Here is a 72089-nt window from a genome sequence, read left to right as displayed (position 1 = left end):
TGTTTCTGCTGAGTTGCAGGTTTACAACTGTTGTTTCTTAAGCTTATGGGACCATTCTAACACCCTATAAATAGGTGGTGTTCGACCCCAGTGAGCTCTTTTCACCTGTTCTTCACAGAGAAGTCTCAAATTGCATTTCTAACCCTCAGATTTCCTCAAATTGCATCCAATCTTTCAATTGGAAGATGGTGGAGTGCTGATTCTGTAGTTTCTCAGCGACGACCTTCAGTGTTTTGGCTTGTGCGCGATGTAGGGAGGTCGAATTGCGACGAAACTTGGTTTTCTAGATTCTAGACTTCCAGAGGAATCCACGAAGCCCTGAATTGTGGGTTTTGGTTAAGGTTAGCTTGGTCGTTTATATGTGTTTCTGGACTGCTGGCAATATTGAGCAGAAAATGAGATTTTTGAGCTTTTCTTGATGCTATCTTTGTAGGCAGTTGGATTTTGGACCTGAGACACATTCTCTATTATTATTCACTAGATTTGAGACCTTCCTCACCTGATTTGGAGGTAATTATGTGAGTTTTGACATTACAATTGAGATTAAATTAAGCTTTAGTGCTGAAATAGTAATAATTGATGGAATTCAATGTGTAGAGCTTGGAGATAGCTTGATTTCTGGTCTTGGAGAATTTTGGTTGATCCAGCAAGGATTAGCTTTGGTTCGGGACCCTTCTTTGCTACCTGAAAATTGCACTGGAGGTGGCTTTATCATCAGTTTTGGCTCCTAAATATATGTATAGTAAACATGTATAGTTTCGACTTCGGAATATTGTGTTGTAACTCGAATTCATCGATGAGTATGATATATAAATCTGAATTTTGAGCATGCTTAGTAATTAGTTGAATATAGATGTTGGACTTGGAACTTGACTTAGGAGAAAACCAGCGATTCGACCTGTCATATGATTCTACTACCTGATTTAGCTTTAGGAGCCGTGGTTTGATTGTATCACCGCTGTTTCAGCGCGGTGGATACCTGAGATAGTTTAGAATGCATTTACGCTCGTGCTGGGATGCCGAGCTTATTTTTACAGCAGAGTTTAGGCTGTTTCGGATTGTCGGGTACCGTCGGGATGGACGGTGGACCCAGATTCCTATTTTTGGTCTCAGATTGTGCCGAGGGCACGTGAGTTCGGTTTCTAGACCTGTTTTGACCCTAGCTACTTGTCTTTGGCTTGTTAGAGCCTGATTGAGCTCGACAAAGATACGCTTGCATACTCGGTTGGGTAGCGCCCACGAGTGCCACTCCGGAGTTGGGCTTAGTGCGTTTGTATTGGTGTCGTTCGTGCAGGTTGGACTTGCTCTCCACGGACTGATTAGTGCGGAGGTAGCTGCATAGTCGCAATCGGGCGGGACGGGTGTGTTCACAGTCCCAGGGACGGGTATGATTACAGTCCTTATTTGAGATTGGGTCTGAGTTGACACTGTTCTACAGATGGTTAGAGTTAAAGCATGATAGTATAGCGGTATTTAGCTGTAGATTTGTTCCGGCTTTCTTCACTATTCCTACTTATTCCTGTAGACTTAGTGGGTGGACCGATGAGTTTGAGAGCGGTACCCATTGAGGACTACTTGTTTTTACAGTAATTCTCACGCCCTATTGTTACAACTGTTTTTGCAGAGCCGTCGCCTTCGGCTGCTGCTGTTGCTGATCTTGATCGTGGCAAGGGCGGCGCGAGTTAGAGCCCTTCCAATTGAGTTGTAGAGCTAGAGGAGCACCAACTACAGATAGTTGTAGTTTTTTTGTCTTTACATACAGTTGTTGTATCTCGCCAGAGCGAGTGTTTGTATACCTGGATGACATGTATGTATTGAACCATAATTTATATATCTGGTTTATTTTCCTAGCTGCTCTATGCTACTGTTTGTGGTATTGTATGATTACAGGTATTTCTACTTTTTCGCTTCGTATACAGAAAAAATACCTATGTATACGGCGGGTCTGTTAGCAAGCCCAGGGAAACGAGTAATCCGGGTTGTGACACTTTGTAGGCTTTCGTCTTATCGCGGGATACTCCAGGGTGTTGTTGGAGGTCTCAAAGCTTTTGGTATTAGTTGTGTGTGGTTCGAAAATCGGTTAAAGAAACTGTTTTCTGAGGCTTTAGTTTGTGCGGTTTGCGGCTTAGGGTCACAAGCAGCTATTGAATGTTGAGAGCTAAAGGACTCCTAGTGAGTTGGCTCAAGGTTGATCTTAATATTTTGTTTGTCACGTCTCCAACTGGTTGTTGGCGATGGATTTTCGGGTATTTCGCTTTTCCTTTGATAAATACGTTTGCTGCAAACAACATAGTGTCGAAAGTGGGACGAAATATCCTACCCCTTTGAGGACTATTTGGATTGGGTCGATGTGGTCTCTTGCAAGACAATCTCTTTGAACTGTCTTGTGGAAAGGCTTGAAGAGTGGTCTTCTCTTACCACATAGTGAGCCTTTAGTTATTTTCTTATAGGTGTTGCGCTGTTGAATTTTTTTCATCACCGCGGTTGGTATCTCTTTCGATTGAGCCTGGTTCCTTATTACCTTTGTAGTGGTGCCTTGCACAACAAAAAGGGTTTGTTTTGTATTGGACTTGAATAATCTAAATCCAAATATTCGCTCTGAAAAAACACAAACTTCTAACTTAAGAATTAAACTTAAATCTAAATGCAAACTGAAGAGTAAATTTCCGATTCGATAATTTTTTAATTCAAAATCGGATCCGAGTGATAATGGCCATGTCAGGCTACGTGGTGCGGCCCACGAGCGTACCGCACTCTGCAGCTTTTTGAGAAAGTTTCGCTAAACATTATTTTTTTGCGGGTGCGCGCCCGAATACGGGCGCGACCGCATTGTCAGATATCCAAAACATTTGAATCGTCTTCATTTATGCATCATGGAGACATTTTTAAACATCACGTGTCCTTGTCGGCGGCATCATGAATGTGTGCTCGACGTGGATTCATTACGCATCCTATTAAAAAATTATATATTATATTATTTTATTTTATTATGCATATATAATATACGAATAAAATTTTTTTGATTTTTTGATGAAATTATATATAATTTTTGGACAACATAAATTATGTACGGTAGATATTTTATTTTCAAAAATATATGAATTATGAATGAAAATTTTATTTACTTTAATTCATATTAAAATATAATAATATTTCAATATAATTAATATTTTATATATATATATATATATTAAATATATATATTATTATATTTTATTAGTATTATTCATCTCTTATTTGTATTCTATATTTTTTTTGGGGGTCAATTTCATACATGTCCCAGCAAACATAATGAATGACAAATATATCTCCATAAAGTTCAACTTTCATATGTTGTTTCTACAAAAGTTTTAATTTTTCAAATATATCCCTCTGGTTTGTTACCGTTAAAGAACTGTTTATATTTTCAATTTTGGCATCACAAATATATACTTCCAAAAGCCATAGCATAATATGGAGGGTAAAAATATCAAAAACTAACTAGGATTAAATATTTAACCTATGGTTAACTAATTTTTTCTAACGGATTCTAATGGTAAGGATATATTTGAAAACTTCAGGACTTTTACAAGAACAACATATGAAAGTTGAACTTTATAGAAATATATTTGCTATTCATTATATTTGCAGGAACATGTATGAAATTAACCCTTTTTTTTTTTAAGTCGTCCAATTGTGTAGTATCACGTATAACGTGTTCCTGAAATGCCAAACATGAAACTGGAAGGGCATTTTCGTAATTTCAGGTAATATATAAATTAAACACGCCCGCGAATCGGGGAATTCAATAGGCCACAGAATAGACTAGTTATTATTGTCTAGACCGGGACCACCATAGACCAGTTCCGAAATGCTATAAAATATAAAAGTTGATAATAAATATTATTTACATACTACTAATAATATTTAAGCTGGACTATATATATGATATTAAAGTTTAGGAAAGTGTTTTTCGACAACAAATGATGCGTTAATTAATTCACAATTTAGTCCTTTTACTCGGTACTGATATTTTCTATCAAAAAGATGCGTACAAGATATTTATTTAGGTTATTCTTAGCCAATAAATTAGAAATATGTAAATTTGGTATAGTTTTAAAAGTTCGAAAGTATTAAATTTACATTTATTAAATAGGGGTCAAAATAAAATATTTGTAAAGAATTAATTGTCACCAGTACAATTACCCAGAAATAATTTATTAGTAGTTCACCGAATTGTTCACGGGTTTCACACCTCTTGAGTAGTAATAATACATAATTAAATATGTCAAAAAAAGATAAATTGTAGAAGATTTTGTTACAAATATTCGTCTTTTTATTTTCTCTTCCTAATTTTTAAAAATTTACATTTTGCTCTATCAGCATTTTAAGTTATTGTATTTAGCCTTCCTCTGTCAGGATTCTATCATTATTCCGTTCATTTCTTATAATTTACACTAAAAATATCCTTCAAAACGACAGAATATATTAAAAGTTTTTTATATAAAAAATAAGAATAATTTCGTCATTTTGTACTCTTTTATAAATATTTCTGAAATTTTTAAGGAGCAAACGATAGATTTTTAATAGTGAGGAAGGAAAAGTTTAAAAAATATATTTTTTTGTATTTTAGCTAAAAACAATCTAAATTTTCTCTTATTTAAGTTTTAAAAATAACTGCATATTTAAATTTTTTAAAAAAATTTTGTCCATACATAGAACTACTCACGAGGTTCCCACCTCTTGAGCATATATGCAAAGTGGCGTGACACCTTTATTATAATAACGCTTGCTTAGAATAAAGTATGTATTTTATTTATAATTAGAATTAAATGTATTAGAATTATCTTAATTTTTATCTGTTTATGCGTAATCATCCAAATTTTAGAAATTTTATATTTGTCACCGATTCATTGAACTGCTTATGAGTTTTGCACCTCTTAAGTGGATATGCTAAATGCCATCGCACTTTTATTACAGTAACACTTACTTTTATTTAGGGTGGAACGTATGATTTATATCGAATTTGCAGTATATATATATGTAGTATTGTTCATAAACTTAATAAATTTTATATCTATTGACAATTCAATGAACAATTCAAGAATTTCACACCATTAAGGTGCTAATTGGTTGAGATTAAATATATCAAAATCACCTAAACTTTCACTTATTTATAAATATTTATTTAATTTTAAAAATTTTATATTTATTGTTGTGGCTCATCAAAGTTGCTTGGTTCCTTAGAAAAGCAAAATAAATTATTAGTCATAAAAAATATTCTTTTCCACACTTTATTTATTAAAAAATTTAAAATAAAAATATCATTTTTAATAATTTTTTAAAAAATTTTCCCAATAAACTATTTTTTTCTAGGTATTAAATAGAAAAAAAAATTTATTTTTTGCTGAGGAAATTATTTTCCAAAAACTTTTCAGAAAAATCTAACGTAAAAAAGGTTTTATCAGAAAAAAAAATTTCATAGAAATTTTCTTTTCTAGTTTATCAATCCTTTGGTTCCAATAAAAACTAGTTTTTATTTTTAGAAAAAATATATATTTTTTCAGATCTTATAAAAATTAATATTTCATTTTTGGAAAAAAAATTTTAAAAATAAAAATACTAGTTTTCACAAAATCAGAAAACAAAATTTTTGAATAAGCTAAATTTTTAAAAGTCAAATAGATGAAAAACTTTAAAAAAACATAATTTTTTAATTAATTTTTTAATTAATTTTTTTTGAAAAAGACATATGCAACTTAAGTTACTCACGTGTCCACGCATCATTAGTTGTAAAAGAAAAAGTATACGTGTACTTTTTTTTATGTAAACGAGGTGGAAGGGACACGTGGCGAGCAATTAGTGGGTGTTAAGCGGGGATGGGGCTCAAAGAGTGAGGTCACACGCTACCTTGGACGCAACCTTTTTCACGTTTCTTTAGTGTAACGGTTACATATCACAGTCCCATGTTTGAGTCAAATTGTTACGTGGACCATGTGCACCACGTCATGCGTAGAGCAACTATAGGCCTTTTTTTTTTTTTTGGAAAACTTCTATTACAAAAACGCTTTCTTAGAATAAAGCGTGTATTTTAATTATAATTAAAATTAAATGTATTAGAATTATTTTAATTTTTATCTGGTTATGAATAATCATCTATATTTTAAAACTTTTTATATTTGTGACCGATTCGCTGAACTGCTCACGAGTTTCGCACCTTTCGAGTAGATACACAAAGTGTCATGACACCTTTATTACAGTAGCACTTACTTAACAGTAATGTAAGTTTTCTTATTAGAATTTTTGTCAATTTATAAAACGGCATATACACTTAAAGAAATATTAAGCGTACATTCTCTTTAGGGTGTGATGTATAATTTATATCCAGTTTGTAGTGTATATGTAGCATTGTTCATACACTTAACAAATTTTATATACAATTCAATGAACAATTTAAAAATTTCACGCCACGCAGGTTCTAATTGATTAAGATTAAATATATCAAAATCACGTAAACTTTTATTTATTTATAAATATTTATTTAATTTTAAAAATTTTATATTTATTGTTGTGATTCATCAAAGGGGTGCTTGGTTGCTTAGAAAATTATACAAAATTATTTTTTAAAAAAATATTAAAAATATTCTTTTCCACAATTTTAGTTTTTTTACAAAAAGAAAATACATGATTTTGAACTTTACAAAAATTTACAAAAAATCATAAAAAAAATCATAAAAAGTTATTTTCAACTTTACAGAAAATTACCTCTTTATACAAAGGGAGAGAAGTTTCAATCTTTACTTCAATATTTTATAAGTTTGATCTTTTTTCTTTTATTTTACCCCAAAATTATATAAGAATAGAACATTTTTTTTTGTATTTTGGAATTCTATAAAGACTATCCAAACAACTCTTTTAAAAAAACAACTCTTTTAAAATTTTATTTACTTTGATTCGTATTAAAATATAATAATATTTTAATAAAATTAATATTTTATACATATTAAATATATATTATTATTCATCTTGTATCCGTTCTCTTTTTTTGAAACTGTTTGAGTCGAGTCGTGTCGTATCTCGTATCACGTGTTTGTCGTGGGATATTAAAGTTTAGAATAGTTTTTTTTTTTTCCGACAACAAACGAGGCGTTAATTAATTCAAAATTACTCCTTTTACTTGGCACTGATATTTGCTATTAAAATGAGCTTTGTTATGAAATAGTAAGCTTTAATTCGCATCTTTTGGTCCATATAATGGGTTCAAAAACATACCTACGTTGTATTTATTCAGGTCATTTTTCGTCAGTAAATTTAATGTCGAAATATGCTAATTAATTTGATATATTTCTGGAGTATTAAATTCACTTTTATTAAATAGCTAGGGGTCAAAATAAAATATTTGTAAAGAATTAGTTGTCATTGGTACAATTACCCAAGAATAATTTATTAGTAGTTCATCGAATTGTTCACGGATTTCGTACCTCTCGATTAAATATGTCAAAATAGAAAAAAAAAATTATAAATATCTAATTTTTTATTTTCCTTCTCTAACATTCAAAAATTCATATTTAGCTCTCAACATTTCAAGGTGTTGCATTTAGCCCCCCCTCTGTCATGGTTCTATCATTATTTCGTCCATTTCATATAATTTATACCGGAAATATTCTTCAAAATAACAGAAATATACAAAAAAAAAAATTTACAGGAAAAATGAGAATAATTTTATCATTTTGTTATCTCCACTGATATCGTGGGGAGTAAAAGGTAGGTTTTTAAAGTTATTTAAAGTTAGGAGAAAAAAAATGAAAAAAAAATATTTATAAAATAATTTTCTATATTTTTAGCTAAAAAATTCTAAATTTACTATTATTTAAATATAAATAGCTATTTAAAATTTATTTTTTTTTTTTATTTTTGTCGGTTCATTGAACCACTCACGAGGTTCCCACATCTTTAGCATATATATATATGCAAAGTGGCGTGACACTTTTATTAGAAAAACGCTTGCTTAGAATAAAACATGTATTTTATTTATAATTAGAATTAAATGTACTAAAATTATCTTATTTTTTATCTGTTTATGAGTAATCATCCAAATTTTAAAAATTTTATATTTGTTTCCGATTCGCCGAACTACTCATGCGTTTCGCACCTCTTGAGTGGATACATTAAGTGCCATGACACTTTTATTACAGTAACACTTACTTATATTTAGGGTGAGATATATAATTTATATCAAGTTTGCAGTATATATATATATATATGTAGTATTGTTCATAATATTAAGATGCTAATTGGTTGAGATTAAATATATCAAACTTTTACTTATTTATAAATATTTATTTAAGTTTAAAATTTTATATTTATTGTCGTGGTTCATCAAAGGGTGCTTGGTTCCTTAGAAAAGCATACTAAATTATTTTAAAAAATCATAAAAAATATTCTTTTCGACACTTTTATTTTATTAAAAAATTTTAAATAAAATGATCATTTTTAATAAAATTTTTTAAAATTTCCCAATAAAATATTTTTTCTATGCATTTAAATAGATAAAAATTTATTTTTCGCTCAGAAGATTATTTTTCCAAATATTTTCAGAGAAATCAAATGTTAAAAAAGTTTCATAGAAAATTTCTTTTCTAATTTACCATCCTCCTTTGGTTCCAATAAAAACTAGTTTTTCTAGAAAAAAAATATTTTTTTCAGATCTTATAAAAATTAATATTTCATTTTTGAAAAAAATTAAAAAAATAAAAATACTAGTTTTAATAAAATCAGGAAAAGAAAATTAAATAAGCTAAATTTTTAAAAGTCAAATAGATGAAAAACTTTAAAAAAAACAATTTTTTAAATTAATTTTTTTGGAAAAAGCTAATAAGGAACTTAATTAAGTGACTCACGGGGTCCACGCATTCATTAGTTGTAAAAGAAAAAGTATACGTGTACTCTCTTTTATGTAAACGAGGTGGGAGGGACACGTGGCGAGCAATTAGTGGGTGTTTAGCGGCTTTTCACGTTACGCTTCTTCGGTGTAACGGTTACATACACGAGTCCCATGTTTGACTCCGCATTCCAAATCGTTGCGTGGACCATGTGCACCACGTCATGAGTAGACCTATTATAGGTTTTTTCTTTTTTTTTTCCCTTCGTTTTTAGCTCTCACAAAGGTTTTATATATATATATATATATATATATATAACTTGGTCCTGACAAATTTATATTTACAAAAATAACTCTTTATTTTTTACGCAAGTGCCTAAATGATGTTTTTAAGTTGAACACAGTGATTCAATCATTGTGTTAAAATATGACGATTGAACTGTCGTATTTATTTTTATATTTTTTATAGTCCTGAATTAAAAATGAGAGACTAAGATGTAAATATGATCAGCACGGCGATTGAATCATCTTGTTCAACTTAACAAATACCAAAATGGCACTCGCGCGGCAAAAAAGGACTAAATATGTAAATATAAATTGACTATGGTCATCTGTACAAAAAAAAGTTTTGAGGGGGGGTTAAAAAAAAAAAAGAAAAGTAGGGGTTTAGCTCTAGGAAACTACTTTTGAATTTTTATACAAAAGTAGTATTGTTATTTTTTTGATTTTTTAAATAAAAACTGAAAATGGCAAACAAAAAATTTGGGGAAAAGCTTTTTTTTTTAAGAAAAAAATTCCTTTTCAAGTTACCAAAAACACCCTCAAAAGTTGTTTGGTTTTTTGTAGTTTAAATCTTAATGTAAATGTAAATTTAATTATATATAAATTTAGTTTGTTCACTCACTAAAGTAAATTTGAATTACCATATCTTTTGTAAACTACTATATTTATTCTCAACAAAAGATGGTAAAATATATCCTAACTTTTGAATAAAAGATTTATAAAAAAGGGGCAATTTCATGGGTACCCCTCCCAAAGTCTTAAATATCATAGATATCCTTATAAAGTTTAAAATATCACCTATACCCCTATAAATATAGAAAATTATCATCAATACCCTTACTGTTAGTTATGTTAGCTTTACCATAGTTATTAAATGGTTAAAGCTGGGTTAAATTTTAAAATGACTTAAAGTTTCTCTTAAGTAAAAATGTATGGAGACCCCCTCAACTATATATATGCCATTTTGAAACAGCTCCCTCAACTTTTATTTTTTTAGGTGATATCCCATTAACTTTTAGTTTTTTAAAAAATTAACTAATTTCAGTGTATAAAAAAATGAGAATTTTTTAATTTTTTGATAATTTTATCAAATCTAGTGGCTCTATTTATATTTTATTGAATAAATAATTATATATAAAAATTTAAATGAAAAAAAATGTTCAGGAATTATCCATATTTAAATTCAGTTATACGTTTGGTCTATATTTAAACTGAAGCTGAACCGAAATCCGAAACCAAAAAACAAAACCAAAATAAGATAAAAACATACTATATATAAAATATAATTTTTATATTTTTTAATAATTAATATATATTAATAATTTAATTTAATATGTATATATTAAATACTCAAATTTAAATTTACAAAAAATATCTTGAAATACCTCTTAGTATTTCTACTATTAATAAGAGATAAAGGGTAAAAATGGTATTTTGAAAATTTAACTCCGTTTCATACAGGCCTTAACGGATTTTAACTAATGAAGGGTATTTATGATAATTTTTAACATATTGGAGGGTATTTGTGATATTATCAATTTTAGAAGGGTATTGATGAAATTAATAGTTTCTAAAAGGGCATCTATGATATTATTCCTATAAAAAAATCAGGTTCACTTGAATTTTTTTTCTTTGTCTGCATTAGTATTTGACTAGATTCTGCATATAAAATTGGTTAAATTACATAAAACTTCCTTGTAAATGCCCGTATTTTCACTTTTCCTCCCAGACTTTCAAAAACCTATATTTTGCTCCTTTAAAATTTTAAGTTGTTGCATTAAGCTCCCCTTCACCAGAGTTCCGTTCATATCATATAATTTATACCAAAAATATTCTTCAAAATAACAGCAATATACTAAGTTTTTTTTATAGAAGAAATAATGACAATTTGATTATTTTGTCATCTCCACTGATACCATAGGGAGTAAAAAGTAGAAAAAAAGTTATAAGAAAATTTTTTATATTTTTAGCTAAAAAAATCTAAATTTACTTTCATTTAAATATAAATAGCTGTTTAAAACTTAATCCTTTTTATTTTTGTCGGTTCATTGAACTACTCACGAGGTTCCTACCTCTTGAGCCTATAAATGCAAAGTGGCGCGACACCTTTATTGTAAAAACGCTTGCTTAGAATAAAACATGTATTTTATTTATAATTAGAATTAAATGTATTAGAATTATCTTCTTTTTTTTTGTTTATGAGTAATCATCCAAATTTTAGAAATTTTATATTTGTCATCGATTTACTGAACTGTTCATGAATTTCGCACATCTTAAGTGGATATGCAAAATATCATCACACTTTTATTACAGTAACGCTTACTTATATTTAGGGTGGGATGTATGATTTATATCGAGTTTGCAGTATATATATATGTGTAGTATTGTTCATAAACTTAATAAATTTTATATCTATCGACAATTCAATGAACAATTCAAGAATTCCATGAGGCACTCCGGTGCTAAATGGTTGAGATTAAATATATCAAAATCACCTAAACTTTTACTTATTTATAAATATTTATTTAATTTTAAAATTTTATATTTATTGTCGTGGTCTATCAAAGATGTGTTTGGTTCCTTAAAAAAGCATGCTAAAATATTTTAAAAAATCATAAAAAATATTCTTTCCCACGCTTTTATTTTATTAAAAAAATTTAAAATAAAAAAAATTATTTTTAATAAATATTTTAAAAATTTTCCCAATAAACTATTTTTTTCTAGGTATTAGAAAAAAAATATTTTTTCAGATCTTATAAAAAATTAATATTTCATTTTTGAAAAAAAATAAAAATAATAAAAATACTAGATTTCACAAAATCAGAAAAAAAAATTAATAAGCTAAATTTTTAACAGTCAAATAGATGAAAAACTTTTTTAAAATATAATATCTTAATTATTTTTTTAAAATTAATTTTTTTGAAAAAAGCTAATAAGGAACTTAATTAAGTTACTCACGGGCTCCACGCATCGTGATTAGTTGTAAATAAAGGAAAACGTACACGTATACTTTTTTTATGCGAACGAGGTGGGAGGGACACGTGGCGAGCAATTAGTGGGTGTTTAGCGGGGACGGGGCTCGAGGAGTGAGGTCACACACTACCTTGGACGCGACCTTTTCACATTATAACGTTTCTTTCGGTGTAACGGTTACATATCACGAGTCCCATGTTTGACTCGTTCATTTTTAATTGTTACGTAGACCATGTGCACCACATCATGCGTAGACCAACTATAGGTTTTTTTTTTTAATTTTGCATTTAGCCCTCACAAAGTTTTTTTTTTAATATATAAATTGATTCTGACAAATTTATATTTACAAAAATAACCCTCTGCCTTCTACGCAAGTGTCTAAATGATGTTTTTAAGTTGAACATAGTGATTTAAACACCGTGTTAAAACATAGTGATTGAACTACCGTATTTTTTTATTTTTTATTTTTTATAGCTCTAAGTTAAAAATCAGAGACGAAAATGTGAATATGAGCACGACGATTGAATCACCGTGTTCAACTTAAAAATACTAAAATAGCACTCGCGTGGCAAAAAAAGACTAAATAATTAAATATAAATTTACTATGGTCATTTGTACGAAAAAAAAGCCAATTTGTATAAAAAAATCTATTAATTTTGAGCTGTTGCAAAAGTAGGCTGTCTTTTTGAATTTTGCAGAATCGGGCCAAATTTTCAGAAAGATGACCAAACTACCCTTCTTTCCAAATGCATAAAAATTACGTGTTTTAAATGCCTAAAAAAATACAACTATTAAACCATTAAGTGTCAAATTTTTTAGAAATAACAACTGCAAAACCATAATTACATTATCTTTCTCGTGAAACGAGAATTCTCATTCAAAACAAAATAAAAAGAATAAAATATAATTAATAAGATGAAAAAGTATAACATCCTCTCAAATAGTGCAATATCTGTATAAGTAGTGCAACATATGTATTATTAATACATATTTTATATTATTTTTACACTAAATTACGAATAGTATAGTATATTACGCAAAAATAATATAATATATTACAATATACTATAAAAATTATATAAAATATATATAAACGGTGTATATTTTATACTATTTGTACAGATATTTAATTTTTTTTCATAATTTTTTTTATTAAGATGTAGCAGAAATTAAAGTTGGTAAAGTAATGCAAATAATTGAATAAATTGCCTTAAATAATGAGTGCACTACTTATGTGGTGGACCCGGTCCATCGGTTTATGCCACACACAACAGTGATACGTAACGGTTACACCGAAGTGCACCGTATTAATTTAATTTTTACATTTTTTTAATCTTTCCCATACTAGGATTTTGAGACGCTTTTTAATTTTTCTTTTTTTTTTTAACTTTACTGGGCGAAGGGGATGTACTATTTTATTATTATATTTATTAAATTACTAAAATACCCTTAGACTTTTGAATGCAGGATTAGTTTTGTTGCCCCTATGCATAGAACCACGCGTAGCCTACCTAATGTACAAATTTTTTATTATTATTTTTTTAATGCACATGTTTATATATTAGTTCGAAAAAAAGTGTTTAATATTAGTGGGGTAAATTGCATTGCTAGTCCATAAATTTGAGTTAATTTCATTTTGCTCCTCAAATTTTAATAAGATGTAAAGATTCTTGTCACCACATATTCAATATTTTATAAAGACGCAAGTTGAATCGGCCGATTGGACCTGCTCGATCATAATCGAGTTAATAAAACAGTTCAGTTCTATCATTTGAATCAAATAAGTGAAAAAACTCATTTTGAACCGTTCGGTTCGGCAGTTCAATAAGCGAACTGGTTAACCCGTCCAATTCTCAACAAATCGGCTGGATTTTTTCTTTTTATTTTTCATTTTTTTGTTCATCAGTTTAATTTTTAATTTTATTTATTATTAGTTTTTTCTAATTTTATTTTTAATTAAAAAATAAAATTTAAAAACTTATATCTACTTAATTTGGTCCAAAAATTAATATTTTATAATATAGTATGGAATAATAATATATATTTATAAGAAAATTTAAAAATGGTTATATATTTATGATAGTTTAAAGAAGGGTTAATTTCATACAGCTCCCTGTAAACATATCGAATAGTAAATATATTACTGCAAAGTTCAACTTTTAATATTTACCCCCACAAAAGTTTAGTGATATTCATATTTGCCACTCCGATTTATTACCGTTAGAATACTATTTTTTTAATGGAAGATAAATGAAATGATATTTTTTTCCATCACAAATATGTCTCTCTAAAATCCTCAACTGTTAGAATCATGTAGAAATATCTTTCCAAAAATTTTCAATGGTTATTTTCTTCCTTTCTAATTAGGGGTAAAAAGATAATATAAGAGGAGTAAAAAAAATTAATTTATCTTATTCACTAATTAGGGTAAAAATTAGCCTTAAACCACTCCTTTATTCTAACTCTGCAATGTCTTAATTTAGTTGTAATAGTAAGGATAGCCGTGTCCTTTGCAGTAATTTCGTTCCACTAGAGTGGTACTGTTAGATGGAAGTCATCTTTTGATAGCCAAACCCTCTCAAACCAGAACCTTCTGGACGCGGGTTGGAGCCTTGTGAAAAGGAGGATTAGTGTGTGGTCGGAGATGATTCTCGGAAGAGCTTTAATCTTGCAGTGTGGAAAATTTTGGTCCCATTCCGTGGAGACGAAAAACCTGTCAAGCTTTGCCAGGGTGGGTCTATGTTGCATGTTCGACCAAATGAAGATTTGATTCATCAGAGGTAAATAAATTACTCCTAAAGTGTTGATGAGGTCCGAGAATAAGGTCATTGCTTTTCTGCTCCAAGGATTCTCTTTTCGTTCCGATTGATTTTTGGTAAAATTGAAGTCCCCGCAGACAACCCAGTTTTTGGAGCAAGAGTGTTTGAGAGAGAGTAATTCCGAGCAAAAGTCTTCCTTTCCGTCCCGTAAGGTGGTATACTTTCCCGCTTGCAAGGTAGGTGAGGAGCAAAGTAAGAGAGTGATTTCTCGTGATGACCTTGCTGCAAGAGAAGCTTTTTGAGAGCCAGCAAGTAATTAAACCCCCAAAAGCTCCCGAAGCCGAAATGAAGTGGCATTTGTCATAATTTGAGCCGCAGCATGAACGGAGAAAGGAACAAGGCACAGAATCCACTTTATATTCTTGGAGACAAACAACGGCTTGGTGGAGCTTAGACACAACCGACTTAACCAAACATCTTTTATGGGGGTTGCTGAGATCTCTTACATTCTAATTGAAAATGCTAAACATATAAAAAAGGATAACACACTAAGAGACCCAAGGATTGTTGTGGAGAGCCTACACAGGTGGGGGCGCGACCATGCCGTCAACGGGTTCCATAGAGTAGCTTACTTGGTCCACGGCAACTGGAGGGTTTGCTCTGTGAAATCCAAAGGCTCGGCTTTTCTCTGTAGTCTCGACAGTCCTGTCTCTTTCTTCTATACGTCCAACTTTGGGGCTCGAATCCAAGCATTTGGGTGTGTGGGTCCAACTTGGGGAAACGATCAACGCGGGGATAGAGGTGAGGATATTCGAGCGGATCCTAACAAGATTAAGGCACCGTGAGAGACTCGTACATATCCCACCCTTTGAGGCAGGTCTCACGAAAGAGGAACGTCCAGGTGGCTAGAAATTTGAAACTGTTGATTGGTCAGCCCTAACGTCGCAGCCCGGAGAAGCGTCGGCAGCTAGTGCCGGGTCCAACACAGAGAGGTCAACGGGAGGGAGGTCTCGAGTTCTGTCTTTCCCGACGGGAGGGGGGCTAGGCGTGAAAGGCGGGTCCCATTGCGAGGGTCGGCCAACGGGAGGGAGATCTCGCTTTCTGTCTCGAATTTCGGAGGAGTTCCAAGAGTTTGTTGAATTGTAGGAGGAACCGTCTGTGGAACGCCTCCCCCCAGCCTCACCAGTAGTGCGACGATCGACATTGAGGATCCTTTTATCTTGGTCGTGGCGGTTTGATCTCTCGTTGTGAGGCGGAGAAGGATTGTCGTGGCCATCAATATCCACTTGATCCCACCTTTCAAGTTGGATTAGGATCGAGATCGAAATATCGCCGAAGGAGATCTCCAGATACTCAGAAATGTTCGAGAGATGGTTTATAGCGACGAGACACCGGTAGCCAGAGAGGTCGACCATTCGTGAAGTGAAGTTGTTCACTTTGAGAAACCTGCCGAAACCGCCAACTAAGGCCATTACTGTGCGAGATGACTAGCTAGCAGTCATAGGGGAGACTGACCAGCCGTATCAAAACTCTATAGGGGATCGAAGAGCATCGTGCCCTATTGTAGGGGCCCAAGCGAAGCATCTTAATCTGATTTCCCCCAGGGAGATGATTCCTCTACGGATAAGGTGGTCGCTTTAAACCCATTCTGGTAGGAAAACGACGAAATCTCTTTCACTATAGCGAGCTACAAGAAAGCCGCTTGGATAACCGCCAAAACGACTCGCTAGCCTATTAGCAATTGTTTCCTGAGGGAAGTGACCGAGGTTCGCTGGAGGGACCACGTCAACAAGGATCGCATTGCGTTGGCGATTTTGTCTTGCAAAGAAGTCTTTGGAAAGGGGAATGGAGGCGCTTAAGTAGGCCGGTTAAGCGCGCATGGCTCTGCAAACACTCATCGGCAAATAATTCATGCAGGATTGAGGTTTGTGCCCCATTGCGAAGCACCTTGCACACCGTAAAGGGTCACAACAGTGAGAAGCTCGATAATCTCTTACGAGGCACCTGAAGCACCGGCCGATGAAGGCGTGTTTGACGAATTTGGTAGAGGTGGAGGAAGTGGGTCTCTAGGGAATGCGGGGTAGAGTATGTGGAGTAGGTGTTAGAAGAGCATCCCTGTATGTCTTTTTAAGGGAAGAGATAACAGAACTCTTCCTCTTGTAATGCACTTCGGTCCAAGGCTTGTGTTCAGTATGATGCTTCGTTTCGTTTTGTGGCTTGGGAGTAGCACATGAACCAGCGGCTAAAGGGGGCCTCATTGCAAATGAAGGCAACATGAGTTAATGCTAAACCTGCCGAATCCGCCCAAAGAACTTTCTTAGCAGAGCTACCATTGTTACTTGGGTGGCGTAGGTAGGTGGTCTCATTAACTTTGAGTCCAAGTTTGCTTTTGAGGCTTTGGAACCTGAGCTCCAGGTCAAGATTCAACACTATGGGTAGAATGCTAGAGGTGTCACTCCGAGTCCAATCCTCGTGCCGAGGATCCGCCTGCGCTGGTCGACTGGGGTCCGAAGTCTCTACCTCCTTCCCTTTTCTCGTCAATTTCGTCACCCTCCTTCTTGATGTCTCTGTCGTGTTCCTATATCTCGACGCCTGCTCGCAGCTTGATGTGGCCTTGAGGGTGAGGGTATTGGGACGTTGTGGCTTGGCAAAGATGGACGGACCTCCCCCCTCCCCCACGGCCTATAGTTGCGTCCTCTGATTGGGTTTCCCTCTCGCCCCCCATCCGCTTACATACCATTCCAGTGTAGTATATCCATAACGCTTATTGTTTCGTCCATATCGAACGCGTTAACTTTCTCATTCAATTTCTCTATAATTTTTTTTTTATTTTTCTCAAAAAGAAAAGATTTAGAAGAAAATGAGTGAGAGAAGAGATTGCAACAATAGTGGATTGGGTTGATTTTAAATAAGAAGAAAATGAGGTAGAAGATGACCATCGAAATTTTTTTAGAGGGGACATCTATGCATGATTATAGTAATTGGGGCTTTTGGAGGGACATATTTGTGATGACAAAGTTGACATTTCACTTTTCTGCTGTTAAAAAATAAACAGTTCTCTAAAGGTAACAAACCAGAGGGGACAACTATGAATATCACTGGACTTTTGAAAGAATAATATAAAAAAGTTTAACTTTGTGGGGATATAATTGTAATTTGTTATATTTATAAGGAGCTGTATGCAATTAACCCTGAAAAAAATATACTATACTTTTGATAATATGTTGCACTATTTAACAATATATTGCCATATTTTTACAGTTTACTATACTAATCAACTAGCGCGATATATAATCACATAATTCAATATTTTATTCTCTTATATGGATAATGAATAAAGAAATTAAAAGAAGAAGAAGTGGGGGAGTATATTGACGTCCTTTTCCTCTCTTTTCTTCTCTTTCCTACTCCTCTAGTTCTGGCATCTCACCACGCACTATTTGAATTGCACCGCTATTTATGCCCTCGCCTCTGTGATCCCTGCCACGCTTGAGCCTGCGCCGGAGATGTGGGCAAAGTAGGGGAAGGAGCACGGCGGCAATGTGTATGCGGTGGAGAAGAAGGGAAAAGAAGCGGGAGGAGAAAGAAACGAGGGATAGAAAGAAAAGAAAAATAGGGGTGTTTTGATTAATTTTCAAACAATTCTGTTCAAATTTGTAAAATTGATGAAAGGGGCATGATTTTTGCTAATAAAAATGCCAATGTATTTATGAGGAAAAACACTAAAGTGACATGATTATATGTTGATGTAACAACTATGACAAATCTCATTAAATTAACAAAAAATTTGACAATATGGAATGTAAAGAGTGGAATTGTTTGGATCTTTCAAAAAGTATTTAGCAATAATTTTATCAACATAGTTTGATTTTTGTTTCTTAACAAGTCCACCATGAATTGTTTGGATAATGTATTTAATTAATGAGATGATTTAGGAAGAAAATTTATAGTCCATATCAATATAATTCCTGTTTTAGGCATCTAATTATATTATTCGTGTATTAATTTGTATATTCTTCTTAAGTTTATAAAATAGGATATGCTGAATAAGATGCTGATGCCTTCAAATAAAATTTATGCAAACAGTAATATGAGCGACCCAACACCACACAAAATAATCTCTGTACAAAAAAATAAAATCACGACAAAAAAAACCAAAATCACTCTATCTGCTTTTTGTGAATATTAAAACCATTATACATACTCATGGAATCGAATATTGTAAATTTTAGGTCAAGTTCTTTAAATTATTATAATCAAGTTTTATGGACCAAACATCGCGCGATGACATTATTGTAATAGATGACGTGGTAATAATTAAACTTATTCATCACTATCATATAAGCAAAATATAGACATTCAGTTAATTAAATTGTACTGCCATATTTGTCTGTAACCATCTAAAAAAATCAAAGATAATAATTAAAATAATCAAAATTTAAATAAAAAAATATAATTTAGGCCTCGTTTGGTATAATATTTATTTTTTTATTTTTTTAATAAAAAATTTATATTAAAAGATATAAAAGTGCACAATTGATTGATTCTAATCAATTCATTCAAAGTATTTATTTGGAAACAAAAAATAAAGACTTGAAAAAAAAGAAATATTTATTTCTAATTTTTTTATTAAAAATATTTGTTATCTATTATTTGGTTTGATACATTAAAATTTAATCATATACGACAAGAAAAAAAGCCTTTCCGTAAATTTGTCAAATTGTATAAAATTATTGTTAAGAAGAAATAAAAAATGGCAATCATGCCAAGTAAGGTAAGTTTAAAAGCAATAAAAAATGGATAAATTATATTTTTGATCCTCAAACTATGAGTGTCAGGACACTTTCGTCCTCAAATATTAATTTGTTATTGTAATTTTTGGTTCAAACTTTTCTGAATTATTACAATTAACCCTCACAATCTAATCTAATTGTCTAAATATGAACAAATTGCTAATATAGAACTAACGTGAAAGTATTATGATAGATAATGCGACAATAATTAAGATACTGTACCACTTTTACGAGTTGAGCTCGTGCTCGTGACTTTTTAGCCGTTGGATCGTCTCAAGATCCGTACAGTACTAGTACGATAGAGTAACGACGTGTCCTGTTAAGTTTTCTTTATTAGTACTGCACGGATGTTCAGACAATCTCATAGCTAAAAAAGTCGCAAGTACAAATGCTCTAATACTTTTGAAAGCAAGAAAGCTCAACTTTCATTTCTACATTAATTATTTATCAATATTTAGTCAGCTAAATTTGATACCGTGATCTGATCAGTATAATTCGAAAAATTCGAACGAAAAATTATAATAAATTAAAATTTAAAATCTAAATGAGAAATAATTGGGGGAGCAACAGTGCAATGAATGCAACCCAGTCGCCGAAATCCCAGTATATCCCATCCAGGGGATATCCTCAAGATTTTCCTTCCTTTCCCCCAGGGGCAAATCCGTCATTTAATAAATAAATAAATGGTAAACAAAGAAGAAATATTTTTATCCCCAACCAATCCCCCCAATCCATTACCATTTATTATTATTTTTTATTATTAAGAGAAAATTTTAAAAACAACCCTGTTGTTTCGCCTTTTCTCACTTTACAATTTTATAGGTTAAAATGTATCAATTTAGTACCTAGAGTTTTATTTCTCCGTTAAATCAGTAACAAAATTAAAACTAAAAGGTTTAGTTGCTAAAGTAAATATTCAATAAATTTAGATGGAGCATCTGAAGTTTTTGATATGTAATTTAAAAAAATATTAACGGAGAGTAGCCGACGAAAAAAAAGAAAAAAAAATACAGACATAGAGTACAAAATTAATACAGTTAAAATTAAATAGCACGAAACTACAGTGTGTTATTTAAAATTTACCCTTTATTTATTATTTATTATTTATTATCATTAATTATTATTCTTAGTCCCCTTACTCAGACGCATCCTCTCCGTCGCTCTTACCATAAAAATACCATCGAAAGCGATTCTCCCGGTGTCCCCCTCTCTTCGTCTCTCTCTCTTTCTTTTCTCTCTCCTCCCAAAATAGGAGAGAGAGAGAGGAGAGAGAGAGAGAGAGTGTGTGTAGTAGGTGTAGTGTGTAAGTGTGTGTGCGTGTGTGTGTTGGTGAGGGCCCTGATAAAAAATTTAAACCCCCTGCCCATTTTTTCCCAAACCGCCTTTCTCCTTCCCCTCCTTCTCTCTCTGCTATCTCTTCTCGTCTTCTCTCTCTCTAAAACCCTTCTTCTTCTTCTTCTTCTTCTTCTTTGGTAAAACCCTAAGAGCTCGTTCTCGTTTTCGTGCTCGAATGGCGACGGATCTCCCATGCGACGGGGACGGCGTGTGCATGGTGTGCAGGGCGAGGCCCCCGGAGGGGGAGGCCCTGACCTGCCGCACCTGCGCCACGCCCTGGCACGTGCCGTGCCTCTCCGCTCCGCCCCAGACGCTCGCCGCCGCCGCCGATTGGCTCTGCCCCGACTGCTCCGCCCCCGCCGCCGCCTCCCCCGCCGCCGCAGCCGCCCCCGCCGGCGGCGCGGCCGCCGCCGGGCTGATCGCGTCGATCCGCGCGATCGAGGCCGACGCGTCGCTCACCGAGCAGGAGAAGGCGCGGCGGCGCCAAATCCTCATCGGCGGCGCCGCCGCCGACGACGACGACGAAGAGGACGACGACGACGACGAGGACGACGACGACGGAGACGCGAACAGGAAGATGAAGAAGAAGAAGAAGAAGGGGAAGGGGGGAGCCGACGACGTGCTCGATCTCCTCGACGAGAAGTTCAACTGCTCCTTTTGCATGCAGTTGCCGGAGCGCCCTGTTACTGTGAGTATCGTCGTCATCGTCGTCTTCATCTTCATCTCCTGCTTCATCTCCGTTCTTATGCTTACTCTATTACCGCCTCTCTTTGTGGTTTCCGCCACCTTTTCGATGTCCCCATGCTTAATTGTTGTTACCACCACACGTTCTTAGTAGATCGGGTTTTACTAATTAGAGGTTTAATTAGATGTTTGGGGTTGCTCGTCCACTTCTCATCGTCCCTTTTGGATTTATTATCTTTTTATTGGTTTGATAAGTTTCTTTTTCTTTTTTTATATATATCAATTATTTCCTCTTTATTTTTGCCATTTATTACTGGTATAGGTTTCCAGGATTTGTTTCTTGTGATCTATTCTCAGTTTGGTTACTGGAAACTTTATTGGTTTCTCGCCCTGCTTTTCCACACTATCGCGACTTGTGTTCTCTATAAAATCCCTTTATAGTTAGAACAATCTTAAAAGGTTAGATGCGTTGAAGATTAGAGAAAAAGAGCCTTTAAAATTTCGTAATGCACATTCCATATCTGTTCTGAAACTTTTTTTTTTCTTTTTTACTATTATTGTTCTTTTGAATTATGTGGTGGGTTTTTATTAGTTCAATGAATGCCTTGTTGTTTTACTCTTTATGCTAATTTGGTTTTCATACTTAAACTGCATTGAATGGCCAACTGGGCATCTTTTGTCACTAACCTCATGTGGTTGGGCATTGTTTGTCTTAATCATTTTGTTTACTTCCTTCAGTAAACATCCCCAAAGTTACTTTCACCTTTCTGTCTTCATCTTCACAGTCACAATTTGAAGCATTTATTATCTGCCTCATACTCTTTCCTCTTTTCTCTTCCCCCCCCCCCTCCTGTGGTTGAATCTCATTAGTCTATGTGTTGGGGTTTGGGAATCCTCCTTTTTATTTCACAAATTTTCTTCTTTTTTCTTTCTTTCCTTTTAAATAGGAGATTATTGTAGGTTTTTTAACTCATTTCATTTCCCGTCTCTTTAAGATGAGCAATTACCGACAAAAACTTGCGTAACGAAAAATTTTATATAATTTATTTTTGTGACTCGCATCCGCCAATGAGAAAGAAATATAGTAGGAAGTAAAAACTTTTGTAATGAAAAATTTTATGTAAGAAGCTCACATCCACCAAATAAAATCACATTACAATTAGAACAAGGCGCGTCACAGCAATGTAACAATAGCTTTTTCTGTCGGCAGTGGGGTTAACCAGAGCTCAGGTAGGCACTTAATCTTGTATAGATTGATTGTTTTAACTTGTTCACTTTGACTTCCATTGTTGTGAACTTTATGGCATATACAAACTAGGTATGCTTGAAGTTATAATTATTTGTGGTTAGTTAAATTTTCATAATTTTGTTGCTGAAGTCAACTTATATATATGTGCATTAAATCAATTTAGTAATAGGCATGTGGCAAACTTTATATAATTAGAATTTCTTGTTTCCTTTATTAATGGCGTATTGTAAAGTGGACTGATCATATGCTTTGTATGGAAATTCAATATATTTTTTTTAGCTTACTGTTTCATCTTGGAGCAGCTATTTGACAACGACAATTTTGGAAGTAAGTTCATACAGAAACTAACCGTAAAAAAGTAGGATAATTTCCCTCTTTGATCTTGGAAAGGGAAGATGGATGGCTAGTAATCCTCTATCATATATGGTGCCTAAGTGGATTGGCAATCAAGCAGATAATTGTTTCTTTGCTCAAGGTAAGGTTTGAGTACTGTAAGGATTAAGAAAGTGAAGTCATGTAAGATTGGATAAATGGATCAAGGTGTTGGAAGAGAAGATAAAGCAATTGTGTCAAAGGATTGCGCTAGGTAGGTAGTCTTATTGGTCAAATGTGAAGAAAAACAACCTTGTTTTATTCGCTTTTGTTTTTCTAACAATGCAAATTGCCAATTGATGTTAATTTTTTATTTTGTTTGACAAATGAATAGTAATGAATTGAGAAGGATTCTTAAGATTCAAAATTGCCATTATCTCCTCAATTCACATCTCAATCCAAAATTGGAAAGCGTCATTTGGGATACTTTAATGGTGATAAAAGCATTGGTACCATTTGGTATCAATTTTTCCTCAGTTCCTTCGTCAAGCCTCAAGAAAGATAATCTCTTTGTCCTTCCCTTGGACTGCCGTCGTTTTGGGTTAATTTCTAGAAGAGAGGGATTGTCCTAAAAAATCAATTGACTGGTGGGAGGGGAATCGTCCTCCAATCTCCTTGTTTATCGTATTTAATAAGCTTCCTATGTTTTCGGCTTATTTAATCCATTCTTTTTCTGCAACCATTTAATACGTAGCTCATCTTCTGACTTTCCTCCTCTTTCTAAATCGGTCCATATTCCTCTCATCTCGTTCCTGGGGAATACCTCCGCAAAGCCTCTTGCATATCTTTTGAAGTAGAGCTAATCAGAACTAGATGCGTTATTGGGCAGATTGTCGAGGTTAGAAGTCGAATCTAGAGCTTTGAGTTAGGTAATTGCTTTGTTTTAGCTTTCTCTATTTTTCTATTTTTTCTCATTTTTTTGGGCTTCAATATTCTTGAGCTTGATTCCTTTATTGTTTTAAATTAGGGTATGGAGGCCAGTATAAAATATCTTCTTGTTTTCTTTTTTAGTTAGGTTTGAGAACTTCTATTTAATCTTCCTTTTTTCTGTTTTAGTTAGGTTTGAGGACTAACTCTTATTCCTTTAGTTATTTTGGGGTTTTTTTTGTTTGTCCTCTTTCAATTTGAGGTCTTCTTTAAAAGTCTCTTCAAAACTATATCTCATGTAATCAAGCTCTACATCTTACTAAAGTCTATAAGCATATTTTCTCAACATTATCCCAAGAAGCGGCCCATGCGGCCACATATGCACTTCAAACCATCAGCTGCATTGCATATGTAATATGCAGTGCAGTATGCGGACTTCATATGTGGTTCATATATGCGGCCACATATAAGGCAACATTTTTTTTAAGATGGGATTGAAATGCAGTGTTGAATGAGATTGTTTGGCTAATGATTATAGTAATATACTTATGACTATTCTACATACCAGTTTAGTTGATAAGAAAAAAGAAAATCTATTACCTCACATGATCGGTGATGGGCATCAACTTTGCTCATGAGGATTGGTTGTTGGAGCTCAAGAAAGCAATTTATTAGGCATAATCTAGCTCTTCGTCAAGCTCAATGTTCAAGCTTTGGTTGGTGCATATGCCTATGCCGGTGCAAGAGGGCAACACTCTGAGCGACAGTTGAAAACAAGAACTGTTTAAAAGTTGGCGCTGGCATTTGGTTTCAGCAAACTCCAAAAAGGATTTAGAACTTCCAGTCGAGTTAATATTTTTCGAAGTTGGAGAGTTAGGACCTTAATATGTTTTCCAGTTAAAGGAATTATATGACTCTTCCTTTGTATGTTGAACCTACCTTTTTTATGTACCTTTTGATTTGTAATAAGATCGGTGCATTGTGGATGGATACTTATAAAAAAGCTTAGTCTATATAATATCCTTCGATAGTAATATTTTAAAATGTGTGTTTGTGCTCACATCAAGGTTTTAAGTGCCCGTCGGCACGGGCCGTATCTATCGTGCCGTACCGTGCCAATAAGATACCGGCACGATACAGACCTAGTACCGATGGCATAGCTCAAAACCCTCTATTCTTTAAATTTGTAACTAATTTCCTCAATAAATTCAAAAGATGCGATAAAAAGACATAACAAATAGTTAGAATATTTTGTTGCTAAAGAAAATAAATATTTCATACTATTATGTGTCGGCACACAAGAATTTTTTTGATCGGCATGCATCGGCACGGCTCGGAACGCACCATGCCGTACCGTGCCGGCATGTTTTCGGCACGACCCTGTGCCACGACACTTAAATCCTTGGCTCACATGTAAAAGAGCTTCAAACACGGTCTCTGTTGATCGTGCTGAGATGCACACGTACCTTATCGCATGTACCATGCCGATTTTTGATTGGCATGAGATTTTCTATGACGAATAAATCTATGGCTAGATTAACCTCAATTCTCTTAACTCAGGCTTCATAATTTCGTAAATTGTGAGTTCTCAAAAGAAATTTTTGTACGTATAAATCATATGAACCACTTTAATTGCCCCGGATTATTTTGGATCATGTCCTCGAAGTAAATGGTGGCAAGGTTGTCATTAAAAGTAATGCATCTTGTTTTCCCTTTATCTCTTGACCATTACCTACTAAATAATCACCTACTAAATCTTTGTTCTTACCATTTTTATTGACTCTCCAACTCTCAAGTATTGGGATTTTTTTTTTTATGTTTCAGAAATTCGAAGCAACTAAGTAACAAATTAGACAAAAAAACTTTTGAAGAATGTTTAATGTTACTACTACTTTGTTTCTTTTCTTGTTGAAGTGGCTATATATCTTTGCATTAGCCATTTAAATGTTTGACATGATTTATTGTTTGATTTACATGTGAGTGGATTAAGGGAATGAAGGGTTGGTTGTCGTTTGATAGCGATGTTTTTGGAATTTGGGATATGTATAATGGGATAAACAAAAGTTGGCGATTATGGAGTTGGTTGTTAGAGATGATGTTGAATTAGCTGTAAACTTTTGGGAAAAAGGAAATCAAGAAGACAAATGGTATGGTAGTTTTTAGTTTGAGAGTAGGTGTGCTTGTGCATGCATGCGCTCTCTTGATCAATTAAGCGCGAATGTGGCTGACTTGCCATGCAACTTAGCTCTCGATCGTATGAGAGAAAGAGGGTTCTTTAAAGCTTCTTTTGTTTGTCAGCATCTTCCCTCTAGCTCTTTAGCTTGCTTAGCCAGATATTTGGTAGTTTGGAAGAGTTTTTCCTATATGCATTTTCCACCTAAATAAATATGTGGAATATTTTGTTGACTAATAAGTAACAGATAACTTTCCTATGAGTCCCTTTTTTGGAAATATTCTTTAGTATTTGACTTCCAACTATTTGCATATTCTTTATGACGAATTGTTGATCTTATAAAAGCTGCCCATGGTTTGCGGGCTCGCAAGCTATTGTGTGTTCAATAATGTTAAAATTCCATTCGTCACTAGTGGGAAAGATCTCTCAGGCCATCGTTTATCAGTCTTGGCTAGTCTCCTATTTAGTTGTCCATATGACGCAACGTCTGTATGTGGATCTTGAGGTGGTGACACTTTACATCTGTGTCAAGCCCTCTTCAGATGTTGGCAAGGATTTGAAATCACCCGGTGTGTCTGAAACTTGTTCCGACCACACTAATTGTCGGAAATTGGGCTTGCTCTAACACCATATATCTGAACCCAAGTACACCTTTTCTTTGAATTCAAGCGGTTGAGAACATCTTGAAGCAAAAGTATGTTAAGAAACTGACAATGGCAAACAATATCTTTCGTTGGAACTGGCAGAAGATGGAATGATACCAAATGAGGTCTAGCTGTTGTAAAAATATTGGAATCATTTATATTGCGAAGTAAAATGTGGTTGGGCGGTGACATGATGATATAATTCTCCTCAGAATCATGAGATAAAAAGGAGAGATTTCTACTTAACCTGTTTAATTTTGAAGTATTGTGGGTGAATTTTGCAAATTAAAAAACTCGTATCCGACTAGGTTTTGTTGGTTTTGGACACAATATTTTGGTCGGATCTGGATTTTCAGACAATGATTTAGGTGCAGACTTGATTACATTTGGGATTGAACTGTGGCGGTTAACCTGGCTGATTCATATTTCGCCGACCCCATGTAGACTGCATTTGCTGTTCTTATGCGGCAGCATGAGTTATGTGAATATGCAGCATGTAAATTGTATTTTGGGACGTGCCATTTATATGTGCCCCCCCTGCATTATGTATTTGTCATTGCGGTGTGCTCTAGGTTTTGCTTCCACGGTGTTTCAAAATCAGAAAGAGGTTTGCGGGAGATCGAGGTACTGCATTGTGCCCATACAACATGTGCCTAAGAAGATGCATATGCAGTCTACATAAGTTTTATAAAAATAAATTGAATGTATTAAGCATGAAGATATGTGATAGTTAAGAATAAGAGAAGAATTATGAAGAGAAAGTCTATTAAATATATGTTTTAGCAATGTTGCGCCGCGATATTAATTTTCATGTATCTTATTATACAATAGATGCTTTCTACATGAAACATGACTAGCATGAAGGAATCAAGGAGATTCCTATGCCAAATTTTCATTTCTCAAACTATTCTCAACTCTCTCATTTATTTGAGAAAAACCAATTTATCCATATTCTGGTATTCTACTGCCCAGCGAAACAAATTCTATATCACTGCCTTGTTACAAGCTTGAAACTATGTGTCGGTTATCTTACAAATGCTGATCTAATGGAGCTGCACATGCCTTTGGAATTCATTTTAGATTTGATTGGAAGATACTAAACATGTAGTAGTTCTAGTCCTAATGGACAGATGCTTAAGTGCTTGTGTCAATTGTACCATTGAGGCCAAACAATTTTGTTCACCCCAAGTTTCCTTTACGTATATATGTTGTCTCTTTTGTATGTTATTCTTTCTGTTATTTCCTTACTTTCTACATTAGTAATTACCCACTGTCTTTTTGTGCTGTGAAAACTATAAATTAATTGCATCTTGATCTTTCCTCTACAGACGCCATGCGGTCATAATTTCTGCTTAAAGTGCTTCCAAAAGTGGGTGGGCCAGGGCAAGCTGACCTGCGCAAAGTGCCGATCATCTATTCCTGCCAAAATGGCCTCTCAGCCAAGAATCAACTCAGCTCTTGTTGTCGCTATTCGAATGGCCAAAACCGCGAAATCCAATAATTCTAACGGCCCGACACATGTATACCATTTCATGCGCAATGAGAACAGACCAGACAAGGCATTTACTACTGAGAGGGCTAAGAAAGCTGGGAAAGCAAATGCTTGCAGTGGCCAAATCTTTGTGACCGTTCCTCCTGATCACTTTGGTCCTATACTTGCGGAGAATGACCCGAAAAGGAATAGAGGAGTTTTGGTGGGGGAGTTATGGGAGGATCGGATGGAATGTAGACAATGGGGCGCCCATCTGCCTCATGTTGCAGGTATTGCTGGGCAGTCCGATTATGGTGCGCAATCAGTTGCTCTTTCTGGTGGCTATGAAGATGATGAGGATCATGGAGAGTGGTTTCTCTACACTGGCAGGTACTTGCATTTAAGGAGCTTTTACATATATCCTCATACAAAACCTTCTATTCAGATACTAACTATAAAAATCTGAATTATTATGTATACCCTAAAGGGCATTATTTCCTTCGCGCTATTTTTATGCTGGAGAGGCATCCAGCTTATAGGAGAGAGTTAGTTCTTATTAGTACGTATTTCTTAACGAGGCACAAATGATAGTCACAAGCGCATGCATGTAAAGGAAGTGAGTTATTAAAGGGCATGTACGGAAATTTGGATTTTACAGGGTAATATCTGTTAATATATGATTTTGGGGGGCATATGTAGGTAGATCTACATTGAAATTATTATTTCCATTCTGTTTCTCATTTTTGCTTTGGTATCTATGCAAAGTTGTATTGTTTCACCATTTTATTTGTGGAGCTTGATTAAATTTTGTTCTCTATTGTTCTTTGATGTAATCATTGTTGTTGTATTTTTATCTTTTCTTGCCTATCTTAAATATTTCAACTTTCCTTAAATTCACCGTTGCTACCAATATGTGCAGTGGTGGTAGAGATTTAAGCGGAAACAAGCGAACGAACAAGGAACAGTCCTTTGACCAGAAATTTGAGAAGCTTAATCAGGCATTGCGCGTTAGTTGCTTGAAGGGTTACCCTGTTCGGGTGGTGAGGTAAATGCCATTGCTTCTTTTCATGATATCGGTTTTATTATGCGCTTCTAAGTGATATTTCAATAGATTTTGATTGGTGCTGGTCAACAAAACACTTATCAGATAAAACGCAACTTATAACTAATGATGTACACATACATGCCCTTTTATCCTTACAATGATGTGTATACTTTCAATTACTTTTAATTATATCTGCTGAATTTTACTTTTTTGTCACTATTAGAATTCTTAACAAGTTTGTTTATAGCAGTTTTGACTAAGAACATTTTACTTTGGAAGGTCTCACAAGGAGAAACGCTCTTCGTATGCTCCTGAATCTGGTGTGCGCTATGATGGGATTTATAGGATTGAGAAATGTTGGCGGAAAGTTGGAATTCAAGTACGTATTTCTTCTTTCTGTAGGAATATTGTATACATATTTTCTTAAACCTCTAGGTGTTTCTGAATCTTGTCCTTGGGGGATGAAAAAACTTAAGCTGATTGACTTGGTCCTTTGTCTTGCTTCAGGGCTTCAAGGTTTGCCGGTATCTTTTTGTCCGATGTGACAATGAACCGGCACCGTGGACCAGGTTTTTTGCTTTATCTACTTTTCGCCCTTTTGAATACCATGCTTCTTTCTAATTTTCGAACATTGAGGACTGTTTCAATATGTTGTTAAATTTCGTAAACGTATTACCCAGTGAGGAACATGGTGATCGTCCAAGACCTTTGCCTGCTATAAAAGAACTGAAAAATGCAACAGACATCACCGTGAGAAAGGAAACTCCTGCATGGGACTTTGATGTATGTATACACCCTTTGTTCTTCATTTTGATATTTACAATCAAGATTTTAGGTTGGACTGCTTATTTTAGCTGTTTGCAATAAAATCCTTGCAAACAAACATCCTCATATTATTGTAACTTTAAATTGAAATATCTGTTACGACATATTCTGGCTGCAATGAGAGAGAAGACCTGAAAAGGGGAAAACTGCTTGTCTTGTTTTGTTCAAGTTTATTTTTAAAAATTTCTATATCTCGCAGTTTGGTTTTGTTTTTGTGGGAAAAAGAAAGCCTTGTAATTATAAGTTCGTTTTTATTATGTATTGGCAGGAAAAAGAACGCTGGAAATGGATGAAGCCACCACCAGTAAGCAGGAAACCGGTTATTACCGGAAAACCAGAAGATGGAAAGAGAGCTCGGAAGGCGCAAAGGCTTGCTCAAAACTTATCAGTTAGGGAGAGGCTGCTGAAAGGTTTGCACTCTTGACGTCGTTAGAGTAGTCCTGATCTTTTGGATTCTTACTGGGTCAAATGCATGGATAGGACCTGCACTACTGCGAAGTTGCACCTTAATTCCCGAACTTATCATTTAAATATTTCAGCCTCTGAAATTTTCTGTACTTCATAATCGCATCTTTGGTCTGCCCTCCGATGACTGTTGGTGCTCTGCATGTGCTTCTGTTACGCAGAATGGCCATTTTACCCCTGTATTTGAAGAGAGAGGTAGATTATTATCCGTGAAATGGGGTAAATGATACTATTGCATGATAAGGGGTCGTCGGCTCTGCATTTGGTTCAACAGATGTTGTATAGTTGATAGAGCAAGGGATGCAATTGCAAGCTGTAGGAAAATTCGTGGACTGAAAGTGTTTGCATGAAAAGTTGAGGAATTGCCTCTCAAAATCATGAAGCTTACTGGCACTTTATGCATTCTATTTATATCTATACGTGCAAGGCCTTTTTTTGGTTACTGATACAACTTGTTTCCTTGCTGGTTTGCGCATGCAGAGTTTAGTTGCCTCATATGCCGCAAAGTGATGACGTCGCCACTCACTACTCCCTGCGCGCACAACTTTTGCAAGACCTGTTTGCTTGGAGTGTTTGCAAATCAGTCCTTTGTGCGTGAGAGGAGTCGCGAAGGCGGCCGCACCCTTCGAGCTCAGAAAATTGCTATGAAGTGTCCGGCTTGCCCTAACGATATCTCCGACTTCTTACAGAATCCTCAGGTAAAATCATTGATGCGGCCTACTTGAAAGCTATGCCTAGTTCTATCAAAAAGGATCATACTAAGCTTGTGCTTCGCTACAGGTCAACAGAGAGATGATGGATTTGATCGAGTCACTTCAACGCAAGACTGAGGAGGAAAACGTTGAGGAGCAGCAACAGAGCGAGGAGGGCGGCAGCGACGGAGAGGAAAAATCCGCCGAAGACGAAGACAACATTGCGGAGGAAAAACAGCCTGCTGAGGGCGAAAGCAAAAACACTGAGGCTGACGCTGATATCGAGACAACTGATAGTGTGAATGAAAAGAGTTTTCCGAAAACTAATTTGGAAAGCGGCAAGGGTGAAGCAACAAAAGAACCAAATGAGGTGAGCGGGAGAGGCTCGCCTATTGTTTGTTTCAAACGAAAGAAGGCTCTTGCAGCCGGCCCGAGCGGTAAGAAGAGGCCGAAGACTTGTGAGTTCAGGAACATCTCTGCCGAGGACTCGACGTTAGCTGACAAGAAACCTGACGAAGACGCCGATAATTCGGAAACAGTAAACAATGGTGAGGAGACGAAGGCGGAAGCGGTCAATGCGGAGTCGCCGTCGAGCCCATTCAGCGTGCCCGCTGACGATGATAGTTCCCAGTGACCGACTTCTCAGGCAGGTAAATGTTTTTGTTGTTTCAAAATGTCTACCTTTTTTTTTTTTTTTAAGTACATTTTCTTACTTATTTTTGCTTTTTGGGGGGTGGTAATTAAATTTAAGGTTTTAAACATAGTGGTCAGCACCAGGTATACCCATATAGATAACACCAACATGCCTGAAGAATGTGTGTCTGTTTTTGGTTTTCTTTTTCCGAACTCTGAAAAACTCCTTTCAGTCAATTAAAGTTGTTGTGGCAAATTTTTCATTGCTATGTTGCGCTCTTACAATTGTTTGTGTATTTTGTGCATGTTGGTTTCATCATAACCCCCTTTTATTTTCTCCCCACTTTGAGATTGTCTTGATTGGCCTTTATGTACTACTATCTTTTTAGGAGGACGGAGCGCTTCGTCCTTCTAAATCATCAGTTTTAGATGATAGAGATTCCAAATCGATGATCGGAATAGTTAAGAGTATTTATTATAATGTCTAGAAACTAAATTTTATATATTTTAAAATTTGTTATCAGGTTTATTGAATAGTCGAAAAATGATTAGTAAAAAATAAATAACCTTGTGAAAATAGATGTTGGATTTTTTCAATTCACGATCAGAGTCATCGAACGTTATCTAAATAGCATAAAAGATTTTTTATACAAAAAATCAAGCTGTTTGGATTGTTCTAAACTGTTAAATAAACAAATGGCTTATATAGGTCGTCAAAAATGGTTGATTTTGTGATCTTCTGATCATTGCATTTTTAAAATTCATGAAATTTAGTTTCTAGACGTTTTAAATACTCTAAATCGATTTTAACGGTTCTGATCATTGACTCGAAATTTCTATTATTTAAAACATTTTGGAGGACGAAGGCTTCCGTCTTTCTAAAGGAAATAACAGTAGCTGGATTCCTATTTTTGGTATGTAGCAAATGTTGGCTGTATCTCCATTCCATTACTTGTTGGCTGTATCTCCATTCCATTACTTGTCTTTGTAGATAACATGAACATCTCACCCAAAGTATATCTCTCGCTTGCTGTTTGCATGCAAATAATTGGTTAATGGATAATAATATGAAAATATCATTGCAGGACGACAGGTTTTTCTCCTCATTTTTGTAGGAAAAAAGCGACATAAGTTCCCCTGAATTTTAGCAGTTTTGCAAGCATATTTCTAAATTTTGGCGTCCGAATAAGTTATTTGTTGATAATTTATTGGACGAGAGCTTCTTAGGTGTTTAATTTTTCTCGCTGTAATGTCTCGATATTTATAATTTGGTAGATAAAAAATATGATTAAATATCTAGAATATTATATTCTGTATTTAAGTTATTTTTTCAAAGTAATATAAATGATTTCATAGGTGAAATATATCCTCCTACCAAATTATAGATAGTATGTGACGCCCCAACTTCTCAAGGGGTCACCCATCCTAGGACTACTCCCGTCCTAACACGCTTAACTCTCTTAACCTCTTGAGCCTTACCACCACCCAAAATGCTTAAGCCGGGTTAAGAGTTTAGTCCTATTATATCTCATATATAGGACTATCTGGGGTCTCACAATCTCCCCTCCTTTAAGCCCTGACGTTCTCGTCAGGTTCAGACTCACAAGTATCAGGCGATGTGAGACTCATCTCGCTAGCCCGTCATCTAGACCCTGGCTCAGCCGAGACTCATCTCACACTTTCGGCTGGTAATTGAGACCCTGGCTCAGCCGAGACTCATCTCACACTTTCGGCTGGTAATTGGCTCTAATACCATCTGTGACGCCCCAACTTTCCAGGGGGTCACCCATCCTAGGGCTACTCCCGTCCTAGCACGCTTAACTCTCTTAACTTCTTGGGCCTTGCCACCACCCAAAATGCTTAAGTCGGGTTAAGAGTTTAGTCCTATTATATCTCATATATAGGACTATCTGGGGTCTCACATAGTATGACCTTTAAATAAGTAAAAAATCAAATCCCTTAGGTTACATTCAAACTAAAAAAGTCTTATACTGAATAAGTTATTTTGAATAATTTATTTGAACATTAAAATATTTGGAGTGAATATCATAATAGGGCCTAAATATTTAGAATGAATATCACAATTGGCCGTTACGTGAAGTATACTATCTTGCCAAAATTATGAACATTACGATATTTTAAGGAGGAAAAATTAAACTCCTAGCTTTCAATCTAGGTGTGAAAATAGTCGGATGCGGTTGACGAAACCATATCTGAATCTATATTTTTTTCGGAAACGAATTTAAATGCGGACGTGTTTAATGCTAAATTTTGTTATTATATCCGCAAAAAACAGATTCAGATATGATCATATATATATATTTTTTGATTTAATTATGGATCAGATATTGTATTTGGATAATAATATATATACTAATATGCTTATATATATAAATATAAGCTAGAATTCGTGTGAACAAGATACAATGCAACTTAGGATTAAATTTTATGTACTTCTGTTTTATTCAAAAATATTTATAATTTAATAAACATAAATTTAAATTTATATTAAAATTAAACACTATTTTATTCCCCCACAATATATACTAATGCCCCTCCTAATTGAGGTCGAAATTATTAACATATATTAGTTTTTTTTTGGATATCTAGATTTGTACTCTGAATTTTTTGATTATTTGAGATATTTTGCACTATTTAGGAACATTTTTGCGTTCCGATTCGATTGGATCCGAATATTTGTTATTTAGATGCGGATGAGATTGAATATCGGCAGAAATATGATATGTTTTAGAAAAACACGGATTTGTTATTTAGATGCGGATTTGTGCGGTCAGAATTACAGTAGTCTTTTAGGGTTGAGTGGGTAGTTGGTTGAATAGTATGATCTAACAGATGAAAATGATTAAAGAGATAGATCTAATGGCGAAAACTCGATAATACTACGTGCTTGATATTATCGATAGTATAGTAACTGAATTTGAGTTCTCAGCTGAAACAATAAACTTGGATGATTAGGATTTGATTAACTTTCTGCTCAGGTGAGAATGGTCTCTAAAGACCTGAGATCTCGGCCACAAAAAAAGAAAAAAAAAAAAGATTGATCCATCAGACGGTCGAGATTTCTCATCAACATATTCTATTCATCAGAAGGATGAGATTTTAGGCTAACAACAATTGTCTCCCAATTGGCCCAGCCTGAGTATGTAAAGGAAGGGTTAAGCCGCAATGATGTCACTTTTCCTTTCATCTTCTCTTCTTAAAGCTCGGGCCCAAGAGCTTCCGCTTGCTGTTGTGTCCTCATCCTCGTCCACGACAGTTTTTTTTCTTCTGCCGTTTCAGCTCCTTCGGATCATTCTAAAGTTTCTGACAGTTGCACTTTATGTGCCCTTTCCTGTGATAGTAGAATCACTCAACTTCAGATAATGGCTTCTTTCGTCTACTTTGGTTGTCAATATTTTTGCCTCCTTCACTTTTACCATCGAAACTGTATCTCAGCTCTGCATGCTAGATTTTGAGTCATCTTACGCATCTCATTTGAAAAAAGCACCGTTGTGATGGCCTCTACACTTCTGATCTCCTTGCTATAACAGAAACTCATATGTCATAAATAGCTAAGATAATAAAATCGGCGCCTTGTTTTCGTCATCCAGATTAACTTTGATATTGGTCAATTGAGTCACCATCTTGTTGAACTTATTTAGATGCGCATGTAGACTTGAAGCTTCCTGCATGCATAGTGTGAACAGTCGCTGTTTCAGATACAACCTGCTCGTTAAGGACTTGGTTATGTATAGATCTTTCAATTTCTTCTGTAACTTAGCCGATGTCGACTCATTGGCTATGTGGTAAAGAACCTCATCTATTGACAATAAATGAAGCGTACTTGGTGCTTTCCGCTGTATCATTTTTCATACTGCATTCGTGACTTCTGTTAGCTTCGCCTCTTTTTCGTTTAATGTCTGATCCAAATCCTGTTGTACCAGAACTGCTCGAACTTTAATCTGTCACAAGTCGAAATTGTTCTTGCCATCAAACTACTCAGTTTCGAATTTCGTGATCATCTTTGTCGATCTCTTCTGAAGATGAGTAATCTTATGCTCCAATACAAATTGTTGGAAATCTGGTGTAAGTTGTTAATCTTAGAATCTAAGAGGTTCGTTAATCATATAGACGGGGTGAATAGGTGAAAACATCAAAATCCAACGAACTCGGCGAATAAAAAATAAAAAAGAGAAATAAAAACCAACACACTGAAAATTTAACGTGAAAAAACCTCCAAAAGGAGTAAAAGTATTCATAACCGATCACATGAAAAAAAAAAATTCACTAATAAAAATTTCAGTATAAGATGATTTGCTGAATCCACGGACTCAAACCTATACTCTAGGCTTGCAGTAGAATTCTTCGCTGGTCCCAATCGATTGAAATACTTCGATCGATCACGCTGTGCCTCCACGTCGCGTCTTCGCCTCGAATGAATCCTTAGGCTTCACACGAATCCAAATGCCACCACTTTGTTCGGAGCAATAAGAAGAGGTGTTGATGGTGATTTAATGCTTGACTACCGTTTGGTTCGGGTTTAAGGAAAAATTAGTTATTCCAGAGATAGGGTTAAGTTTAGGATTAAGGTGGGATTAGAGTATTTTTGTGTTTGGTTGGGGGTTGAAGTTAGTCGAGAATAGTGAAAAATAGTGTTTGGTTGGAGTAGGTGGGATAAGAAGGATAGTGGGTTATTATGAATGAAAAATAGTGTTTGGTTGGGATTTGGTGGGGTTAGGTAGGGTTAGCTAACTCGGGATAATCCATTTGAGGTGGGGTTAGCTAACCCCACTCATTTTTAGAAGTGTTTGGGGATAAAATGGGGGTTAAGGGGTTATTCCACCCCTTAACCTCCAACCAAACGGAGAAGAATATTAAAGGTATGTGGAAATAATCTCCAAACAAATTTCAAATTGATTTTAAAAGAACATCAATGTTTAGGGCTCTAATAATAAAGTTGAGAAAGAAACTTATTGTAGAATACGAGAGAGACGGCAACCGACAAGTTTTGAGGTTTCTAAACGGTAAACTATTCTTAACAACAACCTTTTAGAGAGACCTCCATATCATATTTATAGTCTTAGAAGCAAGCAGAATCAAATTAAAGATTTAAAATTTGAGATTTTAATAATCTTATCTGAGTCCAAGATCTGGATCCTGTACGCAAGCTCGGAACTTTGATGTTTTAGCGAACATCAAGGGTCTGGATCTTTCCTGTGAGACAACGAAATAGTTGTTCGGGATCCAAACCTCTCTTATGATCCAAACCCTATAAATAAGAGTTTAGTGCCGAGCCTTTTGGATCTGGATCTTGTTCCAGGATTCAGATCTTGACAACAGAGAAGTTCAATTTTGCATATTAATTGATTTTTTTTTTTTCAATTCTAATAATTTTTAAAGACTTAACTACGTACATAAATTACCATTAACTTTGTGAAAACCTACCGCGGGTTGTGTGCTTAAATATGGGAGTTTAGGAGTCTTCAAACTTCCACTTTTCTTTTACGATCCTCCAAGACTTCGACCCACTTCACGAAATCTGCTAATTGCAAATTCCGTAACATCTGGTATTTGCTCTGATACCAGATTTTGAGAATCCGTAGCTTGCTCTAATACCGACTGCGATTAACCCAGTACTGGCTTTGGTACCGGTTGTTGGGATTCTATAACAGAAGTATGAAATCGAATTTGTACCACAAATCTGTATTCTCAGTAAAAAACTGGCACAATCATAAAAGATAGAACAAACAAACAGAGAAATATATATAAAATAAAATTTATTAAATAAGAAAAAAATTACACCTGACTACTCTTCTATACAGAGTAGCTCTAATTAGAGTCATTTTTCTGAATCTTTTTCACCTTCTCTTTTTTTCTATAAATTCGGAAGACTTCTCCTATTATCTTTCTATGCACCCATGCTGGTCCACCACTTACATGGGCCGTACAATACACATCCAAAATAATAGCATCTATGTTATATAAAAAATTATTCAAATCCTAGTCTCATTAAATTTAAATATTTAAATTTTAATAATTTAACTATTTATTCTAATATAATTATAATTTAAATACAAATCTAATCAAAATTCTAGCGCACAGAATAGTGACGGAGTAGCATTGATGCTGTGTTAAGGGCCCGTTTGTTTTGGTGTAAGTGGAGTGATGGAACTCAACTTCCATCACTTCCGTTATTTGTTTTGATGTAACTGAAAAATATAATGTAACTCAAGTTTCGTTAGAGCTCCACTTCACCTACTCTCGACTTCCTCCTCTAAAGTGCCGAACTCGACTTTCACTACACTCAACCTTCTCTAAAAAATTTATTAAACAGTAAAACCTAAACTCTACTTCCTTTATAATGGGTTAGAATTACCTTATTTATAATAAATTAGGATTATCTTTAAATAATAATAAAAAAATTAATTATATAATAGATTAAATTTTATAATAGTAAATTTACTACTATATTTAGGAGATAATAAGATCCACTTACATCAAAACAAATAAGGGAACTCAAAAAACTAATTTTATCAGTACCAAGTTACATCAAAACAAACAACATAAGTGATTGAATTTAACTTTCAGGCGGTACGAGTTACGTTAAAACAAACAACAAAAAAATAATCACACTTCAGGAAAACTCAAACACCACTATACTTGACTTACGTTGAATCTACAAATACGTCAATCCAAACGCCCCCTGAATGTTAAAACTCGTAGTTTTAAGAGAGAAAACAAGAGACTTATAAAATAAAGGGAGATAAAATCACAAAAATGCAAAAGCAGAAATTTAGAAAAGACTTTTTTTTTTTTTTTTGTATTTTAGCCTTTATTTTTTTAATCTAATATGAGCATATTATTCTGTAAGAAATTTTTTTTTTATGAAAAAGTATTAATTTTCAATATCCAGCATTTTATACCCAACAATTTATATTTAGACTTTAGAGTGTCTTTTTTTTTTTTTTTTAAGCATATATTTCCCTCCCATTGTTACATCAACTCAATTTATAACTCTTTTATTGCGACTACTCCATCTCATAGGTACTAAAATACCAAAAAAAAAAAAAAGAAAAAAAAAATGGAGAACAATCTAAAATAAGTCCTAATACTGCTGCTTATATGCATGATAGTGATTAGATAAATCATGCCACTTGTGTTGACAAAAGAGATAATATAGAAGAAATTAACATACAATAGGAATTTACACTGTTAAAATTATGATCTATTTTTCACGCAAACGATCATCCTATAGAAAATTATCCAAAGAGTGTCTTTACCATGCTACATGTTTAATGATCATAGAAATTGTCCAAAATATGCATAGCAACGATTAGACAAATCATACCACGTTCGTTAAAAGAAGAGATATGAAACAACAGAAACATGGATTAAAGAATTTATACCTTGAACTTAGATTCTCTTTGTTTTTTCGGAGGACTTGCGCTGCTACCATATTGCTCAAACAATTAATCCAATAAAAAATGATCTAGAAATAGTCTTGATGATCATGCCACGTGAATAACGATTAGGTAAATGGTCTAAAAATATACAAAAGTAATAAGATAAATCATATCATATGAGTTGATGAAAACATACGAAATAACAGTTTACAATACTAAACATAGAATCTCATTTTCCTTACGACTAGCTATGATACCATATTATCAAATAATCAATCTGATACAAAACGGTAAAGAAATAGTCGTTGTTGGATTAGTTTAGTAATGCATGTGATGGCTAAAAGCACCGTTTTTATATATACTATAGATTGTACTTCAAAAGAATTTATAATCTTCTCTCAGCAATCTCAGTTCTATAGTATAAAAGAAAAAAAGATTGAAAACACTTTTAAAATTTTTAAATTTTTTATAATATTAAAGTACTTTTGGCCACCACATATATATTATCAAACTAAACTAGACCTTAAAAGTGAGTGTTACACTGGCCTCAACTACGTATCTTTCTCCCTGGGCTCACCATGAGACCAGGAACTACCAGAAGAAGAAGAGCTATAAGAACCCACATTACTACTTGTCATGATGTGCCCCAAAGAGAAATCCATGTACGTCGACGAAGGCATTTCCTCGCTGCTGTGCAGAATATTTACATATTGAATAATATTTGGATACGCCCCCGCTGTCGCTGTCGCTGTCGCTGTCGCTGTCGTTGTCGTTGTCGTCGTCGTGTTAGGATTTATCATCGTTGGTGGCGGTAGCGGAGGCGGCAGTTCGGGTCTGCGGTCGATGTTGATGTCGACGGTGTTGTGGTGTTTGAGGACTGCTCTCTCCGGGAAGTTGACCTTGGCCTTGCTGCCCTTGAACCGGAGGGCGGCCTCGTCGTAGGCCATGGCGGCGCGCTCCGCGGTGTCGAACGTGCCGAGCCACACCCGCGCCGCCTTATTCGGGTCGCGAATTTCCGCCGCCCATTTGCCCCACGGCCGTCGCCGCACCCCTCTGTAGTGCTTCCTCCTTTCTAAAATAGTCATTTATGTAACAGTTATTTTATATAAAAATAATAACATCCAAGTAAATATATTTATGCAAATATAAGAACAAATTTTTATATTACAGCATCGTTTTAGACTTTTTACTTTATCACGTTGCATAGTATGATTGATTTAAAATACATATCCTAATGTTTTATTTATGAAAGATTTTTTTCCGCCTCCTATGGTCTTCATTATTATTCCAAAATTATGAGTTGATTAAATAAACAAATAGATGTAGAGAGATAATTCACGTTTTATAAGAAAAGTTTACACTAGTGAAGAAAAAAAAAAACAAAGAAAAAAAGAGAGAAAATAATAAAAAAGTAATTTTCTACCGTGTTATTTGAAATGAAAGAAAATCAAATATTTCTCTCACTTTACCTAATTAATTACTTGTGGAGAGAAATAAAATTGACAAGTATAAAGAAATTTTTTTTTTATCCATTTCTTTTTTTTTTATTTTTTTTATTTCTGTATTTCATAACCAAACAAGAGAAAATAATTCTCCTCCAACACCTTTTTCTTTTCTGATCTTTTCTTTCAAAAAAAAAAAAACAAAAAAAAAATGAATTGGCATTTTGTTAAAGATCATGATAGAGTTTGCCAAACCTATGGTATCTATAAAAAAACTTGTACTCAATGGGTAGGGATCTCCGAAATTTTATCGAATCCGAACAGAGCGGATTTACTCGATGCTAAACGGATATGGTTTCTGATATGGATATCAAAAATAAAAATATGACGAATATAAATTCGGATATGAATTTTAACAGTATCCGATCCGAACCCGACCTAAATCCAAATTTATTTTACATTACATATAATATGTTTATAAAAATTTGGTGTTATATTTGAATTTGTATTTTAAGAATTTGGATTTAGTATAACATATTTTAAAATATTGAAAAGAGAAATAATTATTTTGGGTTCAGATTTGAGTTTTGAATTTTTGGCCAGATTCGGGTTTGGATATAAATTTTTAAAATCCGTCGGATTCGGGTTTGGAGTCGGGTTCGGGTTCAGATTTTTAAAAATCTGCCCTGAATCCGACCCATTGACCTCTGTAGACTCGGAACTATCAAAAGCCTTTCGTACGAGTCCTTGCAGGATAAGCTCATGCTAACTATTAATTTCAAAGTTTTCAACGGTCAAACAATAATAATTAATATATTTAAAATGTACATATATAGTATTTTTCAGGTCTCGATTATAATATGGTCCAACCGACCTCTCTTTATTTTAAACATGACTTCACTCAGCTTAGCCTATTATCATTTTAAGCGCAAATCGGCCCAAGTCATTTTTTTGCACTTAGTTCTTTTTATTAGTGAGTCTTCTATTCATTTCTTTCTTTTAACTTAATAGTTTAATTTTTTAATAGAGAAAATTAGTAAAACTCAATGTGATATATAGATTACAATATTAGGTGGGATAAAAAATGGGATGTAGAGTTTAATTTTCTTCTCTAATAGAAAATAAAAACCAGAAGGGAAGTAAAATAGTTCTAAAAGTTTAGGGTATTAAACACTAAAAAAAAATTTAGAAGTTCGAGGAGCAAACTTAAAAGAAGTCAAAAGATCAAGGACTACCGATACAAGTCTCACTTTCACCATACACATCCATTGTGACGCCCTAGCCTTAGCCGACCCGCCTTACTTCCAAGTGTGGTCATTCAGTCTAAAATTACTTCAGTTCTAACACGTTTAACTTTCTTAACCTTTTGAAGCTAACCATCACCTAAAATACTATAGTTGGGTTAAGAGTTCTTAGTACTATTACATATTTTATAATATAGGACTAACTGGGGTCTCACATCTATGAGAAAGATTTTAATGTATTTTTTTAAACAAAGTTAAAAAAAAAACTCAGATCAATCTTTTGGATAACATTTCTGATATATTGTCACAGAGGGTAAATTGCCCCGTTCCACAATTTAATTAATTTTTCAATATTTAACCAAATTTATTTTGATTACTAAACTTTTAAATTGTACAATTGACTCCTAAACTTTTAAAAGTATTTTGTTTGAACTTTTATTCTCATCTGTTTTTGGAGAGAAAATTATTTTTCACTCTTTGTGCATTTGTGAGTATGTGTATTATGTATTGACTTATCTGAACTATAAACCATTTTAAATCGACTATCTAATCTTTCAAAATCTTGATTTAATATCGAATTTTTCGATTCATTTGATTTAAGTTAGTCAATGATACTTTAATTTTAAAATTTAAATATGTGTTTTACTTTTTATAGGTTTAATTAATATAATTTGTGCGATTCCCTGCGACTATAAATTTATTAAAGCTAAAAATTAGTTTAAATTTTAAAGTTAAATTGTGGTTCACCGGCTCAAATCAAATAACTTAAAAGGTTGGATAGTAAAATTAAAATTTTTAAAAATCGGATAATAAATTCTAAATATTTTATAGTTTATGTAACTTTTACACATTTTTACCTTTTTCTTATTATTATTAACTTTATTATGCTTATAGGCTCTTTAGAAGTTAGGATCATGAGCCGACCGTTCCTAGAGCAAATGGTCAAAGGCTTGGTGGTTGGTATCTGAAGTTTCAAGTTTGAATCCTAGTTGATTCACATTTCTAGCTAAGTTTATTTCTAAATGAAATAAACGAAGCGGGTAGCGTGCTACCCATCTCTAAAAAAAAAAAAAAAGAAAAAAAGTTAGGATTATGACCACCAAAAATTTTAAACTCAAAATCTTAACAAGTCCAACATGAGCTAGTGCTCGATCGTGTTCGGTTCAACATAGCTAGAATATAAATATAGTCCACCTAGAATACTATTGATAGTATAAATAGTATTTAGTGTCAAATTTTTTGGCATTAGATTAATGAAAAAATAGTTGGTAGTAAATACTATTTATCTACTATCAAAGATATTATAGTTCCAATATATATGTTTATATATATATAGAGTTGAGCTAGAATATTATTAGTAGCAAAAAAGCTCCGTTGACGCTAATTTATTTTTGATGATAGGATCTCTAAATTGACGATCGGCACCGTTGAACATGATTTATACTATTTAAAGTATCTAAAAATCAAATTTCATATTTTTTTGATATTATTCTCTTGTCCATCAAGTGGACACAAAAATGAACGGCTAAAAATGAATATCATTTAAAAAGTTATGATAGGAATCTTGTAATCTAGATCAAGAGTATAGATCATATTTTAAATAATTTAAGAAATTTTCGAACCAAAATTTAATTGATTTGGATATCTTTAATTATACTGTTAAACGAGAAAACGTCTCATATTGACTATTAAAATTATAAATTTTAAAATTCTTTGATCATTAGGTCAATACTGTCGAAAAGATTTAAAATTTGGTTTTAGATACTTCAAGTGATATAGACTATGTTCAATAGTACTGATCGTCGATTTGGAGGCTCTATCATCGAAAATAAATTGGTGGCAATAGAGTTCGTTTACTACTGGTAGTATTCCAACTCAACTCTCTCTCTCTCTCTCTCTCTCTCTCTCTCTCGCTCTCTCTCTCTCTATTAGGGATGCAAACGGATCCGGGTTGGTGGAGCTCCCGCCCCGATTCGCCTCGACGGGGGTAGTAAATGGGAGAAAATAAAAGGATTCGGGGTAGGAAACGGGATAAACTTTACGATCCGAGACGGATTCGGGGCAGGAAATGGGAAAAATTTTGACCCGCCCCAAATCCGCCCCGAATCCGCCAAGTAAATGGAGCGGGAGGCGGGAGACTCTTTTCTTCCTTCAATCTATTCCGATCCGTTAAAAATCCGCTCCCGCCCCGCTCCTGCCCCGATCCGCCCCGAATGGAGCGGTAAGTGGGAGCCAAAAATAAAATGAAAAGTAACCCGTCCCGAATCCGCCCCGCCCAGATAAGAAATGGAGCGGGAGGTGGGGGAACTCTCCCGCCCCCGGATCCGCCCCGTTTGCATCCCTATGCTAGATACGGTCCGTTAATTACTCAAAATGTTAATATTTTGTTTAAATGTTGGAGTAAGTTACCCAATAATAACATATTCGATCGGAGTTTTTTTTTTTTTTTATATGACCGGAAGTAAGGAGTTTTATTTTTGTTTCTTAGATGTCATGTTTAGACACATAAACATTCTATTTTGTATAGTCCTTTGATTTACTTAAGAACAATGTAGTATTTGATAAATGGGAAGTGTGATTGAATTTTTAAAATGAGTAACATTCAAGTTATTTTTTTTGAAGTAAAATAAATTACTTTGCACGTGAACTATACTATCTTATTAAATTATGAATATTAAAATCTTTTACGGAACAAAAGTCAAATTTCTAAATCTCTTGCATCATTGCTATTTTTATTTTTTAAACGCTAGTTCTATACAATTTAACGTGCTGGTTGAAAGACTTTTCTCTTATTATTATGGTTGATTATCTCATAATACACTCTAGCCAAACGATAATTGATAGTTTATTCACAATAATTTTAGAACTAAAAAATTTACTACAAAAGTTTTTAATTTTTATGACCAAAGATGTAAGCATTTTACTATCCCCTTTGATATTATTTTATAAGAAAAGTTAATAATTATACCAAACGAGACTTCAGCTTTCAATCATACAAAAGAGAGATAATTCCCTTGAATTCTCAGCAAAGGTATCAAATAAACAACCAAATTTTTATAAAATTTAAGTGATTAAATTTGCCCCTAAAAAAATTCTCCTGTTTAGTTACAAAGTTTTGGATAATTTGAATAAATGGCTTAATGCTGGGCAGCAGCAACGAAAATGAGATATACTACGCGGTTGGCGCAGAAGGCAAAGGGAGAGAGAGGAAGAAAAATAGTTTTTACATAAATAAATTTATGCGCAGTCAGTAATAGAAGAAGAGTAAGTAAAAAATATAATTTTTACATGAACAAACTTGTAAAAGAAAATAATTATTTCATATATCTTTTTTTAAAGAAGATCAAACTGTGCAGAAACAAATAAAAACATGTCAAAATTTTTAGAGAAATATATTCGTGAATCATAAAATTTGGAAAAGTATAAAATTAATCACTTAGTTTTATAAATATTTATCTATTTTTTGGTACTTTTATTTAAAACTATACTAAAATTAGAAAAAAAGGAATTGGATATTTTTTTCTTTGACATCCAAACCAAGATTGTCTAACATCAAACTCGAATAACCAGAGAATCACCGGTTGTACCTAGTGCAAGTGGCTTGATTCACATTCTCGAGCTAAATTTATTTAAAAAAAAAAATAAAAGAAACGAGTAATACGCTATTTTTCTCTGTAAAAAAAGAAGAAGAAGAAGAAGAAAACCAGGTGTATTTTCTCGCAGGGAAATCTGTCCCTTCTGCTGAGGGATAACTCGTACGGGAAAAGGCAGTCAGCAGTCTAGTGCAGACTGTTGTAGAAGACCCACCAGGCAGGCAGGCACCAGCACAGCAAAGCAGCCATGCTTTCCTCCTCACTCCCTCGCACTCCCGCCCGCGCTTTCCTCCTTCTCCTCGCTCTTTTGCTAACTTTGTTGCGTCCGTCCGCGCCCTTCTCCGACCGCGAAGAAGCCCAAATCCGGCGGCTCCAAGAATACCTGCGCATCCCCACCGCCCACCCCGACCCCGACNCAATATATATATATATATATCGAGTCCAGATACAATGCTATCAATAGCACCAAGCACTTTGTGCCACTCAGTTTTTCATAGTTAGATCTATTCCTTTGACTATTTCCATCTGTTAGATCATACTATTCAACAAACCACCCACTCTACGCTAGAGGATTATAATAATCATAACCGCACATCCATTTATCCAAGGGCCGAAAATATTTCTCTATCACTCTTTGTATAGATGTATAAAAGTGTAAAGCTACTATACTATAGAAAGTATAAAGGATTTGATGTTTTAGATATTTTGACATTTGGATCGAGAATTATATGGTTGGGATGATTGCGGTCCCTCCTAGGGTTGAGTACTACCCCTAGGGTTGAGTGGTCCTCACATGGTAATAATATTAATCCAAAATTTAAAAATGATTAAAGTGACTAATTTAAGGGCCAAAAAGTCGGAAGCATCAGATTCTCTATACTTTCCATAGCATAGAGTAGGTCTACTCTATATAAAATATAATATAATATAATGTAATATATTTTACTATTTGGATTTAGGCTAATCTTACTATAAAGAAATTTATGTTTTGTAAAATCTAATTACTATATTAAGATTCTAATTTTCTTTCAACTTTTCACCCAGTAGGAGGGCTGACAATCTAACTTGCTCTTCGCGAGCCAATTCGTGTTCGATTCGTTAATAAATAAGCCGAATATAAAATAAAATTTTCAACTCGATATTATAACGAGTGAGCTCATCTTCGATTTGTTTTAATAAACGAACGAACACAAACCAGCCCCAACTCTCTAGTGTTTGGCTCGTTGACAGCCTATTAACAACCATACTATCAGTGGTTAGGTCTTCTATATTTATCGGCCCAAGATGCGAATTCCCAGTGATTGTTATTCGAATTGTTATATCTAAAACTGGGTTCGATCTCTGCTTGTGTATACATAGATAAAGTTTATGAAAAATAAAAACTTGTAAGTACTTGAGGTTCAAGGTATTTATAGGATTTTAAAAAGAAAAAACTTCAAATTGCCCTGGAGGTATAGCTTATTTTTACTTTACCCTTTTTGTGGTTCAAAAATTTCACTTTATCGTCCTGTGATTTATTAGCTCATTTTACTTGTCACCCCGTAATTTAAAATGTTACACTGCGCTCCCGCATGGTCTTGTAAAAATTTTTAGTTTGCTATCCTATTTCATAATGAATTTTTGAGTGAATATTAATGAAAGCGTAAAAGGGGCAAAAAAAAAAAAAAATCTAGAAACTTATAATAATATATTATAGGAAAAACTTCAAATACTATTCTTGTAATTTCGCACTTTCTCACTTTGGTAACTTGTGGTTTAAAGTGTATCTATTTAGTACCCCGTAGTTTTATTTTATTTTTTTTATTATTTCTTTCACTAATTTTTTTTTTGTTAAATTAGTAACAAAGTTAAAACTAGAAAGTACTAAAATGAATATATATTCGATAAACCTAGCTAGGCGGAGTATCTGAAGTTTTTTTTGTATATAATTTAACGAAATATTAACGAAGGAGCTGATGAAAAGAAAAAAATGAAACCATAAGGTACTAAATTGATACACTTTAAACTATCTTAGATACTCCGCCTAGCTAGGTTTATCGAATATATATTCATTTTAGTACTTTCTAGTTTTAACTTTGTTACTAATTTAACAAAAAAAAAATTAGTGNATATAATTAAGTTTACCCTAATAATATTATTATCTATATTATGGTGATCGTTATGCACCTTGGTCCTCGGAGGGTCGTGTTATTACTTCATTCATCCCCGCAGAATCCGAACCGGCCGGTTCAGCGGAAGCCCGGTTCGCCCCGACCGGCTCGGCCACGGCCCCATGGGCGGAGTTCGAGCTCGAGTGGAGCACGTGCGAGAGAGCGGAGACGATTGCTGACGTGTCCTGCTCGGCACGTGCGGGGTCGTAGCGCCCGAACATGTGCTCCTCCTCTTCCCCTCCTCCTCCTCCTCCTCCTCGCTAGTGTCCTCCTCCGATCCACCTCCTTCGAATCTCCGCCGTCCGTTCCGCGATCAACGTCGATCGTGATGATGAGGATTCGTGTACGGTACATGCATGAGAAACAGAGAGAGAGAGAGTATATGTAGAGAGAGAGAGAGAGTATATGTATAGAGAGAGAGGGAGAGAGAGAGAGAGAAAAGTTATTATTATTATTAGTTGGGGAGTGGGAGTTTTTGAGTTTTTATAGGCCAAGAATTGTGGAGCCCTCTGATTTTTTTTTTTTTATATATATATTTATGTGAAAATATTATATTCTTTTTGGTCTTTTTATGTTGAATATATATATTGAGCAGGAACTTGTTGGAACATTCATATGTGAAAGATATATAGTTGTATATCATTAAAAAAAAAAAACTTTAAATATTATTCCCGTGGTTTCGTATTTTCTCACTATAATATTCTGGGATTTAAAATATATTGATTTAGTACCTTGTGATTTTATCTTTATCTTTCGTCAGCCCTTTTGTTAACTTTTCGTTAAAACATGTACAAAAAAACTTCAGATCATATATATCTCACCTATAGTTTATCGAATATTCACTTTAATATTTTTTAGTTTTAACTTTATCATTGATTTAACGAAAAAATTAGTGAAGGGGATAACAAACAGAGAAAAATAAAACTACAGGATACAAAAGTGATACACTTTAAACCACAGGGCATTAAAGTTAGAAATTGTGAAATCACAGAGATGATATTTAAAGTTTTTTCTTAAAAAAAAAAAGAAGGGAAAAATTGCTTGTTTGGCCCTTAAATTATGAGGTGTCAGACAGTTTCGTCATTGAAGATAATTTCTGGCGCAAATTATGAGGCGCATGTTGCTTTAGGTCTTAAATTTTAATTAGTTGTAATTTTTGATTTGAGCTATAAAATATGTAATATTTGAGTTCTTGGACTTTTTAAAATGATAATAATATTCTACTTAATGATATAATAATAATTAAAATATTACATTGCTTCGATATTCGTAATTCATCAATAATTTAATTCAACACTTTCTAAGTTTTTGCATTGAACTTGTTTCGTCGGATATGAGGCCGTTCTTTTTAGTCATGCGGGTTTATATATATATATATATATATATAGAGAGAGAGAGAGAGAGAGAGAGAGAGAGAGAGAGAGAGTTGAGCAGAATATTATCGATAGCAAACGAACTCCGTTGCCACCTATTTGTTTTCGATGATGGAACCTCCAAATCGATGATCGGTACCGTTGAACATAATCTATACCATTTGAAATATCTAGAAATTAAATTTCATGCTTTTTTAATATTGTTCTCTTGTCCATCAAATGAATGTAAAAATGAACGGCTGAAAATGGATGCCATCTAAAAAATGATGATAAGAATTTTATAATCAATATTGAGAGTACAGATTTTGTTGTAAATAGTTTAGAAAATTTTCTAACTAAAATTCAATTAATTTGAATAGTTTTACACTGTTAAACGAAAATGCTTCATATCTAGTATTAAAATTATAAATTTTGAAACCCTTTGATCATAATGTCAATGATGTTGAAAAGATTTAAAATTTGGCTTCTAAACACTTCAAGTGGTATAGATCATGTTCAACAATGCCGATTATTAATTTGAAGGCTCCGTCATAAAAAACAAATGGGTGGTAAGAGAGCCCGTTTGCTATCGATAGCATTCCAGCTCAGCTCTCTATATATAAACATTATACGAAAATCTTATTACAAAAGTGTTTTTTTTGAAGACGTTCCGCAAAATCGTTCCCACTAATATAGCAAATACTAACGCTTCAAAAAACATCGTTATCTGATGTTTTCAACTCTCTTTGTTATATCAAACTGATTTATTTTACAAAAAATGATGACGTTGTTTTAAAGTGTCAGAATATATTTTACCGATACATAGCATAAACGTCATTACATACGTTACAACTCTTTATTTGCCAACGTTTCCTTATATCACAAGTCATTAAGTACTGAAAAAGATGTCACATTCTCGAACTCAATCTGGTAACTAAATCGCGATAATTTCGGCCGAATGCACCAAATAAGGAGTACGTTATGAATAGATTTTACTCCATATATTTTATTGAATTAATGCAATATAATACTATCAACATGAACTAGCTAGGCTGGAATACTATCAATAGCACTAAGTTATTGGTGTTATTAGTTTTTTAGTACTTGGATTGAGAAATGTGTGGTTAGGATGATATGGGCCCACTAGGGTAGAGTGGGTGATTGGTTGAATAGTATAATCTAACGGGTAAAAATAATTAAAGGGTTAAATCTAATAGTGGAAAACTCGATAGCACCAAGCCCTTGGTGCTATCGGTAGTATTCCGGCCGGACTCCTATCAACATAACTAAATGTATATGAAAATATTATAAATGAGTCAATTTTATACATACAGATAAATATTCAATGCTAATATTCATCTTAGATTTCACCTCAAAAATTTCAAAAGAAAAATACAAATTAGTTGCCATGTGTATAAAACTGACTCGTTAATTTTTAAAAGTAATTACTGTAATATAATGGAGTTATTGCTGGATGTTGTACGTTTTTTATAATTTCAATTATTATTTTCTTCTTTTGAAATTAATTTGTTAAAAAAATAAATACGAAACAATGGCTTATTTCTAAAAGTTTAAGCTCCTAGTGCATAATATTTTAAACCTCTACAAAGAGTATCTAAGCTTTTTTTTCCCTTTTTTTTAAAAAAAAAAATGAAAAGAAAGAAGAGTTTGAATAAGTACAAGGAAAAAAATGAAATGGATTGCACATTAAAATTTCCTGTAAGGTTTTTGTATTGAAAGTTTCAATTTGAAAATGTCAAATAAACCAATTCAAATTACTAATTCATAATCAATCACACTCCAAATTGCATTTTAAGTGGATCAAATAATAAAATGATTTAAGTAATTGATCCTGTCAACATTGGAGAATTAATAAAATGTAAAAAATTAAGTATTGCATATCTAACACTCACATATTAGGCTAATTAATTGTTTCAGTGGTACCGAAACTGTATAAGGAGACTCATATGTAATAATCAGAAGTATATCCAAATAACTACAATTTAAGCGGGTTTTTTTTTTTTTTTTTTTTTTAAGAGATAGGTAGCACACTACCCGCTTCGTTTATTTCATTTAGAAATAAACTTAGCTAGAAATGTGAATCAACTAGGATTCGAACTTGAAACTTTAGGTACCAATCATCAAGCTCTTTGCCACTTGCTCTAGCGACGGTCGATAATTTCAACGGTAACAATTGGAGAGGATATTTTTAAATAGGGAAAACTTCAAATACCCCCCTGTAGTTTCGCACTTTCTCACTTTAGTACTCTGTGGTTTAAAGTGTATCAAGTTAGTATCTTGTGGTTTCACACTTTCTCACTTTAGTATCCTGTGGTTTAAAGTGTATCAAGTTAGTACCGAGTGGTTTCGCACTTTCTCATTTTAGTACCCGTTGATTTAATATTTCGTTAAATTATATACAAAAAACTTTAGATACCCCACCTAAGTTTATCAAATATTTATTTAGTACCATTTAGTTTTAACTTTGTCACTGATTTAACGAAAAAAATACCCCGAAATAGATAATAAAAAGAGAAAAATAAAACCATAGGGTACTAACTTGATACTTGGTTTGTCGGATAATTTATCACTTCTATTCAAATGGAGAATAAATTTTCCTTTTTGAAGTTTTTTTTTTTTGAGTACACCAAAGCATGAAAAAGTGAAATCATGGGATACCAAATTTCACATAATTCAATCATGGTACACCAAAGGGTGAAAGAGTAAAAACATGGGACACCAAATTTTATATAGTTCAATCATAAGACACCAAAATAAAAACNGTTTGGTTCTACATAAAATTTTGAAAAAAAAAAAAAAAATCGGTGGGAGTGAAATTTTTTTTTTTCCCGTTTTCTAGTGTTTGGTTTGTAGAAATTTTTTTTTTTTTTGAACACTCTTGTTTGGTTAAAAGGAACAAAATAAATTAATTTTTTCTTTTACTAAAAAAATATTATATATTATTTATATATAATAATTATCATACTATAGGCATTATTACTGTAACTTATATATATTTGTAAATTATATATATCGAAATTATATTATATGCAAATTTGATAAGCATATAATATAATATATATAATAGTATATACATAATACTATATAATAAAAATGTATATATTTATAAATAAAGTATTATATAGCTCCTATTTTTTCAAATCCGTAACGCCAAATCAAACACTAGGAAAACTATTTGTAGGCACGAAATTTTTTTCAGATAATTTTACATTGAACCAAACACATCCTAAGTAAAAATAAATTTTCATCAACACTGGGACTAATTGAACCAAACGCATCCTAAGTAAAAATAAATTTTCATCAACACTGGGACTAATTTCATTAGATATCATTTTATATATAAAATGGCAACACTTATAATTACGTATAACATTCTATTACTTATAACAGAGTAAAAAATTATTTATAATTATAGTGCTCTCTATTATATTTAATAAAAAACTATATACATATTTATTTATAATCATTATATATATAATTGAAAATATGAAATATTTAGATTTTGAACTTGAGACTTAAGGGACTTAGATTTAACAAATTTGGGCTAATTGCATACAGTTTTCTGTAAACATATCGAATAATAAATATATTTCTATAAGTTTTGTTTGGCTCAGGTATAAATAAGAACTGCTTATTTCAGGAATAGGTATAAGTTTAGGTATAAGCAAGAACTAGATTAATTTTGTGTTTGGATGAAAATTGGTTGCTCCCGGGAGTAAGAAAAATAGCGTTTGGATAAAAAATATGGAATAAGAAGATTAGTGGGAAGTTATAAGTAGAAAATTGAGATTATTTCTCTCGTTATATTTGAATTTTGAAATTTTAATTTTTTTAAAATTAAAAATTTTAATTTTTAAATTTTAAAATCTGAAATTAAAATTTAAAATTAAACTCTCAAACTTTAAATTTCAAAATTATAAATTATAAATTTTAAAATTATAAATTATAAGTTTTAAAATTTAAAATCTTAATATCTTAAATCTTACATTTTATATTTTAAATTTTTAAATTTTAAATTTTAAGTTTTAAATTTTAAATTTTAAATTTTTAAATTTTAAATTTCAAATTTTAAATTTTAAGTTTTAAATTTTAAATTTTAAATTTTAAATTTTAAGTTTTAGATTTTAAAATTTAAATTTAAGAAATTATAAAATATGAAATTTTAAATTTAAAAAATATAAAATATCAAATTAAAATTCAAAATTTAGAATTTAAAATTATAAGCTTTAATTTTAAAATTATAAATTATAAAAATTTAAGATTTAAAATTAAAATTAAACTTTTTAAATTTTAAATTTTTTAAAAAATAGGGGTAGAAACTATTTGTTCCCACCCCTATTCCACCTGAGGGTAGGAACTGTTAGCTGATCATTTTAGAAGGTAAAAATATCATTTTACTTATACTCTGTTAAAAAATAAATAGAGTGTTCTAACGGTAACATATCCGAAGGACAAATATAAATATTACTTAACTTTTGCAGAAATAAATAAAAAAAAGATAAATTTTGTAGGAATATATATTTACTATTTGATATGTTTATAGAAAGCTGTATATAATTAACCCATACCAAAGATCTAGCATGCTATAAAGTCGCAATGTTAATAAACGCGTATGGTTTTGTTCTTAAAATTCTCATCTACACATGCTTTGTCTCTCCAATTGCATGGACCTACTCTATAAAAGAAATTTCCTGGGCATTGTTTTCTTTTTTTTTAGTATAATGTATGAAGATTATTATTATTATTTTTTAACTTTAGCTTATTTATAAATAGACATATGGATTTTGAATTTTGAAAAAAACAATTTAAAATTTATCAAATAGTTCAATAAAATTTTTTAGATAAAATTATTAACTGCGTAGTTGTTTTGATTCTATATATTGCATATAATTTTATAAATCTTTAAAATGTAAAAAAAAAGTTATTTTTTGTATTCTAATGTACAAGAAAATTGGTTCAACTTATTCTTTAATCGTCATACTTAATTATCAAATTGAAAGAAAAAATATATATTTCTAAATCTTAACAGAATTATGTGCATGACATCCGATCAAAATTGCTGTGCGATTTGTAAGTTCACTTGAGAAGAGAATACTATTAAACTATCTGATAAAGAAAATTATTAAAATTCAAAACCTCTATTTGCAAAAGAGGTACAGTTTAGAGAATTTTCATGCATTTTTTCTCCTTTTTTTTTTTTTTTTTTTTTTTTTTCTTTTTTGGTGGAAAATTTTCATGTTTGATTTTTTCAAAAAAGTGTGAAAAATTTTTCAAGAAATTTTTTTGAGAGACCATACTTTAGAATAATTAATTCTTCTTGATGAATGAGTACGAAGAGCAAGAACATCATCCTTGAACAGGCCACTACAGCCAACCAGTTGTAAGCTTTTTTTAGCATGGATGGTCCATTCAAGCCCTAGTTTGCTTTATATGACTTTGCCCACCCATGAGTCTAAACAGGAGGCCAATTCTTTAATTTGTCCTTCTAGAAGCTTCTAGGTTGGTGTTGTTAATGTTGGCTATTTATTATTGGGATAAAATATGTCAAACTTTCTGCCTCGTGACGATAGGCTCAAGAGTCGACTAATAAGTTGAGTGGAGCTGTAATCCACAACAAGGGACCTAAAGGCAAGAGGCCCAACAATAGACCAAATATATAGTTGGGTTGAGTCAGGTCGAAACTCGTCAGCAGTGTGGTTGAGCCCTTAAGTGCGATAGACGTGCCTTTCCTATCAGTATATATTTTTGGTGTAGCTGGTTAGCGCTTACGATCCACAGTTAATTGAAAATACAATGTGTTAAAAAAAGGGAAAACTTCAAAAATCTCCCCTATGGTTTCGTAGTTTTTCACTTTGCCCCCTTGTGGTTTAAAATGTATCAATTTGCCCCCCTGTGATTTCTTTTTTCTCTTTTTCTTATCAATTTCATTATTTTTTTTTTCTTAAATCAGTGATAAAGTTAAAATTAAAGGGTACTAAAGTGAATATTTAATAAATCTAGATGGGTATCTAAAGTTTTTTTGTATATACTTTAATGAAATATTAACGAAAAAGCTACCGAAAAGATAAAAATGAAACTACAGGGGGACAATTTGATACATTTTAAACCACAGGGGGGCAAAGTGAGAATCTACGAAACTACAGGGGTTTTTTTTGAAGTTTTCCCTTAAAAAAATTCACTTTGTTTGCTTTTTTTTTTAAAATTTTTTTTATTACTGTTGCATGTAAACACACTATTTGCTCCGCTCAGTTTCTAGTCAATAATCAATAATAAATATTATGTAGGCTTTTGTTTGGCAAGGGTTCGAATCCCTCTATTTCCGTTTCTGTTAGTTCACCCACGCTGTCGACCACAATGTATGAATGTATGGAATCAAATTTTGATCAAATTTTAATTGTTAATGTCGACTCTTTAGTTATAAGATCGGCTAAGCCAGAATGACACACTGAATTGGACAGTTTGTGAACCGACACGACGCTAATTCACTAATAATTGCGCCAATTCAGCAATCCGTCTATCAAATACATCTAAGTGAGAAGCGTGTTTCATTAATTACCTTCAGATAGGGGTGGCAATTCAGCTTGTTGTTCGTGAGCCAGCTTATGTTCGGCTTGAAATGAGCTCGAGATCAAAACGCTCGTTTAATCAATGAGCCGAACTCGAGTTGAATTTTTAAGCTCGTTTAGTAAACGAGTCGAACACGAGCTAAGGTCAGTTCGCTCGTGCTCGGCTCGATAATAGCTCGAATACATATATTTTATATTTATATATATAAATAAATAATTATATATATAAAATATAAATTTTTATTTTTTAGTTTTTAGTTTAATCTAAATATAAACCCAACTTAATTATAAAAAGATCATTTATATTTAGAATTTTAACTATTAAATCAAAGTCAAATAGGTAAGATCTCATAAATTTATTTTATATATATATATATATTTTATAATTCTTTTAACTTGTTGTTCATGAGACAGCTCATGCTTGGCTCGTTAATAAACGAGCCGAACACGATCGAGCTAAATTTTTCGACTCGATATTTTACCGAGCTAGCTCATGTTCGGCTCGTTGACACCCCTATCTTCAGATTTATATATTCCATAATTAGTTAGTTTGAAATGCTCTCTGCTGAGTGGTATATGATAATTAATTATCTTAAAAATATTAAAAGAGATTGCTTCCAATTTTTTTTTTTTTTAATTTCTGAATAAATAAGTCGAATTTCTTTGCCATCCGGCCAAGTGGTAACTCTCTAAAATGTTGGCTAAATGTTAGCCCTTGGATGAAGGAGTGAAATACTTACCACCGATCTTTTTGCGGTGTATACGTAGTATTTTTTTTAGTTTGTAATATTAGAAATTAATTCAAAAATTTTTCTAAAATTTAGAATGTGGGTGTAAGATTTACACCCCTTTTGTGGTGTATAATTAGGATTTTTCTCGTCTTAGTTACTCTCATGTATTAAAAACTGTATTAATTTTTACCCTGCAGTTTGTCATTTATCTCAAATAGGTTCAAATTTTTTTACATAATTGATGAACTATGTGTCATGGACACTTCTATAAGCCTCGCGTGTACGGACACGTGTCCAATGTGGACATTCTTGAACGTGCATTCAATACCGATTCATAGCGCATATAATTAAAAAATATATATACATATTTTTATTTTTATTTTTTTTATGCATATATAATGTAAGATGATAAATATTTTAGCGCGCTTTTTGATGAATGCATATAAATTTTTCTAGACAATATAAATATATTATGTATAGTAGGGAATTTCTTTTCTTAAAATATATGAATTATTAATGAAAACTTTACTAACTTTTATTCATATGAGGAATATACTAATATTGTACCAATATTAATATTTTATATATAATAAATATATATTAATATACTAATAATATTATATTTTATTAGCGGTCTTTATGCCATATCCGTGTTCGAATATCTTGAAAATTGTCGAGTCATCGTGTCCGAATCGTGTCGTGTCCCATATCAGTGTCAGTGTCCGTGACGTCTAATCGATGAATTTGATCATAAAACTTTACAAGAATGAATTGACAACAGATCGATCGCTAACTCCTTCAACGAGACGTAATTGGGATGCTCTTCACTTATAAAGTTTTATCTCGAAATCATAACACTGTATTGAACGACAGATTCAAAAGAAGATCAATATTTGTAAACTATTTAGCTTTTTTGACAATGTTTACAATTGCTTCAAATTTGGTCTACATCCACATGCATGTCCTGCACCATTGACATTGGTGGGCAAATCTGAGTCCAATTAAGAAAGATTTTGATTTTTGTCGCTTTGCTAAAATTTCAAAAAAGCAACACGAGATCAGAAGCACGTTTCGATTCGTAATTTGCTCCATGCGTCTTTTGATGTGATCAAAGTCCAAAAGCTACTATTTTTTATATACTTTTTTAATTGGTTTCGTTATCCCTTAAAATAGGGCAATTTTAATTTGGATCGTTTCTTAACGAACTTAATTCTATAATAATTTAAGACTCTTTCTAGATGATCTTTTATTAGGTTTGATACGATCGACTACGACGTGTCAGAGTCAGTGTAAGCGAGGGTGTTAATACTAATTCTGAGATGTTTTTATTACACAAATATTTTGGTAGACGTTTTTCACTATACATGTTTAATATGCTATGTATTTTCATTTGCAACTTTCAAAATTACATGAGGTTTCAAAATTTATATGAAACTAGGATGGGAAGTGGTCTCGACTGTTAGTAGACACCGTTTGGATGTTAAAATAAGTTATTTAATAATTATTTATTTAGTATAAAGTTTTTAGGGTTTATGCTTATATGCCCAGTACTGCTATTGAAAATTTTTAAATTTATAACTCGATACCTAAATACCTTTCTAAACCCAATCCCATAAATAAACCCTAGAGGGAAAAGAAATATTTAAAAATCCGAGAGTTGGTGCCACAGACTCCTAAGGTCTTGACGTTCTCGTCAGCCCAATAACACACACAGCTCAGAATGTTTAAACCTAGTTATTATTACTTGTGTCTGCGATCTCTTATATATCCAATCACAACCTAATTTCTATCTAATATGGGACTAAATTGGGTGTCACATACTTCTCTCATTTAGGTTTGACGTTTTCATCAGCCCAATCACACACACATCCTACTATCATCAGACGATGTGAGACTTGTCTTGCTAGCCTTGTCATTCCGACTTTGCCTTAATCTTATCATTCTCAAACCCTGGTTTAGCCTTGTCATTCCGACTCTGGCTCAGTCGAGACTCATCTCATATTTCTAGTTGGTGATTGGCTCTAATACTATTAGATGTGCCTCGAAATTGGTAATCCACTTTAGTTTTGGGACTTTGTGTCACGCCCAGGGACCGGCGGAGGCCCTCCCAGTAGCGCGCCCAGACCCGCCATATGTTAACACATATAAGGCGTCTACAATAACAGCGGAAAATAAAAATCAAAGATGATCTACAACTAGAGATATCAGAGTAAGAGTAAATCTATCATCTATAACAAGGTGGTAGGAAATATACTAAACAATAAAAGTGAATCATAAAGTTATACAATAATCATCTCCAAAAGGGTGCACAAAAGGGTGGTCTCTATACATGGATACAACTCTGAACCTCTCCAAAAAAGGGAAACAACGAGAGGTAGACCACCTATCAACGCGTCCCTCGATAGCCAGTTAGCTCGAGGCGATACTCTTTCCGCGGTCCCTAGCCTCTCCCGGCGTGGAAGGCTCTGAAATAAAAATATAAAACAGAGAGCGTAAGAACTATAATTTATAGTTCCCAGTGGGCAATTACTGACTTCAGCTCAATGCACCACTAGGCCCCAAAAGAAAAGGGTAAGTACGATAAGCAACAATAATAATAATGATAACCACGGTAGGAAAGCATGTATGTTTACTAAGATTACTATACCATAAACATTACGATGTCAATGTGTTGTACATTTACTCTTTCATAATGAAGTATGTCCAATGCATAAAATAATATGTCTCAATATGGTAACAAGTAAATATTATGATCTGTTCTATCAATGTATGATGATTATGGTCTATCATGACAACCAAGTATACTATGATGCAACAAGTAAACTGTCAAGTATATTACATGTCTCAGCACTATGCTATAAGCACGTCAAAGTAATTCAATTATTAAACCTATCTAGTAGTGATTGTCATTTTTCCGTTCAATGTCATTGTTTCCAACATATTCTAGGACCTACATAGTGTAGTCTAGCTTGTGCCACCTAAGTGTCGGTGGTAGCTCCAACATTCCCACTCTAGGAATGAGTCTATCCCTCCCGACCCCGTAGGTTTCTCGATACCGTACGAGCGAGCATAAGTCGCGTAGGCCAACTCCGGAGTGCCGGCTTGTAGGGAGCGACCCTCACAAGCATGTGTGAATGAGCACAAATGGCAAGCAAACATAATCATCGTCTCAAGTACCCAATCCTCATGTCTCTAACATGGTAATAGCCACTGGCATCCAACGATCTAGTTTTATGTGTCAAGGTGAAGTTCCAACTCTCACTATGCTTAGTGCTTCTTTATGACACTTAAGCATTACTATAGGTCAAGCACACCACCTATTCAATATTCCATTAATGACCTTAACACTAGGTTCATACATGACCCGAGCTTAATGCTGCTTAATGACATTAGCCCAATTATTCTCAAGTAGTACAAGTCCCCAAGCCTCTTTGTGGCTTACTAAGATTCTTTAAGTCTTAAGTAGGCATAACTTTAAATGTATGAAAGTAATGCTCATTTTCACAATAGGAATTATGTTTTCAAGTCTCAATAGGATGCCAATCATGTACAAGTTCCACATGCTAGTTCTCTACTACATAGAGGTCCGAAAATTCATCATACATAATATAGGCATGTTAAGCATCATAAATTCAAAATAATTACATTTATTATGAAAATGTATGAATTTCTACTTTACAAAGTATAAAACATAGGATATGAAAATTTCTCATATGCTAGGCTAGGTCAAACCCACTGAACCGTCTCGAAACCCTTCGTAAACTCCAACGAAGGTGTCCTCTAGCCTCCTAGCACCCTATAGATGTAGGAATAAGGGTTAAACGAACCTTACGATCAATCCTAAACTCAAACATTAACCAACTCAAGCTAAGATGAAGAGAACTCACCTCTAGAGTAAAATCTCTTCTCAAGCTTTAAAAGAAAGTTAGAATCCTTCCAATCTAACATAGAGGAAGTTTCTAATTCAAGAGATTGAGCTCCGAAAGCCCTAAATCCAAAATGCCCAAAATCAAGCCCTAAAATTCTATTCTAGGGTTTTATCTCAAATCAACCATCAAAACACAAATCAAGAGGAGAGAACATGCTTCTAACCTCTTAAGAAGCTCCTAACTAGGCTCCAAACCAACTAGGGTTGAAGTTCTCCTCTCCAATGAGCTTCTCTCCAAGATCCAAGCCTCCAACAATGGTGAAGTTGGCACCAAGGAGCAAAAAGAGAAGTTTAATCTCTAGAAATCCAACCAAAAACCAAAGAGATAAAAAGAGAAAGCAAGGAGGGCTCCCTTACCTCTATTCTTGCTGTGGCAAGCACAGGAAAAAGCCCTTGCGGCGTGGGGGCTGTTATAGAAAGCCACAATTGCAAAAACACCCCTGCAGTTCAAACTGCTCAAAATCTGTCACTGCATACCGGTACACGGGCCCGCGTACCGGTACACATCCCACGAAAATGCTAAACCCGAGCCTCGGGTTGGCTGGAAAGCTGCCTCTGTACCGGTACACGAGCCCGTACCGGTACAACCATCAACCCCGTACCGGTACACAGCCTGCTGAAGGCTACCCGAGAGCTGACCAAAAATTTGACTTTTCGGGTTTTGGTGCAAAGCTTCAAACCTCAATTCTCGGGGTACGAGCCATAGGTCGGAACACTGTCAACGACCCACCAAAAAATCTGAAAAAACTCAGAACATAAGCCAAACACTCAAACCTCGCAATTTGCAAAGGTCCAGTGCGTTACACTTTGACTTGTCGATAGTTTTGCGGTGCGATCAATTTGAAAAATAATTTTGTGAAGGAAAATGGATGTCTGTAGTGGGCAGCGGAGGCCTGAGCCTATAGCCCATCACTGACATCTGCTAAGTGGTGCGGTGGCTGCGCCCCTCGCGGTATGGTTTAGATCCAAAACCCATTAAGAGTTTTCTTTCTTTATTTTTCCCTAGACGCGACATATCGATTTTGCATTGACGAACTTTGTATTTCCTTTTTCCACATAGTGAAATTGTCTCTTCCCTCACCCGTGATTTTTCCTGCAAAGGATTTTCCATATAAATTCCTGTTTGTGGTTTGTCTACTTCACATTAACTATTTTCGTTAATTCCTGTTTCTGGTTTGTCTACTTCACGTTCACTATTTTTGTTTCTGCTTGTGGTTATAACAGATACCAAATGTAATGACCTAACTCGCTAGCAAAAATATCTCATTGAGTCCAAACCGCTAGTCCAAAATATTTAAGTCAAATTATTATTACTAATATCCACGGTCTCTTATTTATCCAATATCAATTTCATTTCCATCCAATGTGGGACTATTGTGGTGTTATAGATTTGTGTTATTAGCGACTTAGTGCTGTAGGTGGTTGTCGGTGTTGTAGGGAGCCGATGGGGCTCTTGTAGAGTTGGCTCAGAGATTGGTTTAGTTTCGGAAGTAGATGAAACCAATGTTTTGAGTATGTTGCAGTGCACTTCGGTGCCGTATAGACGTGTCGGTCGGATTTAGTGGACACGAAGGGGTTTTCACTTACACCCGTTGTGTATGTTTAGGTTCATAGGTTGCGTAAAGGCTTTGAGAGAGTAGCAGACTCAGTAAGAGTGTGTTTGCTCCATATGCGCTTGGTATTAGAGCCAATTACTAGCCGGAAGTATGAGATGAGTCTCGGCTGAGCCAAGATTATATAGTGGAAAGAGTGTAGCTCTTTGGCTGATGACTATTATGGTTAAAAAGCGGCTCGTCACAAGGTCAGTTAAGGCTAGCGAGATAAGTCTCAAATTGCTTGGTGCTTGTGAATTTCTTAAATGGGGTATTTTGGGCGGTGGCTAGGTCTAAGAGGTTAAAAGAGAACCATTTAAAGAATACCGGTAACGATACTCTATCTTGGGTACCGGTACACCGCAACTAGTACTAGTACTTGGTCAAAATTTTGCAGAACCCGAATATTTCCTGCTATAAATTGTATTGATTACCGGTACCCCCAAACTTCAGTACTAGTACTGAAGTGGGAAAAATGGCCAACTTGTAGGTTTGGTTTCGAAATTTTATTTTTCGCGCCGTTTTAGCGCTAGAACAGTTTTAACTCAACTCAAACTCTTCTAGAACCTCACAAATGGCACCATAACCTGCTTTACGTTGAATCTTAACAATTTAAAAAGTTTTAGTATATATATAGTAATGATTAACAATAGAGTAATGCTACTAAAATCACCTATAAAATAAGTGTAAAATTTACATCCTAGGCCTTATGTTGTCCATCTTTTCTCACTCGTCTTATTTATTTATTTATTTTTTAGAGATAGATTGTATGCTAAGGCTAATGATAAAGAAAATTTTTTTTTTTTTTTTTAGAGATAAATAGTATGCTATCTGCTTCGTTTATTTATTTTAGAAATAAACTTAGCTGAAAATGTGAATCAACTAGAATTCGAGCTTGGAATTTCATATTACCAACCATCAAACTATTTGCCACTTGCGCTAGGGATGATTAGTGATCGATAAAGATAAAAGATTAATCGAATAATTGTTATAAACGTGTGCTATTGTCATCTTGTTATAATCCCCCCTCATTTACATTTATTTATTTTAAGTCCAATTGAGTACCAAGGAGTGAAACACAGTCCACACAAAATGGTTCACATCCTGTGTCCTTATCATCTTGTCTTTTTCAATACTTCGTGCTTCGCACGATCTAAAACATATTAAAATAAAGAGTAATTTATAGAATAAGTCAGGAAAAGAAACGAAGCGGGTAGTGTGCTGCTACCTATCTCTTTCCAAAAAAAAAAAAAAAGTTAGGGAAAGAACTCCTCATTCTGTGCATATTTTTATAGGGCACTTGCTTATAAATTCACGAAAAATTTTCAACTTGCCCATTTAATCCTCTTAGAAGGTTAATATTGAAAATATTCTTTTTACGTTCCAACATATTTAATATATATTTCTAGAGTTAAATTCTGTATTAACGGAGCAATAGTTGTTATTTTTATGAAATTATTATTTTACCCTTTCAAATATACTTTTCTACCATCACCTACTTTTCTTATTTTTCGTTAAGTTAGGGGCACAAAAAATATATTTTAATTTTTAGTCTTTTCAAATATATCTTCTATCATTTTCAACATTTTTTATTTGTCCTTAAGTTAAACATAAAATAGACATTTTGATTTTTTTTAAACTCTGCTAGATATTTAATTTACGTTTAATTCAAGTTAACTTAATGGGTGGTAACTATAAGAGTATTTTGAAATAACGGATGAACATACGAGGGGTAAATTTCTTTATTTGGATTGAGAGAAGAAAAAAAAGATAGGAGAAAAAATATTTCTTTATTTTTGTTTTGGTCTAAATTTGAGGAAAGCGAAAAAGAGAAACGTAGAGAAAATAATCTTTTATAATAATCATTTATTTCGTCTGCAAAAACGGAGAGAAAGAGATTCATACTTATTTTTTTAATTTTTTTTCCTTAATCTAAATGAAAGTGGAGGAACTTATTTTATTTTCTTTAATTTGGTTTTATTCTTCTATTGTGTTTTATTTTTTCTCCTATTCTCTATATCCAAATAGTAAACTTAAATTTTTTTATTAAGGCAGTGTAATCAATTATTCACAAGAATATATTGTAGTTACGAAATTTACAAATTACTTTAAACTACTCTTCTTCTTCTTCTTCTTATTCCTCTATTAATTAAGTAATAAATAATTATAAATTATTACTGAGATTGAAAATTTCTTCGACAATGTTTTAAATTATTTAAAATTAATATTGAAGAAAATAAAAATAAAAATGATGCCACCAAAGATTCAAACCACCCTCCCTTTGAAGAAAAGTGGTGTAGAGGGTAGGNTTTTTTTTTTTTTTTTTTAATGGGTCCAAAGTAACTACATGGTCTAAGTTGGGGCTAAAATTAGGAAAGCAAAGTGTGTTAGGCCAAAATCAAGGAACTTTCCAAACCTACTTTTGTTTCCTTTTTAGGAAAGGATTCCTTTACCCTAAATCAATTCATGTGTGAACACTTTGAACTTTGCTAAGACCTACAAACAAGCTACCCCATTATTACTCCATTAAATTTCTCACAAATGATGGTTTTCAAAAATAGGGAAATTACTAGCCAACTATCTTCTCCTCGGAAAAGTGTGGGAAAGTGTGAAAAAAAAAAAAAAAAACCTTCAAAAAATATTTTTTTTAATTAAAAATTTCTTTTTTAATTTTATGTTCGTTTGATTTGAAGAAAAGTAAGTGTTTTTGAAAGTCTTTTCTTTCATATTTCATGAAAAACTAGCATTTTCGTTTTTCAAATTTTTTAGAGAAACGAAAGTACTAACTTTTCATGAAATATGATTTTTTTTTTTTCATAAAAGCTTGTTTTTCTTTAGAACGTACAGATGGAAATTGGAATAAAAACTATTTTTTTTTATAAAATTATTTTTCACACTTTTTTGAGTAATTAAATAGGTACTAATTGTATCTAGTGTAGTTGGCTAAGGACTAAATGGTTGGTATTTGAGATCTCAAATTCGCAGTCTGATTGATTCATCTTCTATTTGCACAGATTAACTTTGCAAAAAGTAAAACTTGAAAACTTATATCTATTTAATCTGGTATTTTATAATTAAGTATGATACTAGTATAATAATATATACATATTTTTCAATATACTAAAAAATAATAATAATAATAATTAAATATTTGGGGCAATTGCTTATATACTCGTGAAAAGTTCTCGACTTTCCGATTTACCCCTCTTAGAAGGCTAATATTGAAAATATCCCTCTACGTTCTAACCTATTTCTAATATACCTCTGTAGAGTTAAAATCTGTTAAGTAACTCTGTTATCTCTGTAAAATTACTATTTTGCTCTTTCAAATATACCCTTCCACCATCATTTTCTTTCTTATTTGCCCTTAAAGTTAGGGGTATAAAAAGTATTTTGACTTTTGGTATTTTCCAATATATCCTTCTACCGTCACCAATCTTTCTTATTTGCCCTTAAGTTAAGGTCAAAATTGGTATTTTAATTTTTTTTAACTGTGCTAGATATTTAACTCATGTTTAACCCAGGTTAACTTAACAGGAGATAACTGCGGGGGTATTTTACAATAACGGTGGAATATATGAGGGATATTTTAGAAAGAAAAAAAAAGTATGGATAAATCGGATATTTCGAAACGTACGAGGGCTATATAGGCAATTATTCCTAAATATTTATGACATCATGATGACGTCACTGGTTGAACCATCGATTGAACCAGTAATCTTTGATCTAGTAATATTTTCGGCTTGCTGTTTGTCCCGATTTTTAACATTTTTTAGCTTCCATGCCATGCCTGGCCCTAAATGAGAGTAATGTAGTTTGTGACTTTGGAGCAGGCCATGATCATGATACACGAAAGTAGCTTCATGGGCCAACAATTAGTGAAGGCCTAATGTTATTGATACTGTTCTTGGGCCCCAACAAAGCTTTCATCAATCTATAAATTTCACTATTAGTTCCTGAACTTAACATTTAAACTTTCACTAAGGTCTCTTTTTAACATTCAATAAAATTGCATTTAAAATAAAACTTATTTCTTTCACCTGGCATATCCATATATTCGTACATCGTAAATGCATTACGACGCCCCAATTTTTAGAGGGGTCATCCATTATAGAACTGTTGTACTCTTAGCACGCCTAATCTTTTTAAACTCTTTGGCTCTGACCACCACCCAAAATGCTATAGGCCGATTAATAGTTTTAGACCTATTATATCTTATATATAGAACTAATTCAAATCTTGAGGTGTCACATTGCTTCCTCTTTAAGCCTCGATGTCCTCGCCAGGTTAAGGGCATTCATAAGCACCAGGTTGTGTGCGACTTGTCTCGCTAGCATTAGCCCACCTTGTGGGGAGCCGCACTTCACCCACAATTGCAACCAGTCAAGGAACCACACTTTATCCGTTGTTTAACTCTATCTTAGCTGAGACTCATCTCACACTTCCTACTAGTCTAGTGATTTGCTCTAATACTAATTATGACGTCCCACTTTTTATGGGTCACCCATCCTTAAAAACTATTCTACTTCTCGTATGTTTAACCCTCTTAACTTTTCGGACCTAACTATCAAATAATATATTATAATTAGGTTAAGAGATTTAGTTCTATTATATCTTATATATATTACTAATCCAAATCTTGGGATGTTATGTACATCAAAATTTTGTCCATCTTATATTTTCAATTAAATGACCTACTTTTTGTTGGAACAAATATCGCATAGGAATCTGATTGTGATTAAAATCTAACTAATTTTGTGATAACAATAAATAAATCAAACTTACAGATGACGCAAATATTCCAATAAAGATTTGATCTTATCCGGAAGCGTGCGAGGCACTGCCCTAAGGCGTATTCCCGTCCTTACGTGCGGGATTAACCGGAAATAACACCCCAAGGTACGACCGGAATTCCTCCTCCTGCGAGCACGATCGTGAAGGAGGTTGACGAAGATTCTCAACACCCAGTGGATAAGGGGAATGTTCAAAAATGAAAGATAAAAGAATAAATGGATAGAGATTAACCAATGATAAAAATCTTTTCTGCCTGCTCTATCTTGAGCCAGAAGAAAAGGAAAAAGACCTAAAAAGGAAAGAGGATTTTACGTTTTTTCTCTTACGAGAAAGAAGCGGAACCCGCCCAACGTAACGCGAAAGAAACGGAACGGAAAAAATTCCGTTAGTTTCTTTCTCATTAAGAAAGATAATAAAATAATTAAATAAAATAAAATAATTAAAGTAATAAATAAATAAAATAATAAATAATAAAACATCAAAGTGCAAATAAAATAAATTCAAACTCAAAATTTTGAGTTTTCACCAACAATCCCCCACAAAACTCAAAATTTTAAAATTACGAATTAAATTCAAATTTACTGGGTGTTTTATACTATGCAATAGGTGAGGTGTCTTTAAGAGACTTAACCTCACTTAGTGTAAATAGTTTCCATCAGAAGGAATCGGAGTGAACCAGGTCTTGAACTACGTTCCTTTGGCCCTGACTTCAACTACCACACACACAGTACAGAATTCTCCGTCGCGGGTCTGTGCGTTAATGGCCATGCACAGTACCTTGATTTTTCATAAGAGTTTCTATGGATAGCCCATATCACATAGCCGCGGCCACATACGGATACTCTTATATAGGTGGTTTCCTCCAGGGATGTGTGTAGAGTCACATCTCGCGAAAATTATCGCCTTGGATCCCATTAAGAGCTCTCAGCTCAACCTAATCCACTACACAGAGCACTACTCACCATAGGGATGGGATTGGAGCTAAAGCTCCTATATAAAAACTGTAGAAAGTGCTCTTTGGCCAACCTAGCAGCTTGTTTTTACCACATTGAACCTTCTTCAAGGGATCTCCTATCACAAAGGTTGGGTTCCCACTGCAGGAAGGCCCTTTACGGGCAAAGTCCCATCCCCCTCGATGACTCCAGGACCTTAGTCCTATTCAGGCCTTTCGTCAAGCAATCTGCAAGATTTCTGATCAAATCTGACAAAACTAAAATAATAATATCATGAAAGGTTAGTCATCTAACATACTTCTATTTCAATTTAATATGCCAGTTAACTTTAGAATTTACTAATATCATTTACAAGCTAAATATTAGGATAAACAAAATGAAATTACGAGAGCAAATATAATATCAAAATTTATCAAACTGATAAAGGCGCTTCCCCCACACTTTCTGAGTTACACTAAAATTTAAAATCACGAGATTTAATCATGTTGAATAAAGTTTGATTCAACAGCAAATAAATGTACCAAACAATTTAAATGTTTGATTTCATTTAAGTAATCTTGAACAGATATATATAATCAAACACTCTTAATGCAGCAAACAAATTATAAATAGAGCTGATAAAGTATAAGAGACAACACTAATGAACAGGTTTGATGGTTAGAGCATTTATTTATAAAACAAGTGAACGCTGGTTGTCGGTTTCGAGTCCTACTTAAAGTATTTTTTTTTTTTTTCAAAGGGTTTTATTTGCTGTAACAAAAACTCTGAAACCGTACAACAATAAAGTAATTTTACTGTAGCAAAATCCCCTTCTTTTTTTTTTCTTTTTTTTTTTAAAGGCAGTACTAGTGGGTAATCAAAAATTATAAATACAGAATGATTTGGCAATTGTAAATTATAAACATATGCAATTTACAATCTTTTATGCTATCCCAATTTTAATTTCAATGACAAAATATACTGTCACGGCATCAAAACATATAGTTCAAAATTTTTTTTTACTAGGTAGCAAAACTCAAAAGGGTATACAAAAACTGTAACAAAAACCTTTTCCTTTTTTTTTGTCAAAATAGTATATATATATAGTATATAACTATCTATATATTATATATATATATATATGAGTATATAGTCATTGGAGGAGAGGTGGAGAGAGGTTGTGGAGGAGCGGAAAGAGAGGTTTTTCCCTGTCGCAAACTGTTGTAAATTGTTAAATATAGTCTAACTGGTGGGCAATTACTTTTTTTAAACATAATCCCGATCCAGTTCTCGTATTCAGAAACCAAAATAATTCCAATCAGTTTTTTCTTTTTTTTTTTGTTATCAAAAAGTAAAATATACTATGCTCATCTCTGTATATATATTTTTTTTCTCAAAAAATAGTATATTTATATAAATAAATTAAACTTAAACCTTAAAAAACCGCACACTTAAAAAACAATTACTGTAGCAAACATTTTTAATCCGTACAAGTGGGTTTTTTTTTTTTAAAAAAAATTTATAACAAAACAGTAAAACTTTTTTTTTTTTTTTTAAAGGGTTTTACAATAGCAAAACTCAAACAGTACATAAATAAAATTTTATTTACTGTAGCAAAAAAAAATCCACCCTTTTGGATCCGTACGGTAAAACTATAACTTATCCAGTAGATAATAGTGTTGACATACAACAGAGTAAAAGAGTTGATAAAATCATGGTATACAAGTGTACTAACTCGCAGGATGTGACGGATAAATAATGAAAGAAAAAATAAAATATTGAAGAGGAAGAAGAAAGAAGTTTGAAAAATAAAAATTCAAGTGTGTGTGTGTTTTTTTTTTGTAGGAAAATATATGAATTGAACTAACCAATATGACTATTGAGATAATTGTATAAAATCACCATTCAAAAGAAAAACCTGCAAGTGTCGTATGAAGATGGAGATAATAATGTTGTGATGATTACGACGATGGCGATGAAAACCTCATGAAAGTTGGTAGGATTTTACACATTTTTGGGCATGGAATGGTTAAAAGTTGTGGATCAGAACTGCCACATCAATTATGAAATCAAAACTAACCACTAAATTAATCAAAATAATGTATATAAATTAAATCATTGATTGATACAACAACCATATAAAAAATAATGCAAAAAAAAATAAATTCTTAATGGATATATAGTAAGAATTCGAGATTAAAATAAAGAAAAGAAAAATTAGGTTTAGGATTTTCGTTTCCCAAACCTACCCCTCGATCCGTACATTATCGCTGTCCAATTAGCTTCGTCTATTGAAAAAACTGTTCGATTACCTTTATTTTCCATAAATCCGAAGAGATAGATATAAATAGAAACCCTAGAAGCACTCTCTTGATTGGGGGGAAGGGGGCGTCGGGTCAAGTCGTGTTGGCACGGATCAGGGCTTGGAGGGCTCCTTTGCTCTTCCCCAATATCTAGATCTGAAAGTAGTAACTATTCATTTTCTCCTCTTTTAATTTTGCATGTTAACTGACCGTCTCTAGAGCAAGTGACAAAGGGCTTGGTGGTTGATACCCAAGACCCAAGTTCGAATTCTAATTGATTCACATTTTCAGCTAAGTTTATTTTTAAATAAAATAAACGAAGCGGGTAGGGTGCTACCTATCTCTCAAAAAAAAAAAAAAAATTTGCATGTTACGTGATCAACTTGAAAGGAAAACTAAAACTAATTTGGTTTTTTTCAATCGATTTCACATAGAAAATGAAAAAAATTGTAGAACTAATCTACATAAAAATTGGTCAACGAAGCATGCGACCCAAAAACACGCATCACAGGCATGATCAAAGGCGAAAACAAGAATACCGCTCTGATACCAATTGTTGGAAATTAGAGAGCAGCAAAAACTTACAAACCGGATAGCCAACGTATTCAGGAACCGAAATCGGAACTGATTGCTTATTTTACTAGCCTGCTTGAATCGTCCTGGTCTCGATGCTTCTAGATCTCATACGCCGACGCCTCGCGNATTATTTTAATATATTTTAAATCAATAAAAAATTACAAATCATATTTATTCAAAAATTTAAAATAAAATATTTTCTAAATTTATATGGTATATTTTATTAGAAAATATTTACAATATCAAATTTAAATTTTAATATAAAATAGATGGATAGATTTGATATCAAAAATTAAAAATTTAATAGAAGTTTGCATGATTTTGCACCCTTTTGAGTCAAAACTAACCTCTCCTCTTTTAATTTTGCATGTTAAGAATTATTTGAGGGAGAAGAAATGACTAATATTGAAGAGAAGAAAACTCAGAAACATATAAATTAAAAAATACATTGAGTACAGGTTGAATAGAGAGGAGGGGAGGGGAAAAGTCAAGAGTGAAGACCAGTTCAAAAAAAGGGCTAGTGAGGATAAAAAAAAACTTGCCACGTGGCAAAATCATTGAAAAATCATATAGGTTAATAGATAGCTATACAGACCTTTGTTAGTTAATTCATGAATTATTCGTGAATAATTCGCAAATTATTAAAAATCAGAATAAAAAACTTATAATTTTTATATTTAAATAAAGATTATTTTATATTTTATATCTTATATTTTATATTTTATATCGAATTCGTTTTTTAAGCTGAATTTTTTAACGAATTTAAAATTTAGAAAACGAATTGGCTAAATTACAAAAAAACCCCATGTGAAAATACAATTTTTCACTTTCCTCCCCTGTCATTTAAGAACCTATACTTTGCCCCCTTGTAAAATAAAAAAATGTTCACAAGGAGGTACGATGTGAACTGTGATGATAAAATAATTATTTTGCCCCTCACTATTTTGCCCCTCACCACATTTACAGGAGAAAAGACTGAGAGCATTTTTGACATAAAAAATATATAATAATATTTTATAAACGGAACCCTAATGGATTACTAACGGCAGGGGACGAACTGAACATTTTTTATTTTATAAGGGGGCAAAGTGTAGGTCTTTAAATGACAGGGAGGAAAGTGAAAAATTGAGTTTTGACATAGGGCTTTTATGTAATTTAGCCAAACGAATTTTATGTGTATTATATCCGTACCGAATTTTTGCCGAATCCGAATTAACTAACTATGATACAGACAGACTAAGTGCGGGCAATAATTCACCTCATAATTGAAAATAAGGTTATTTGCATTATTCTACCCAACTTAGAAACAATTTTTAATTTTCTTCCCCAACTTTTCATTT

At 33.2% G+C, this 72089-nt stretch overlaps 2 protein-coding genes across 2 annotated transcripts; one reads left to right on the top strand and one right to left on the bottom strand.

Annotated features, from left to right (window-relative positions):
* Positions 21080–32391, top strand: LOC109723474 (E3 ubiquitin-protein ligase ORTHRUS 2). The gene is made up of 9 exons (XM_020251851.1): positions 21080–21690; positions 28320–28852; positions 29382–29507; positions 29787–29886; positions 30015–30076; positions 30188–30290; positions 30601–30742; positions 31278–31495; positions 31578–32391. The coding sequence occupies exons 1-9, from the start codon at positions 21178–21180 to the stop codon at positions 32121–32123; spliced, it is 2343 nt and encodes a 780-aa protein (XP_020107440.1). The 5' UTR covers positions 21080–21177; the 3' UTR covers positions 32124–32391.
* LOC109722928 (ethylene-responsive transcription factor ERF113) lies at positions 39982–48069 on the bottom strand (the record flags this gene model as incomplete). The annotated part of the gene is given in 2 exon segments (XM_020251103.1): positions 39982–40597; positions 47971–48069. Coding segments are annotated over 2 exon segments (620 nt in total), but the record flags the coding sequence as incomplete, so codon positions are not given.

This window comes from Ananas comosus, linkage group 17 (genome assembly GCF_001540865.1).
Source record: "Ananas comosus cultivar F153 linkage group 17, ASM154086v1, whole genome shotgun sequence".
Classification (NCBI taxonomy): domain Eukaryota; kingdom Viridiplantae; phylum Streptophyta; class Magnoliopsida; order Poales; family Bromeliaceae; genus Ananas; species Ananas comosus.
Note: the sequence above shows the minus strand (reverse complement) of the source record. Positions and strands in the feature narration are given on the sequence as shown.

What these genes read in the sequence shown, in the direction of transcription:
- LOC109723474 (XM_020251851.1), top strand. Translation starts at nt 21,178, where the DNA reads ATGGCGACGGATCTCCCATGCGACGGGGACGGCGTGTGCATGGTGTGC. An exon ending in TGCCGGAGCGCCCTGTTACT is followed by an intron (nt 21,691 to 28,319) that starts GTGAGTATCGTC and finishes TTTCCTCTACAG; the next exon opens with ACGCCATGCGGTCATAATTT. An exon ending in GAACCGGCACCGTGGACCAG is followed by an intron (nt 30,077 to 30,187) that starts GTTTTTTGCTTT and finishes CGTATTACCCAG; the next exon opens with TGAGGAACATGGTGATCGTC.